Genomic DNA, 71774 nt, shown 5'->3' with positions numbered 1-71774 from the left:
AGCTGCGAAATTAATTAATACTGGATTGCATTGGAAAGCTTTTTTTCTTTGTAACAATATTTTGTGGATTGAAGTGCTTGTAAAGGTTTTTTGTTTCTTCTCTTAAAGTGAACAGATCAACCTTTTTTTTTTCTTCTGCTCTTTGTTACTTTTTTTTTTCTGGACTAAATCTTTCCTTTTTGTTTTTAACAATTCTTCCTATTACTTGTTATTACATTTTATTAAAGAACTTTATTAAATTAAAGAGCCCCAAAAACTAAAGGGGAGAATGAAGATATAGAAGATAAAGACAAGACAACAGATGAATTTATTAATGGAGCAAATGTGCGTGAAAGTGGAATGAAGGGAACATGGAAGAGGGATTTCGACAAATTGGAGCTCTACCCCAGTTTTCAAGATACAGAAGAAGAAAAAAGGGTAATGATGATGGATCTAAGAAGAGAAACTCTTTCAGAAACACGATTGATAACCAAAAATAAGCTAACATTAAAAATAATTGGAGGGCAACAAGATTACCTGAGAGATCCTTCAAGCAACAAAGTGCAGAGAGAAATCTATAAAAACCTTATAAAGGAGATAAAAAGGAGACTGACACCACAATTGGCAAGAGAGATAAGACTGTTTTGTTATTGGAAAGATACAGGTTGACAATGAAAGTTGAGAACAAAAAATTAGTTAATCTTGGTTGAGCAATAAGTAGGAATTTAGTAATTTTTAGATTGTTTTAGATTGTTATTAAATGTTTATTTGTCAACAATTAAATAACTATAATTAACAATAATGGAATGATAATGGATACAACTTAATGATATATACTATGTACTGTTAACCTAGTACAGTGGTGGGCAACCTTTTTTTTCAACTGAGACAAATCTCGCCAAAACCACGATTGAAATTTATTTTGAGAGCCACATTTTTAAAACCGAAAATACATAGGATGGTACACTGTTTTTAGTTTCAATAAACTCTGGCATTTGAAGCACGCAAGTCTTAAAGCTGTCAAGTTACAAGATCCTTGCATCCCTAACCCTTTAGGAAAAAAAACCCAAGGGGTCTTCAAACCTGACAGCTTGAAGACTTGTGGACTTCAACTCCCAGAATTCCTCCTCCAGTCATGTTGGCTCAGAAACTCTGGCATTGAAGCATGCAAGTCTTAAAGCTGTCAAGTTGCAAGACCCTTGCACCCCTAACCCTTTAGGAAAAAAAAAAAAACCCAGGGTCTTCAAACCTGACAGCTTGAAGACTTGTGGACTTCAACTCCCAGAATTCTGAGAATTTAAGTCCACCAAGGGCATCAATCATATTAGCCCAGGGATCTGCAAAATTGGCTCTTAAGACTGGTGGACTTCAACTCCCAGAATTCTGAGAGTTGAACTCCACCAAGGGCATCAATCATATTAGCCCAGGCAGGGATCTGCAAAATTGGCTCTTAAGACTGGTGGACTTCAACTCCCAGAATTCTGAGAATTGAAGTCCACCAGTCTTAAAACAGCCAACTTTGCAGACCTCTGTGTTAGCCCAAAGCCTGGCGCTGGGCGGGCCTTGCTCCCCCATTGGTGGAGCCCCAGGAAGCGAGGAGGGAGAAAAAGAGACGGAGGCCAAGGAGCTTCTCCCCCCCCCCCCGCAAAAATCTTATCAGGGAGCCGGCGGGCAGTAGCAAATTAGCTGATCACGCGGCGTGATCGGCTAATTTGCTACTGCCCGCCCGGCTCCCCGGTTAGATTTTTGCTGGGAGGAGACGGGGGGGGGGGGGAAGCTCCTTAGCCTCCGTTTCTTTTTCTGCCTCCTCGCTTCTCGTCCCCGCCCGACTTCAGGATCCTCCCTAATCATTGTGGGTCGAAAAGAAAAAAGGGAAAGAGGCGCTTGTTTTGAAGTGCCCGAGAGGAGGGAGGGGAGCGGGCGCCCGGCACACAGAAGAGCCACATTAAAGTGTGTAAAGAGCCACATGTGGCTCGCGAGCCGCGGCTTGCCGACCACTGACCTAGTAAAAGAAATCTGGATATAGATTGCAAATTGTGACCTGGGAAAAAGACCTATAAATTTTACCAACAAACTTCTATTTAGGTTTTGTCATAAAGGTGTAATGTTTTTTGGGGGTTTGACGAGAGGAGTTGGGATATAAATAGTAAATGACTTTTAGCTAATTATAATAACAACAAGGAAATGTTAATGGATATTGTTTAATAATATATACATGCTCTGGTATTGGTAAAAGCAACCTGGATATGATATTCTAAACAGCAAAAAGAAAAAAAAAGCTTAGAAACTTTATTAATTGATTTTTACTCAGGATATGTCATAAAAGTGTAATGTTATTGGAGGATTTTTGAAATAGCTAACAAGTGCCATTATGTGGTTGTGTTTTTAAGTATGAATAAGTTCAGGCAGAAGTACGTTCAAATAATTGTAGTCAAATGAGAATTGTGATATATTGATGGTAAGATATATAAAGATCTTTGATTTAAAGTGTATAATCTATTATGAACTACAACAAATGACTATGGAAGAAATGCACGAAAGTTATTTGTAACCAATCGACATGCTTTCTACAAGATGTATTGAAGGATGATTCTTTTTTTGTGTTTTTGTTCAATTAAAATAAAAAAAAATCTTTAAAAAAAAGAGAATGGGGAATAGTTGTAGCTGTGTTAAACCTAGGGTTAAGTAGTTTGGAACTACTGTTTGAAACTAGAGAAAAAAAATAGGGCTGTGTTAGCCCACTGGGACATGTTGAAAAGTTGTCTTTAAAAAGAAAAGTAGAGTTCAAATTTGTGTGGGAGCCCTGGCCAGGTGCAAACGATGTGTGAAGGTCTCTATACATCTTGATCTTTAAAGATAAGCCAGCGTCTGCTGGGAGATTCAAGATAGATAGATAGAGGGTTTCACCCTCAGGGCAGACATATGTAACAACAATCAAGTGCTTGAGGAAATAGAACAATGGGTGTAACTTCAAGTAAAATTGAGAAGTTACTAAAACAATTAAGAATAATCTTGAATTGTAAATAGACCCGACTAGTCCTTTAGGGAAAGTGTTTAGAGGTTGAGCAGCCCCTCCATATGTTGGGTCTGACCAAAGAAGATATGGTTAGCTTATGCTGTTATGTCTGGTAGGAAGACCTAGGAGTAGAAGGAAAGAAATACTGCAGTGTTATAAAGATCTTGAGAATTTACCATTCTCAAAAGAGCCAGAAAACTCTGAAAGAACTAAGAATAAAGAAGCAAAGGTTTATTGTTGTTCCTCATTTGGGGTTTTGCAGGTAATAAAAAAGGTAAAGCCTTTCCAAATTGGAAGGCTCTGATAATTTGAATTTAACAATTTGATGTGATTTCTGTTAAAAATTCTTAAATGTGCATCTATAATAATAGTGTGAAGAATTGAATGGGATTGAATTGAGTGTGATATGTTTGGCTGGCTGGCAAATTAAGTAAAAAAAAATTCTCATCTTTGGCTTAAAGCTGTGTGAAACAGGCAGTGATTAGGGCCCAAAATCACATTTTTGATTAAAACCACTTCCTGAATTTTCCCACTACTTGAAGAATGAGCTGCAGATTGAACAAGGAATTTTGTCTCCACAGGCTGGAAATGTGGGGTTTTTTTGTATATGTGTGTGTATATGTTTGTATGTAATAATTTCTAGACCTGAAATAATTGCAATGATTGGTTTGCATGAAATGGGATTTTTACATGGGAAATTGGTTTACACAAGCAGTTTGATTGCAGTGCAAATGTTGAGAGTAAAAAGTTGGTGTGAATGTACTGTGATTCCCTTTCGCTTAAAGAAACGGAGAAAATTATTTTGTTGAGAGAATGCAGAGTGGGGGAAAAAGGAGTGAGATTCCTGTGTGGGCTATTAATTTTTTTTCCTTGTCCTCGCTGGTTGTTAACTCAAGGACTTTTTTTTCTTTGAAGAGTGAGTAGCAGGAAAGGGGGGGAGTGCGGCTTTTCTGCTCCCTTTAACAATTTTTTCCCCTTTCCACTTCTGTCTGAGAAAGGAGGGGCAAATGGGTGAACTGCTCATGTAGCTTTGCCTTTCATTGTTTTGGTTTTCTTATATTGTCTTTTCTGCTCTGAATATAATTTTGATTTTGTTTTTTCTGGGAAATTTTTGAGGTTTAAGATGTTAAACAAAACCTGTATAAAAAGAAATGATTTTGAAATATTTTGTTTGCATTTGTACATGTTTTAACCTACTTAATGAGAATTTGCTTCCATCTGAATGGAATCTGAACCTAACTCACATTTTACTAAAAGCAGAGAACTGACACTAAATTTGATCCAAATATATTTCAGAGCATGGACCCAAAGTACTTCATTTAGATTGTTTTATTTTTGAAGCTGTTTTTCTTACCCCTATTTTTCCCCTTCTTTAAATGTCTTTATGTCTGCTTGCATTTTGAATGCTTTGTTTGGGCATCACAAGTTCTTGCCCTTTTAGAGTCTAAAAGATGGAAATGTGGAATGTAAATTGTGGCAGACGCTCAGAAAGTATATGCGAATAGAGATGTGCAAGAGAGAAGAGAGGATAAGAAAGTCTTGTTGTCAGTTGTAGGAGTAATGATGGATAAGAGGTTAGGAGACCAGAAAAGACAGAGAAGGGACTTTGGAAATTGAGGACGATGAAGAGGAAAGTGGGCAGGACAAAGTGGAAGAACTCAGTGTTTTAGATGTGAAAAGGACAAACATTTTTCTAGAAACTGTCCACAAAAGGAAGTAGAAAGAGAGAGGGAACAGCAAGTATATTGACTGATGGATGAGGATGAAGAATAGGATGGATGAGGATGAAATATTTGTTGGTCATTGTGGATCATTTGACTCGATGGATGGAAGCATTCCCTTGTGTAACTGCAAATGCAAATACTACTGTTAGAATTTTGTTGGAACATATCGTACACAGAGAAAAGAAGTGGGAATATCACCGTTTAAGATGTTATTTGGAATACCATATATGGGGAGGGAAGGTTTACCAAAAATCTCTGAGGTTGTTGGCCCAGATGACTCTTTTCTGGTGGTATCTGGGGCCTTCTCTTTACCGCCATGGTGCTTGGTGCACACGTATGTAGTATTGGGGCTGTAGCCAAACACTCTGATGCTCTGTGGCCAAGTTGACAGCAACAGTGGCATTTTATGGGCCCCCATGAGGGAAGGAACCCAGTTACATCTCTAAACTTAGGAACCGCCTCACCACATTGTTCCGCTATCCATCCTACAACTTTCCCCTCATTCATCCCTTCTTCCATTGTTGAGAACTCTTCTCTGTAGGAAGGCCAAGCAGGTGCCCACTGGCATCTCTTCCATTCATGACCTGGGAAGAAAGCCCAACCTGGTGGTGCTTGATTCACAGGATGCAGCCCAAACATCGTTTGCTGGCTAGGGGGAGATATGGCCCAAGTCCCTTTCTGCTGGCTGGGTTGATTTTCTAAAATTGGTGGCCAAGCAGGTGCCCACTGGCATCTCTTCCATCCATGACCTAGGAAGAAAGCCCAATCTGATGGTGCTTGATTCACAGGCTGCAGCCCCAACATCGATGGCTGATTAGGAAGAGATGTTGGCCAAACCCCTTCCTGCTGGCTGGTTTGAATTCCCCATTTTGATAGGGAATCTTCAACTGAGTGGCAGGGTAATGGGTCATTTCATTTATTGCTGTATGGAAGGAGTCAAAATCTCGACTCCATGGGTTTTTTTCCGAGCCTTGGCTGGGGAAGGAGGGGGAGCATGCACTCACGTTTGGCTGCTCAAGTTGATCTGGGAGGCTCCAATCATCTTGTCGGCTAGTGGTTGAATGTTCTTTCATTCTCCAGCCGTGCAGATAATTAGTTTCCCCAGCCCCCTCCGGCTGCATCTTTCCAGACGCTATAAATCTCCAAAATTCCTCTCCCACAAATTCCTTTGCTGCTTGGGAGATATGTAGAGAAGTGTCTCATCTCAGCTTCTTCTTCACTGATATTTTATGCTGTGTTGGGATATGTCAGTGTTGGGAGTCAGCACCCCTCGCCAGCACCCCAGGCTGGGGTTGCTGGTGATTTATTTTAAAAGCAGATTCGGGTTAATGTCAGCGTTCCAAATATCATCCAGAATTAAATCAGAATCCAAGGCATAGCTTTCATCAAAGTTCCAATTTAATAAGAGAGACATGTTGGTACATCTGGGAAAACCCGAATCTGAAAGCTTCCCGGTTTTCCCCACCCAGTTGAAAGTTCATGATTTTGTCCCCACACCCACAAGTCCATCACATGGTCCAATCTTCCTCTGCCACGCTGGCATTTCCACCCATCTAGTTCCGGTCAGGTGCAGAGGTGCGGAGACAAAGAATGACCTTGGGCTTCTAGAAAGGAATGTTCTATTTTGACCACAACACATTCTGCTCCTTACTATTCCCCCTCCCAATTCCCCACTAATGAAACAGCATTGTAAAGAAAGAGAGAGAGAGCGTGTGGCAGGCCCAAGATCCTAAAAGGAATATGACTGACAGGCGGCCTCTCCTCAGAAGAAAAATGTTTCCTGAAAATTATCCTTATCAGTTTTTTATTTAACTATACCTATTGTTACTGAATTTCACTAGGTTTAGCTAGTTTTTTAAATTATACACTTCCATCTATCAACCTGTATCTTTCCAGTAACAAAACAATCTCATATGTTCTGCCATTTGTGGAATTAATCTTCTAAGCATCTTCTTAATCAAATCTGTATGGATTTATTTTAGCAACTCCTTGCTTGTAAGATCTCTCATATAGTCTTGGTGCCCTCTTTCTGTTTCCTTGTTTAACTTGTCTTTGGTTGTCAGCAGTGTTATCAAATATTTTGCAGATAGGGTTTCATAGTCCATAGATTCTTTAATTTTTTCTTCTTCTATATCTTGCCCTTTAAAATAAGCTTCCTCTCCATTTAATTCCTCTTTCAATATTCCATTCTTTCTTTTTTCAGAGATAAACCAATCACCATATATATCAACAAGTTTAATTTCTTCATATTCATTGTCTACTTCGGTTTTTTGAGTTTCAATCACCTCATTTTGCATTTGGAAAGCGTTCTCAATTTTTTCATCATATTTTACTACTAAATGTTCCAGGTAAATAAATTTTCTCTCATTTTTTTCCCCCTGTGTTTAATAATTTTTGCAGTTCTGAAAATATTCTTTGCAAATTCAAAGCTTCTGTGTTGTCCTGAAATGCCATATTCGTAAACAGCTGCTCTCGCTTAAAAGGTCAACAAGATTAAAACACACATTCACTAAGATCATTGCTTTTTTGCTAAGAATGCTGCTCTCAACTCTCTGTGAACGAAAAGAAACTTCAAAGGGACAGCTGTGAATTCTTATCTGAGTGTAGCCAAGCCGTAAAGCCTTGCAATGCTGAAGCCAAAACAATCTGTGAAAGAAGGAAAAAGGAACGTTCCGTCTTTGAATACGCAAAGACTCCGATCAGCCTCCGAAATGGGGATTTTTTTTTGTATCTCTTTTGTATGTCAAATTAGACAAAGAAATCCAATCTTTAAATGAGTTGAAAAAAATACCCACGGCAATAAAAGAGGAAAAAATTAATCTGTAGCTTACAGAGAGTCACAGAGAGAGGTTAGAAGAAGAAATTAATCCACCCATTTCAAAAGGTTTACATAGATTCAGTCCATGTAAATAACATTTAGAAAGTAAGATAACCATTGTCCAAACATTCCAGAGTTCAAATTCACCGCTAAGTTCTTCTATTCTTTAATTTGAATTGATTTTTAAGTTTTTATAGGCAGTCTCTTTTTTTAAGAACAATAAAAATTCCTCACCAGCTGGAAACACTTTCTCTTTCTATATCGTTCCTTTGGAGCCGCCCCAACTTTGTCAGCCTTGGCTGGATTTTCTGTCACTGGCTTGAAGGTCTTCTCTTGCTTCTTTTGGGGATTTTGCGATATCCTCGAGATCAGCAAGACGTAATCTTCCTGTTCACCATCTCTTCGGGATGGTTTAGGTCGGTTTGGACCCCCAAGTGACAAAAGTATTGCCTGTGGTCTCAGAGCATTGAGACCACACAACCATATCGTCACGACTTCGGCTCCTCCCCCCGCTCTACCCTCTTGTATGAGGTCGTAAATGAGGGGAGCCTTATGTACCATGGACCTGGTGTTAAGCGACACCAGCCAGAGACCAGGGTCCTGTAATCCCGAGCACCCGGGGGTGCGAGAAGGGCGATGAGGGTTGGAACGCGTGAACGCTCTTAAACAGTGAACCCACATCCCCCAAACATAATTTGGCCCTCGGCCCACACCATATCTGCCTCTCCCACAAACAGTAGAGATGGTGAACCCCCCAATAGAATGGCTTAATGTCTCCCCCGGAATCCCGACCCTTCCCAGCACTCCCGACCCGCGCCCATTAGTTAGCTCTGGCCTGTGCCCTGGCAGACTCCCCCCCCCAAGCCTGTCTGAGCCATCCAAATCAACCCCCCCGCCCCCCCCCTTAAAATTTGATTAAAATACCCCTGTAAGAAAACCCTAAGAAGTCTCTTCTTCGCATGCCACCTCTCAGAATCCCAAGGGGGAGTTCCCGAAGGGAGTAAAGTTCTGCCGCAGTATAACATAGAGGAGAGTGTGGCATCAACCAAACGGGATGACATCATGAGGAGATGGAACGAGGAGATGACATGTCCACGGGGGTGGGGGGCAGCCGACAGTGTTCAAGGGGGCACCAAGAAGCTTATGTCCATCATAGCAATGGTCGGTGTTAAGGACAATATGTAAGAGTAACAGCCAGATGTCAAAATCGCAGCAGATGATAAATTGCAAGGTGGTGAAGCGGCCAGTGATGGCGGCAGTGAGGACAGCGGCGGCAGCGGTGGCGGCTCCAACTTCAACAACTCCAACAGTTAAGCTCCGTCCATGCCAGCCGCACTCATATCCGTCACCAGGGCCACACTCCGTTAACTCAGTCCATAGTGTCACAAGAGGAGGGGCCAAATGGCCAAATGGCACAGTACGGTGGCCTAGGCAATGGCAGTGATACCAGAGGGGGCCACAATGAAGGACCCCCCCCCACTCCAACCGCGCCCATGCCAACTACTGAAGCCATCTTCCGCTGGCGTCAATATCCATGCCAGCTGCCACAGCCACTCCCCGCTGATCCAATTTATCCCGTCCATAAGCAAGGTGGAGGGGGGTGAGCAACCAGGATAACACCACGGTGTGGGGAGCGGCAGCTGCAAAGACCCCAGTCCCAGCGTCCCGCCCCCGCTGCCGCCGATGACACCCATGCCGGCTGCAGAGACCCCAGGCTGGGCGTCCCGCCCCCGCCGCCACCACTGACCACACCCACGCCGGCAGCTGCTGACGCTCTCCATTCTCCTTACACCGCCAACCGCCCCGTTTCACTCACGACGTTCCGGCTACAAGGCAGGACATCGCAGCTCAAGGGTATCCCCGAGGTCCCAGGAAGTTCTCATAGCTGGACTTGGAACAAGCGATGGGATAGGGTACCACCTGCAAGCCCCGAGAAGGACAATCATCTCCCCAAAGCTCTCCTCAAACGCGACAGGACACCATCTTGGGCATGATGCCTCCGACCGGGGATAACCTTTCCATAAAACAAAGTATTGTAACCGTCCCCTGTGCCACCTGGTATCTAGTATATCTTGCACTACATAGTTCTGTTCCCCATCTACAGTAACCAGGGCTGGCAGCCGTAGTGGGTCTCCTCTGATATCAGATGCCTGAATTGATCGGAACAGGCTGCAGTGGAAGACTGGATGTGTTTTCCCCAGTACAGGGTGGAGTCTTAGCTGCACTGTGACCGGGTTAATAACTCGCATGATTGGGAAAGGCCCAATGAATTTGGGGCCGAGTTTCTTACATGGCAATGGCAGCCTGAGATATTTAGTGGAGAGGTATACCCTCTGCCCTACGTGGAAAGGTCCTTGCGCCTTCTGCCTTTTATCGGCATTCTTTTTATATGTGGCAAAAGAGTGACATAACGCATCCCTCACCACTTTCCAAACTTCTTGCATCCGGGCTATCCACTCCTACGAGGTCGTGTCATCTGGGCGCACCTGAGGACACTCCGGAATTGGGACGAACTCCTGCCCTGTAGCCACATGAAATGGGGTAAACCCCGTACTTTTGTGCACTGCATTGTTATATGCAACCTCTGCAAAGGGAAGGAGTTCAGCCCAATCCATCTGTTGGTACTGGACGTAACATCTTTTTTTTTTTTTTTAAGAATTTTATTGGTTTTTTTTAACATTTATAAGGGAAAAGGTAAATGGAAAGGTATACAAATTTTGGCAGTTGCAAAGTGTGGCAGGCGCCCCCTCCCTCCAAACTCATAAAGTACATCTGAGTATAAAACATTAATACATAATCATATATAATCAGCATATTAATTCTATTGATATTTTCAATCAGTTTATACATTGTAGTATATGATCCACATATAATTCCATTACTACTTTCGGTCAGTTTATAACAATGAGATTTTCTTATTCATTTTTGTGATCTGAGCTTTCTTGGTATTGCCCCTTCTCCCCCCGCTGGCAGAGCTCCGGCCCCTCCCGTGTCCTGCATATCCGTTGTATATTCTGTTTTTTCTAGGTTTGTTTTGTTTTTTTCCATAAAGGCCTGTGCCTCTATGGGTGTGTTAATTCTAATTCTTGTCTCCTCCCAGAATATCAGCATACCTTCAGGCATCAACCATCTAAACCACACCCCCTTCTGGTATAATTTATTCGCCAATTGCGAATAATTTTTCCTTTTTTCCCTAATTTTCTTGGGGATCTGCTTCAAGATGGTTATTTCCCTGTCGTGGTATGTCAGTGCCTGCCCCCTTTGTACACCCAGAATTTCGTCTCTTGTGCTTTTTCTAAGAAATTTAATATGGACCTCCCTGGGTACATTGTGTGTTCTGGCATAAGCTGAGTTCACTCTGTAAACCAGATCTATCTCCCATTCCATCTGTTGTTTTTCTTTGTGTATGTATTCAGCCAAAATGTTAGTCATAATGTCCCTTATATTTTCCCCATCTGCTTCTATGACATTTTGAAATCTAAGATAAAAGGACATTCTCTCAAATTCTGTTTTCATTTGCTGGGTATCAAGTTCTTTGTTTCCCTTCTGCACCGCTTCTACCCCCCCCCCTCACCTCCGCCACCCCACCCTCCACAAGGTCCAGTCTCTGTGAGTTCTTATAGATTTGGACTTGGTTCTCTTTAATTTCTTCCTTCATTTCCTTTAATTGTTTCTTAATTTCTTCCTGGCCCTGTATAAGTTGCTGAAGCATTTGTTGCAAATCCATCTCTGTACTCTTAGGTTGCATCAGGTCTGTGATCTTTAATTGTGTGGCAGGACTGGATGTTGCAGATGTCGGGGCAGAAGTAGCAAAGCCAGGTTTTCCAGGGGGTGGTCTTTTAGGAGACATAGTTTATAAAGTAAAGAGATCAGTCAGTATGGAGAATGGACAGCTGGAGAAGCAGAGCAGCCAGATGAGTCCAGGAGGCAGAAGATCCAAGCAGGAGAGAATTTCTCTAGTCAGTCTGGCAATAGAGAAAAATTTTTCCCCCACAGAGTTCAAAGAGTAACAATCCACAAGAGATTCTTCTGGGTGGCACGGAGACAAAGACCGGAAGCCTGAATTTTAAAGGTGGAGTCAGGTTTCACAGTTCATGAAGACAACGGAAGTGTGCCATCTTGCCCTGCCAGCTTTGGGCTCAGAGGCATAACAAAGTTTTAAAAGTTCCCAAAGTCCTCAGATCATCAATAAGTTATGGAGCTAGATTCAATGAAATATCACTTTTGCAGGGGTGAGGCATCATTGGTTGGCTCTCCCCCCTCCTCCTTCCCCTGGGGCTGAGAGCAGAATTGTTCCAAGCCGCTTGTCCAAGGGGGGGGGGAAATCCCCCTCCCTCCAGCCGCGCCTCCAAAGAAATCCGAAAGTTAAAGTTTTAAAATGCTGAAAGGTCCTTCAAGTCAAGAAAGGGAATGAAGGGGGGAAGCGCCTCACCACACCGCCACTGCTTCCTTCTATTTTTTCATTGTCCGATCAGCCTGTTGCGAAGACACGAAGCGCCCTCCGAAACTGCTCCCCGATGCCTAGAGGGAAGCGGGGGGCCCCCCACCAGCCGCTGCCGATGCCGGGATCCCCCGCGAAGCCGCTCCTCCGGCAGGACTTCTCTCCGGGGCGTCCTGTGCCCCCCAAGAAGTGGGGAAGCCCACCGGAGAGCCGGAGCGGGCAAAGGACTTGCCCGTCGCCATCAGCCGCCGGAACCGGAAGTCTCGGTACTGGACGTAACATCTTAAGTAGTTCTCCACCATCATGTTTGCCCTCTCCACAGCCCCACTGGTCGCGGGGTGGAAGGCTGTACTAAGTCCCTGTGAAGACCCCACCATTGCCAAGAATCTGCACCAGAACTGGGCAGTGAATTGCACTCCTCTGTCTGAAATTATCCTTTTGGGGATGCCATGTCATCTATAGACATGGGTAATTGTTGTGACCCAGCAGGAGCCGTTGGAGCTGCAACCAGACTCCGACAACAAGGGGCCTGATGAGTCGGCTCTGGAAGATGTGGAGGACCCTGGACAGGGTTCGAACTCCGAGAAGGGATCAGAGACGCTGGTTGGCCACCAGGAGGCGCCTGAGGCATGGAGCAGCAGGGAAAGCCAAAGGGAGTGTGCTCCTGATGTCATGCCTTGGAGCAGTGGGGAGGAGACAAAGGAGTTGGTCCTGGATGCCCGGCAACGAAGGGCTGATAGACGTAGAGAACAACTATGCAGATACAGAAGATAATTGGACCCAGGTTGTTGTAATTAGGCTCCTCTCAAGATTGTATAAAAGGAGTGACTTCCTGGAGGCTGGTTGCAGGATTCAACTTAATTATCAACGCTGGAGAAGCTCTCGACTGTTTCTTATCTTGGAAGTCTGGATTGCTGCCAAGGTCTAGTCAGTGTGTTAATTTACTGTGAATAAATCCTCTAGCAGTAATTCTTGTCTTGGAGTGCTTTGGTGTACGAAGAGGGGGGTCAGAACGGATTGAATCCTGCCCCAAACAAAGCTCCATTAAGCTACAATGGAGCAACTACATGCTGAGAATGCCCACTTGGCACAACAGTTGGCTTTGCTGGCTGGGCAAGTAGCTCAGCTCCAGGGGCCTGCTAAACCACCACCACCCCTAGCCCCGGAGGAAATGTCCGGTGGCTGTGCCGGACAAGTTTGACGGCAAACAAGCAATGTTTACAGCATTCTTGGGACAATGCCAGCTGTTTATCAGCTTGAGAGTGGAGGACTTTCCCACCGACTGGTCTAAGGTGGGATTCATTATTAGTTTGCTTTCAGGCACAGCAGCTCGTTGGGCAACCTCGTTGCTATCTCAGCCTAGCCCTCTGCTGGATGATTTCCAGGGCTTTTGTGACCATCTCAGGCTGATGTATGATGATGATAAATTTATTCTATTTATTATCCCATTAAGGGGGAAACAGCCACCCAACTACTCAAGTCGCTGCAGCAGGGCCGTGGCTCCTTGCAGGAGTATGTCAGTGAATTCCGGCTGCTTAGTCAGGACTCAGCTTGGAATGATCCAGCCTCATGGACACTTTTCAGGACGGGCTGTCAGATGATCTGCAAGATGAGCTGGTGCGGGTGGACAGGCCACCAACGTTCAACACGTTGGTCCACTTGTGCCTCTGGATAGATGCCCGGTTGCAGAGACAGGGCCCCCACCGCGTACCCCCGGAGACCAGCAGGGTGCCGGTCCCTCAGGAGACTACAGTTGCACGGAAGGAGCCCATGGAGTTGGGTGCCGCCAAACCCCGCTTGTCGCGCACGGAGATGGACAGACGGCGTGCAGGGGGGTTGTGTTTCTAGTGTGGGGATCCTGGACACCTGGCTTTGGTTTGCCCCCAAAAGGGTAGGGGGGCTGTGCGGCCTGCGGCCTCCCCTCAGCGACGGAACGTGTCGGGAAATGGGCGGGGCCCAATCTGAGGGAGACCTTAGGATGGACGCACACCGAAACAGAGGTGGACGGGCCTCCACGGCACATGATCTTAGCAGCACACATCCTCTTGTCGGGTAGTCCGCAGGGAATTCAGGCCCATGCCTTGGTCGATTCCGGGGCTACCACGAACTTTATGGATGCGGCATTTGCTACAAAGTACGACATCCTTCTGTGTCCGGTGGACCCACCGATGCGGGTCAAGACCACTGAAGGTCAGGTACTTCTGTCTGGGCCTTTCAAGGCTGCCACGCAGCCCTTGCGCCTGGTCCTCGGGGAGCACAAGGAGGCCAACCAATTTTATGTGGCTTCGGGCCTGCATTTCCCAATGGTCTTGGGCTTGGCTTGGCTGCGAGCACACGACCCTCAGATTTATTGGTCGCAGAACCTGATCACCTTCCTTGCAATGTGTCAACCACAACCGTCACGTCTGTGCAGGCCAGGTGCTCAGCTCGCCCAAGGTGGCCGTGCCGCCGGGTTTAGTGGAGTTTGCGGACGTCTTCAGCGAGCAGGAGGCGGATCAACTGCCGCCGCACTGGCCTTATGACTGTCCCATCGACCTGGTACCTGATGCGAAGCTCCCTACGGGTAGCCTGTACTCCATGTCCAAGCTGGAGTTGGCCGCATTGCGGGACTTTCTAGACAAGAACCTTGCCCGGGGTTTTATCCGGGCCTCGTCTTCGCCACTGTCTGCCCCGGTTTTGTTCATGAAAAAGAAGACTGGGGATCTGAGACTTTGTTGCGATTACCGTCGCCTGAATGCCATCACAGTGCGTAACCAGTACCCGCTGCCCCTGATTCCTGAGTTGTTGGAGCGGCTCGGGGAGCCGACGGTGTTCACAAAACTGGACTTGCATGGGGCTTATAACCTGGTCTGAGTCAGGGCGTGGGACGAATGGAAGACGGCCTTTGGCACCCGGTACAGACATTTCGAATACACGGTCTTGCCGTTTGGGTTGACCAATGCCCCGGCAGTCTTCCAACACTTCATGAATGACATCTTCCAGGACCTCTTGGATCAGTTTGTTGTCATTTACCTGGGCAACATCTTGATCTACTCAATGTCCCAGAAGGATCATCAACATTTGCGCCTGGTCTTGCAACGACTCCGAGAGCATCGTTTGTTCGCAAAGCTGGAGAAGTGTCAGTTCTGGCAGACTACCATCGAGTTCCTGGGGCACCGTATCTCCCCTGAGGGAATTGCGATGGAGCCGGGCAAGGTGGAGGCATTGCGCAGTTGGCAACCTCCTCGACGTATGAAGGATGTTCAGAGACTCCTCGGGTTTGCCAACTATTACCAGACCTTCATCCCCTGTTTTGCGTACTTGACCGCGCCCCTCACTCAGCTCCTGCAAAAGAAAGTGCCGTTTCGTTGGGGGCCCACAGAGCAACAGTCCTTCATGGCCCTAAAGCACGCTTTTACGAAGGAGCCGATCCTGAAGCACCCTGATCCCCATCGTCCATTTGTGGTGGAGGCGGACGCGTCTGACATCGCGGTGGGTGCGGTGTTACTGCAGGCTCATGCCCCTGATGGTACCCTTTTCCCTTGCGCTTATTAATCATGGAAACTCAATCCTTCCGAGCGCAATTACACCATCTGGGAGAAGGAGTTGTTGGCTATCAAGGTGGCGTTTGAGGCCTGGAGGCATCACCTGGAGGGGGCCAGGCATCAAGTCGGGGTCCGGACGGATCATAGGAATTTAGAGTTTCTGACAACGGCACGCAAGTTGAACCAGCGCCAGATCTGGTGGTTTCTGTTCTTTGCCCGGTTCAACTTCAAAGTGACTTACATTCTTAGTGCGACAAACCAAAGGGTGGATGCCCTGTCTAGAAAACCGGAGTCCTCTGACCCTGCAGACTCGCTTCCACCCTGGACCGTTCTACCCGTCGAATCCTTCGCTGCAGTTCACAAGCCCGTGGACTTACGGTCTCTGACATGGGATACGCAGCGGGGCGATGAATGGGTAGAGCAACGGAGGGCAGAGGTAGGGCCGGCTTCCCCGTGGACCTTCGACGATGACCTTTTGAGATACCGGGACTGGCTCTATGTGCCCACAGGGCCCCTCCGTGGACTTGTTCTCTCCCAGTGTCATGACAATCCAGCGGCGTGACATTTTGGCCTTTTCAAGAACTTGAACCTGGTCTCCCGTACTTTCTGGTGGCCCCGCTTATGACACGACGTGCAGATGTACGTCACGTCATGTGTGCAGTGTCAACAGGCCAAGTCAGCGACAGGAGCTCCTCCAGGCTTGTTGCAGCCATTACCAACCCCAGATAGACCCTGGGGAGCCGTGTCCATGGAATTCCTGACAGAGCTGCCTCCGTCTTCAGGTTTTTCTACGGTCCTCGTGGTGGTGGACATGCTCACCAAGATGGCGCATTTCATCCCCTGTCAGAGATTGCCGACAGCCCGCGCCACTGCCCGCATGTTCCTCCAGCATGTTTTCCGGCTGCACGGCCTACCTGACCGGGTCGTATCAGACCGTGGGATGCAATTCACGGCCCAGTTCTGGAAAGGGCTGATGGCGGCTCTAGATGTCCAGGTTTGTTTGTCCTCAGTGCACCATCCCAAAACCGATGGGGGGACGGAGAAGGTGATTGGGATCTTGGAACAGTACCTGCGCTGCTTCGTGAATCAGCAGCAGAACAACTGGGCGGAGTACCTGACCGTCGCGGAGTTCGCATTTAACAACTCGCAGCATACCTCCACACGGATGACGCCCTTCATGGCTAACGTCAGGTATCACCCTCGCTTTTTCCCTCTCACCCCAGTGGACTCCCCGGTCCCCGCAGCGCAGGACTTCCTCTCTGAGCTCCAGGCGGTCCACCAAGTGGTGCGCCGCTATCTGAATCAGGCAAAGAAGGACTACAAAAGGGTGGCAGATAAGTCTCGACGTGTGGTGCCGGAGTTGGCTGTGGGAGATCGCGTGTGGCTGTCCACGCGACATCCTCCGTCCCACCGGCTGTTTAAGAAGTTGGACCACCGGTATCTTGGGCCATTACCCGTGGAGGCCATCATCAACCCGGTGGCCTATTGCCTGACCCTACCACGCTCGATGCAAGTGCACCCAGTGTTCCATCGCTCGCTCCTGATCCCTGAGCAGTCAGCTTGTCCTCTTCGCCAACCCTCTCCCCCCCAGCCATCATCGTGTGAGGTGGAGACGCAGCTACAGCACGAAGTGGCCCAGATCCGTGACTCGGGATGGCTAAAGGGATGTTTCCAGTACTTGGTCGACTGGAAGGACGAGGGGTTGGACAGGGGAACCTGGACCGATGTTACAGACGTGCATGCCCCTTCTTTGGTGTGAGCCTATCATGCGCAATATCCCTCGAAACCGCACTCCGAGAGTCAGAACCGGGGGAAGGGCCCTGCAGTGAGGGATTGTGTTGTGACCCAGCAGGAGCCGTTGGAGCTACAACCAGACTCTGACAGCGAGGGGCCTGATGAGTCGGCTCTGGAAGATGTGGAGGACCCTGGACAGGGTTCGAACTCCGAGCAGGGATCAGAGATGCTGGTTGGCCACCAGGAGGCACCTGAGGCATGGAGCAGCAGTGAAAGCCAAAGGGAGTGTGCTCCTGATGTCATGCCTTGGAGCAGTGGGGAGGAGACAAGGGAGTTGGTCCTGGACGCCCGGCAACGAAGGGCTGATAGACGTAGAGAACAACTATGCAGATACAGAAGATAATTGGACCCAGGTTGTTGTAATTAGGTTCCTCTCAAGATTGTATAAAAGGAGTGACTTCCTGGAGGCTGGTTGCAGGATTCAACTTAATTATCAACGCTGGAGAAGCTCTCGACTGTTTCTTATCTTGGAAGTCTGGATTGCTGCCAAGGTCTAGTCAGTGTGTTAATTTACTGTGAATAAATCCTCTAGCAGTAATTCTTGTCTTGGAGTGCTTTGGTGTACGAAGAGGGGGGTCAGAACAGGTAATAAACAGTTTGGCCAGCTTCCTAGCAAATGGAAGGTCAGTACATGCTACAAAATGAGACTGCTTGGAGAACAGGTCTATTATCTTCCAAATGACCTTGTTCCCTTGGCTCTCCAATAAATCCACAATGAAGTCCATGATAGCCATGTTCCCATGGCCGAATTGGATCTGCCACCTGCTGTAAAAGTTCAGGAGGCCGGCCAGGCCCGGCCTTCATGGTAGTGCAAACAACACAACTCCTTATATATTCCTCTATGTCCCTCTTCATGTGGGGCCACCAGAACTGGCGATTTACTAAATCGCCAACATTGAAGCATGCGATCACCTTTTCTGTTCAGGACTCAAGCCATGTGGTCCTGTCCACCATTAAAACCATCTTTCCAAGCAGCCTCCATGTCTCCAGTGTCTTTTTCCCCACTTGGAGCCGAACCCAGAAGGACATTTCTTTCAACAATTGGCGACCCACAGATGGGACTCCAAGCTAGCCTAACCAATGGATATGGCCCAGGTAAGCCTCCCATGCTGGCACAGACCCCATTGAGTCTGTAGGTGGATTTTATCTTGGCCTTAACCATTTGGATCTAGGTTTTAAAGGGGTTTTGAGTTTGAGCTCAAAGGCTGCCTGGAAAGAAGGTGAATACCTCTAAATTTTAATTCTCTAAAATTTAATTTTAAAGCATGGCAAAGCGGGGAAATGTGTGTATGCCTGCATGTGTGTGAGTGATGAAATCTTTCTCCCAATCACAGCTGGATCCTGGTTCCTCTGTGTGTTTTACCAAAAGAGCCTGGAAAGTGTTAGGGTCAGCCCAGAGCACAGGACCTTTTGTTAGGGAAAGGAGAGAGTGTGTGAAAATGGATGGAAAAGTGAATGAAATTGTTGTTGTTGTTGTTGCTTTTGTCCTGTGAAAGCAAAAAAGCAAAGTCTCATTGTTCATAAAGAGAGAACGAGGTGCTGGTAATAACTGCAGAGGGGCAGAGGTCCTCCCCGGGTCACCTTTTTGGATCCGGAAAACCTTAGCAGAATTCTCTATGAGGAAAGGGGCTGAATACTTCGTTGAGGGAATCAAAGTCCTTCCCGGAATTTTTTTTCTTCCAAAAACTTACGGCAGGTCACCCGGCTAGGCGAAAATGAGCCCTACATGTAAAGGGTCATGGGAAGCGTTAGCTCGTGGGTGACAGGAATTTCCCTTGGAGATATCCTTGAAGCCTGGGACATCAGGCACATGCTATCTTTGTTGGCATGGAGAGCAAGGAAACTGTGGCAAATGGGCTTTGCTGAAAGATGTTACAGGAAAACTAATTTGGATAGAGGTACTTAAAAGAAAAGGGAAAATGTTGGGGTTTCTTTTTTTTTCTCTTGTCTGTTTGTCTCCTTTGTCTTCTATGCAACCACGTGGTTGGTTTGTTAAGATTTGTGCCTTCCCTAATTTAACATTTTTTGATATCCCCATAATGTTTATCTGTTTATCTGTTTAGTAACTAATGGTTTTATTTTTCAAACTCTGCCTGCAAGCTATCTACCCCCCCCCCTCCCTTACCTCTAATCCTCCAACAATGCCTTTTCTGTGGGGGAGGGAACCTTGTTCTCATGTCTTTCAGCCCTGGCAGTTTGTACTCTTCGAGGTGAGTATAGATTTTTTTCCCCTTTTGGGGGGAGGAGGAGAGTGTTGCCTTGTGTGTGCATGTATGAGATGAAGGAAATTCCTACTAAAGGTTTGCCTTCAACCTGAGTAAAATACCCTCTGCACATATATCTGGCCAACCTACTCTATTGGTCCTAAAGTAGAAACCTGGCCTCCAGAAGGCAGTTTTGATTTAGATTTTGTCAACAAAATTGCTGATTTCTGGCCACCATCAGATGAATCAAGAGCCCCACCCAGATGCAAATGATGTGTTAATGAAAGTCTCCATACAGCTGGACCTTTAAAAATATGCCATACTCGTGCTGGGAGGTTCAACCTAGAACCCTGGCTGAATGCAAACAATGTGTGGACAAACATCTCTATACATTGTCTCTATACATCTTGATCTTTAAAAATATGCCCACGCTCGCTGGGAGATCAAGATAGAAGAGTTTGGATCTTTAAAAATTAGCCAGCGTCCTGGCAGATCCAAATTAGAAACTGAACACCCCGGGGCAGAGACAGGTATTACCAACCTAGTGCTTAAGGAGATAGAACAATGGGCGAAATTTCGAGCAAAAGTAAGAAATTTAGCAGGTAATAAAAAGGTAAAGCCTGTCTGAATGGGAAGACCTAGGTAATTGGACTTAATTTGATGTAATGTCTGTTAACAAAATTCTTAGGTGTGCATCTATACTAATAACATGTAGAATTGAATGGCATTGAATTGATTGTGATATGTTTGACCAGCTGGCAAAATAAGTAAGCTTGGGCTTGAAGCTGTGGGAAAGGGGAGGGTAGTTAGGATTTAAACTGCTCTCTGAGTTTTCCCATGCTTGGAGAATGAGCCACATGTTTCCCAAGGAAAGAAAATTGAAGATTTAAAGGGACAGTACCTCCCCCAGGCCTGAAAGTGTTGTTCCGTGGTATTTGTGTGTGTGTGTGTGTGTGTGTGTGTGTGATCATTTCTAGACCTGGAGGGAAGTTGAGATCCTTTAATAATAGAAAATGGAGCTCATTGGCTTATGTACAGCTCCCTGAAATAATTGTAATAACTGCTTTGCATGAAGAAAGAATGAAATGGGATTTTTGTATGTGAAATTAATTTACACAAGCAGTCTGAATGCAGTGCAAATGTGAGTATATTGATGGTAAAAGTTGGTATGAATGTACTTTGATTCCCTTTCATACAAAGAAACAGTAAGTTGCAAGGTTTTTTAATGGTATGTGTGTGTATGCATGTGTGTTATCATTTCCAAACCTGAAGGGAGGGTGAGATCCTCTAATAAAAGAAAATGAAGCTTGGTGGCTTGTGAAAAAAGCCTCCTGAAATACTTCTTATGATTGGTTGGCATGAGCAAGCATGAAGGTCTGATTGCAGTATGAATGTGAGTATGTGTCCCCGATGCCCCAGGGAGTGATAAGTGAAGGGATCCAGAGACCTGTGATTGCCTGCGTGAATCCCCCCCACCTCTTCCTTCTGGGTCATTCTTTGGAGGGAAGCAGGAAAGGCGGGGAGAATGAGTGTCTGCTCATTTTTACCATGAGTGTGTGTATGAAATGCCCCCAGTGATACCTGTGAATGCCTCTGTGTATTCCCCTCCCATCTTTCCCTCCTTCCTTTTGGGTCATTAAAGGGGGCTGAAGTTTTCTGCTCACTTTAACCACTTTTTTTTCTCTCTCTCTTCTGAGAAATTTGGAGCAAATGGGTGATCTGCTCCGGCACCTTTACCTTTCACGGTTGTAATCTTTTTCATCTGCATATAAAAGTTATGCAGTTACATTTCCTTTTCTGCTCTGAATACAATTTTGATTTTTTTCTTCCAGAAATTTTTGAGATTTAAAATGCCTAATTAAACCTATAAAAAGAAATGATTTTGAGATCTTTTGCTTACATTTGTAAATGTTTTAACATACCTAATGAGAATTTGCTTCCATCTGAATGGAATCTGATATTTTGGAGTGTTGACTCAAAGTACCTCTTTTTTTTAATTTCAATTTTTTTTAAAGCTGTTCTTCTTCCCTCCCTCTTTTACGCCTGAGTGTGTTTTTAAATGCTTATGAGTCAAGGTGCTCTACCCTATGATATTTTATTTGTTTGCTTGTTTGCAACACAAGTTGTTTTCCTGCTTGGAAATTTACTCATCATTGCAAAAGTGTTTCAATCATAGAGGCAGTGGGAATATCATGTTCCATGAAATTTACATCGTCTGCCTTCTGAAATAATGTTTGGATTTTCACACTTGGACAGAATGGGGGAAATTCCACAACATGAGACTAAAGATATGTCTGTAAAGAATTGTATACTTGGCCTCTCCTCTTCTTCACCTCAGAAACAAAGGACTCCTAGCTCAAACCATAACTCTCGAATTTGCTGCTGGTGATTGCCTCCTGATAAAACCTGACATGAGGGAAAAACTTAGCCAAGCCTGGGACAGACTACCAAGACTGACTGACCACTCTTACCAGCAAGCCAAACCTAATGCCATCCAGCAGACATGAAAAAGGACCCTGAGATGGAGTGAAGACCAAAAGACTCTTCAATTCCCAGAAGACAGCTGTAAAACTACAGGGGAGGGTGAAAATTGATTGCAAAGTTTTCTTTCTCTGCCTCCTTCACAGAAATTCATTGTAAGGTTTTCTTTCTTGTCTCATTTATATTGTAATCAGATTAATGTATTCATGTAAGAATTGTATTTGAGAATGGCTAGCACAGCAAGTTCTGAACACCTTAGATTTCTATCTAGTGGGAGGGAAAGTTTGTCCAAAATGTCTGTATTTTCTGTATTGTAGAAGCAGCTACATTTTATTTATTTATTTATTATTTATTTATTTATTAATTCAATTTATAGGCCGCAACCTCTCCACAAGGGACTCGGGGCGGCGTACAACTCAATATACAAATAAATGACAAGGAGGAGGTAATCAAAACATTGTACAATTCATAAATAAATAATCATAAGTTAAAAACAACACAATAAAATTTAAAACAATTAAAATACCCAAAAAATCAGTTAGTTTAGACTTAAAATTGTCCAGGGGGGATTAGAAAATGTAGTTGTAATTCAAGCCAGGCCAGCTAGTTGAACAGGTGGGTCTTGAGTTTCGTGCGGAAGGAGCGGAGATCGGAAGTTAGGAAGTGGTAGAGAGGAGGAGGAGGAAGAGGAGGAGGAGGAGCTTCCGGGGGCAATGGCGGACCTTCCCAAAGCTCCGTGAACGATGGGGCTCTTTGGCAGGGACAGCAGGCGTTTTCGGCCCCCGTTGGTCATACTGGGGGCCTAGAATCATTAAGTGGCAACCCTGGCTCTCGTTGTTAATAGCTGGGTCCCTGGGGGGGGGGTCCAGATAGCCAGGAGGACGGAGGCAGAGGAGGAGGAGGACGGCGAAGAGGCGAGAATGCAGAGAACGCAGAGGCCGAGCCGCGGCAGCGAAAAAACACCAAGAGCAGAAAGGAGGAGGTCTGTGTGGCTGCCAGGGCGGCGGGACAACGGGACAGCGGAGGAGCGACTCCGGGAGGATAGCGAGTCGGTGAGGAGAGTGTGTGGGAGGCGAGCTACATCCTGCTGTGCGGGGGCGGCGTTTGGATCCGACCGGCGGTGGCGACGGGGCGGCAGAAATGGCGCTGGAATATCGGGCGCCCTATTCCTCATCTATCTCTCTGACCGCAGCCTGGCTAAGAGGCCAGTGGGGCCGGTGGGGCTGGAGAGAAGCTGTGGAGACTGTAGAAGAAAGTCAGGGGGTCGCCGGAGGTTCTGGGCGACCTCCAGAAGATCAATAGGCCGAGCAGCTGGCCTTGGCACCCTGCCTACCCCCCCCCCGCCCACCCCACCCCCCGCACCCCCGCTGAGGTGCGATCCCTGTATACTCTAAGAACTACCTAAGAACTACCTCTGGGTCTCTGGGCCTTAAGAACTACCTCTGGGCCTCGCTGGTGGACTGTAGATTACTGTGGATAGCGAGGTCTGCTTCCTCTCCCATCTTATCTGCCTGTCAAATACTCATTGCTCTATTTTACATCAAGTTACATCTTGGACCTGCTGCAATGAAAAACCCTGCCACAGCCATAGTCATGGATTGATTAACATTTTATCTATTCAAGGTCTGACATTCTTCGACTGCGAGGGTCCCCCCTCTCGCAGGCATGCCCCCTTGCCCTGATGAGGGCCCACCTCGATGAGGGGTTTATTAACCCAGAGAGGTGGAGGAAGCGGGGGATTAGGGGTTTTTTAGTAAAATGTTTTTTAAAGGTTTTAAGGGGTTCCAGGGAGGGGGGGAGGGTTACTTGGCCTTGGGGTATGGACATAGCCAGGTACCAGGTGGGGTCAGGACGGAGGGGAGTGGAGTGGGGGGGGTGGGAGGAAACACCATTCCTACAAGGGGAATTCCAAATGCGACGGTCGTAGGGAGGGGCGGGCGCGAGGACACTAGAAGAACATACAGTCGGTTGGGAGACCGGGGCCGCTGGATACGCCCGGTCGCTTGTACCAACCCCCGCAGGCTAGGTGGACAGGATCGGCAGAGCCTGGGCCTTAGGCTGATGTTATGTAATGCAAGGTCCGTGATTAATAAGGCCCCCCTCATCAGTGACTTGATCACAGAGGGGGAGCCGGACCTCGCAGGAATAACGGAAACCTGGCTGGGCCCAGAGGGGGGGTTGCCCCTCAGGGAAATGTGCCCTCCAGGTTACCGTGTATTCCACCAGCCACGGGCCCAAGGTAGGGGTGGTGGGGTAGCGATAATCATCCGGGAAGATTTGGCACCGAGAGAATTCACTGTGTCGCAGATATCTGGTTGTGAGTCTCTGGGCGTGAAATGGGGCCCAGGGAGTCAGCTGGGCCTGTTGATAGTATACCTGGCTCCCCGCCATACATCAACGGCCCTGCCCGGGCTCCTCGAGCGGATCGCGGAGATGGCGGTTGAAACCCCCAAGCTATTAGTGATGGGGGATTTCAACCTGCCATTGACGGGAGAGGCATCCGGGGCAGCCCGGGAATTCATGGCTTCCATGACAGCCATGGATCTGACTCAAGTAGTTCAGGACCCCACGCACGAGGGAGGCCACATACTGGATCTTGTGTTTGTCTCCGACCAGTGGACGAGTGATCTGGGAAGAGGGAATTTAGTCATCACGCCCCTGTCATGGTCAGATCACTCACTTCTCCAGCTGGACTTCCCTGGCGCTGCTCCCCACCGCGGGGAGGCGGAACCAGACTATCCCAGATGGTTCCGCCCCAGGCGTCTGATGGAACCAGATAGGTTCCAGGCAGAGCTTGGGCCACCTCCTGCAGACCTGCCCCGCCCCCGGGCAGAGGACCTGGTAGCCGCGTGGAATAATGCGGCCGCCGGTGCCTTAGACCGGGTGGCGCCTTTGCTGCCTCTCCGACGGCCACGATCGACCCGGGCCCCCTGGTTTAACGGGGAGCTAAGGGCGATGAAACGCTTTAGGAGACGCCTAGAGAGCAAGTGGAGGTCCTCCCGCTCCGAATCCGACCGAGCACAGGTAAGAGCCTACGTAAGGACTTACCTTGTGGCAATAAGAGTGGCCAAACGTCAGTATTGTGCCACCCTTATAGCATCCGCAGAGAACCGCCCTGCCGCCCTGTTTCGGGTGACCCGCTCCCTTTTGTCACAGGGGCAGCGGGACCCCCCATTGCTGGGCCGGGCAGAGGAATTTGGAGAGTTCCTGCAGGATAAAATCGATCGGATCCGAAGGGGATGGACCCACCTCAGTGCTCCAGTGGGGACGTCCGAGGCTAGTCTTGAGAGACCATGCTGGGAGGAGTTTGACCCTGTTGTCACCGAAGATTTGGACAGGTTGCGCGGGCGACTGCGAGCCACCACATGTTTATTGGACCCGTGTCCCTCCTGGTTGGTACTGGCCTCCTGGGAGGGCTCACGAGGCTGTCTACTGGGGCTGGTGAACGCTTCGCTGGGTGAGGGCCTTTTACCAACCGCCTTGAAAGAGGCGGTGGTGAGGCCCCTGCTCAAGAAGCCTTCTCTGGACCCAACGGAGCTAGCAAATTACCGTCCTGTCTCCAACCTTCCTTTCTTAGCGAAGGTTGTTGAGAGTGTGGTGGCTCAGCAGTTTCCACGCCACCTGGAGGAAGCTGATTGTCTAGACCCACGCCAGTCCGGCTTCCGACCCGGTCACAGCACGGAGACAGCCTTGGTCGCGTTGGTGGATGACCTCTGGAGGGCCAGAGATAGGGGTTGCTCCTCTATCCTGGTCCTATTAGATCTTTCAGCGGCCTTCGATACCATCGACCATGGTATCCTATTGCGCCGTCTGGAGGGGTTGGGGGTCGGGGGCACCGTATTACGATGGTTCCGCTCCTACCTCTCTGGCCGGACGCAATGTGTGTTGGCAGGAGAGGAGAGGTCGACCTCGAGGCCCCTTATCTGTGGGGTCCCACAGGGGTCGATCCTCTCGCCTCTCCTGTTCAACATATATATGAAGCCGCTGGGCGAGATCATCCGTGGTTTTGGGGTGGGATACCATCTGTACGCTGATGACACTCAGCTGTACATTTCCACCCCAAACCACCCCAACGAGGCTGTTGAAGTGATGTCCCGGTGTCTGGAAGCCGTACGGGTCTGGATGGATGACAACAGGCTCAGGCTCAACCCCTCCAAGACAGAGTGGCTGTGGCTTCCGGCTTCCCGGTTCAACCAGCATATGCCATCGCTGGCCATCGGGGACGATCAATTAGCCCCGGTGGAAGGGGCACGCAATTTGGGCGTCCTCCTTGATGCCCGGCTTTCTATGGAAGATCACGTGGCAGCTGTGGCGAGGGGGGCGTTCCACCAGGTTCGCCTGGTGCGCCAATTGCGGCCCCTTTTGGACCGGGAGGCCTTGCGCACAGTCACTCACGCGCTGGTGACGTCTCGCCTGGACTACTGTAACGCTCTCTACATGGGGCTCCCCTTGAGGTGCACCCGGAGACTGCAGTTGGTCCAGAATGCAGCCGCGCGGGTAATTATGGGGAGATCGAGGTTCTCCCATATAACACCTATCCTGCGTGAGCTGCACTGGCTTCCTGTGGCCTACCGGGTGCGCTTCAAGGTGCTGGTTACCACCTTCAAAGCGCTCCATGGCACAGGGCCTAGTTACCCGCGGGATCGCGTCCTGCCCCATACATCCCTGCGACCCGTCCGCTCACACAGAGAGGGACTACTCCGGGTGCCGTCCTCCAGAGAGTGCCAGAGGGCGACGCCCAGGAGTAGGGCCTTCTCTGTAGTGGGCCCCACCCTTTGGAATGACCTCCCCCCAGACATCAGGACAACAACCGACCTTCGCTCCTTCCGTATGAAGCTGAAAACCTACCTGTTTTGACTAGCTGACCTGGCATAATACTACAACCTCTCCAGCCCAGGGCATTTTTAATTGGTAATTTTAGTTTTTAAGGGTTAATTTCACTGGGGTTTTAACTTTTTTAGGTATTGTAACTTACTTATTTATTTATTCTTACCTCCTCTGTACGCTATATAATACTTTTGTACGTCGCCCCGAGTCCCTGTGGGGAGAGGGGGTGACTAATAAAAAAAAAAAAAAAAAACACAAGATCGGTAGTTGTCCTAATGTCGGGGGGGAGGTCATTCCAGAGGGCTGGGCCCATCACAGAGAAGGCCCTTCCCCTCGGCGCTGCCCTCTGGCATTGCTTAGTGGACAGCACCTGGAGGAGTCCCTCTCTGTGAGAGCGAATTGGTCGCAGGGATGTATGGGGCAGGATACGATCCCGCAAATAACTAGGTCCCGTGCCATGGAGCGCTTTAAAGATGGTGATCAACACATTGAAACGCACCCGGAAGGCTACAGGAAGCCAGTGCAGCTCGCGCAGGAGAGGTGTCACATGGGAGTACCTCGTACTCCCCATAACTGCCCGCGCGGCTGCATTCTGGACCAACTGCAGTCTCCGGGAGCATCTCAAGGGAAGCCCCATGTAGAGAGCATTACAGTAATCCAGAAGGGACGTCACCAGTGCATGAGTGACTGTGCGAAGGGCATCCCGGTCCAATAGGGGGCGCAATTGGCGCACCAGGCGAACCTGGTGGAACGCCCCCCTTGCCACGGCTGCCACATGGTCATCCATAGACAGCCGGGCATCTAGGAGGACGCCCAAATTGCGCGCTCGCTCCACGGGGGCCAGTTGATCGCCCCCGATGGCCAGCGATGGAATCAGCTGGTTGAACCGGGGGGCCGGTAGCCACAGCCACTCCGTCTTGGAGGGGTTGAGTTTAAGTCTGTTGTCTCCCATCCAGACCCGTACGGTTTCCAAACACCAGGACATCACGTCAACGGCCTCGTTGGGGTGGTTCGGGGTGGAGATGTACAGCTGCGTGTCGTCAGCGTACAGATGGTATCCCACCCCAAAACCACGGATGATCTCACCCAGCGGTTTCATGTATGTGTTGAACAGGAGGGGCGAGAGGACCGACCCCTGTGGCACCCCACAAGTGAGCGACCTTAGGGTCGACCTCTGCTCCCCTGCCAACACACATTGCGTCTGGTCAGAGAGGTAGGAGCAGAACCACCGTAAAACGGTGCCTCTTACCCCCAGCCCCTCCAGCCGGCGCAATAGGATACCATGGTCGATGGTATCGAAAGCCGCTGAGAGGTCTAATAGAACCAGGATAGAGGAGCAACCCCTATCCCTGGCTCTCCAGAGATCATCTACCAACGCGACCAAGGCCGTCTCTGTGCTGTGCCCGGGTCGGAAGCCGGACTGGCGCGGGTCTAGATAATCAGTTTCCTCCAGGTGACGTGGGAACTGTATAGCAACCACACTCTCTACAACCTTTGCTAGAAAGGGAAGGTTGGAGACAGGATGATAATTTGCTAGCTCAGTTGGGTCCAGAGAAGGCTTCTTGAGTAAGGGCCTCACAACCGCCTCTTTCAAGGCGGCTGGTAGGAACCCCTCGCTCAATGAAGCGTTCACTAGTCCCAAGAGCCAGCCTCGTGTAACCTCCCAGGATGCCAGTACAAGCCAGGAGGGACATGGGTCCAATAAACATGTGGTGGCTCGCAGTCGCCCACGCAACCTGTCCAAATCATCGGTGGCAACAGAGTCAAACTCCTCCCAGAATGGTCTCTCAAGACTGGCCTCGGACGTCTCCCCAGGATCACTGAAGGAGACCCATTCCCTCCGTATCTGAGCGATTTTATCCTGCAGATATTCCCCAAATTCCTCTGCCCTGCCCTGCAAGGGGGCTTCCCGCGGCCTCTGTGACAGGAGGGAGCGGGTCACCCGAAACAGGGCGGCAGGGAGGTTGTCTGCGGATGCAATGAGAGCGGCACAATATCGACGTTTGGCCACTCTCAATGCCACAAGGTATGTCCTTAAATAGGTTCTTACCTGTGTTCGGTCAGATTCGGTGCGAGATGATCTCCATCTGTTCTCTAGGCATCTCTTGTGGCGTTTCATCACCCTCAGCTCCTCGGTAAACCAAGGGGCCAGGGTGGATCTTTGCCACAGGAGAGGCCGCAAAGGCGCAACCCGGTCTAAGGCCCCGGCGGCCGCACTATTCCATGCGGTTACCAGGTCCTCCATCCGGGAGCGGGTCAGGTCTACAGGAAGTGGCCCAAGCTCCGTCTGGAACCTATCCGGATCCATCAGATGCCTGGGGCGGAACCATCTAGGACATTCTGGTTCTGCCTCCCCGCGGTGGGGGGTAGTGCCAGGGAAGTCAAGCCGGAGAAGTGAGTGATCTGACCATGACAGGGGTGTGATGACTAAGTCCCCTATTCCCAGATCACTCGTCCACTGGCCAGAGACAAAAACAAGATCCAGTGTGTGGCCTCCCTCGTGCGTGGGGCCCTGAATTAATTGAGTCAGGTCCATGGCTGTCATGGAAGCCATGAACTCCCGGAACACCTCGGATGCTTCTCCCTTCCTCCTTGTTTAGCCCTTCCCTCCCCTTTAGAGCCCCTTAAAACTGTTAAAAAACGTTTTATTAAAAAACCCCTGAGCTTCCGTTTCCTCCACCTCTCTGGGTTAACAAACCCGTCATCAAGGTGGGCCCTTGAAAGGGCAGAGGGCCATATCTGCGAGAGGGGGGACTCTCGCAGCAGCAGCAGATCTAACCTCGAATAAATCTTGTTACACACAGGGCCGCATACATTTTTGGGTGCTGTGGTTGTTGTTCTGGTTTTATAAGCCGGGATTCCCTAAAAAGGGGGGTAGTTGTTCATCCTAAGGTGGAAAGGATGGGTGGTGAGTTCGCCAGCTGATCTACGAATGGAGCTGAGGTGCAGTTCATGATGGGCGGTAATGGTAAAGCCCAAAGTCAGAGTGGTAAAGTTGGTAGCTGAGAATAACATACACACACACACACACACAGAGAGAGAGAGAGAGAGAGAGAGAGAGAGAGAGAGAGAGAGAGAGAGAGAGAGAGACCCCATTCAGAATTAGATTGAAACTATCTCCCTGATTTAACTTCACACAAAGCTTTTCCTAGGTTGATTGTTGCCCTGGCACAAAAGCCTAAACAGTGATATCTCCCTGTTAATCCCATGGGGGAGGGTCAATTCCCCTCAGGCAATTCCCCCACTTGAAGAGTAGCAGAAAGGATCTTCAAAACTCAAACCCTGACTGTGACTCAAAAAAATGATGCTGCCCAGTTGCCCAGTAAAGCAGGATATGTTGCCCTGGTGGTCTCATAAGTAGGAGTCCCTGGGCTCATTGTGTGTAATTTTTTTTAAAAAAATACTAAATAGCCTGGATTGCACATTAGCTAAACTCAATTTGGCCTCACTAAGAGCTAGTGCAGGTTCAAGAACCATCCCTTGGAAATGGGCAGCCTGTAGGTATTTAAAAGGCAAAACCATAGCTGCAAAGAATTTTGGGATTTCTGCTTGCTTGAAACCTGTCTGGAAGCTCACAGAAAGTGATATCTGATACTAATTGGCATGGAAAATTTGATATTGTAAATTTCTTTCCAGAAATTGTGCCCTGGTTGCTAGAGCTTCATGGTTGAAAGCTCTCTGGGAGCCACTGAAGGGATCCTTCTGCTGTTTCTCTCAATGCCTTTCCATCAGAAAAATTAACCCTCCCTGATCTGACCAATTTTTATCTTTTGTCAAGAACATGTGCGTTCCACTTACATGATTTGATAAAAAAAAGGAGGGATTGTGGAAAGTTATCACCCAGCCCTCTCCCAGAAAAATAAAATATCCTAGGAAATATTGAAAAGGCAGAATATTATATTTCCCTGGATGTGAAAAAGGGAGAAACACATTTTTAAACACAAAGTAAATTCCTGCAGCTTCCTGCCCATCCCCACTTTGTCAATGGGCCATTAAGGTGGCCAAGCCAGTCCCTTTACATAATAAAATAGTTCTCCCCTTCAGGTCCAGGGGGATGGGAATGAAGGCATGATAATATAAGCCTTTACTCAACTGACCACATGGCATCTGAGAACTCTGAGAATTCAACCAAACCTGGACTCAGCCTAGAGAGTTGCCCCTGCATGGGCCCATGTGAGTCTGACAACCAATCAGAATACATTTCTTACACAGGAACAGGAAACAGAGAGGTGGGACTGAACAGCTTATAAAAAGCCGAGCAAGCACACCAACCTGGCGTGCATTACGGAGACCTGGTTGGGCCATGAGGGGGGTGTGCCCCTTAGCGAACTATGCCCACCAGGCTTCCAGGCGTTTCACCAGCCGAGAGCCCAGGGCAGGGGCGGGGGGGTAGCGGTGGTTATTAGGGAAAGTCTCAGACCTCAGGAGGTCACTGTGCCTCAGATAGGCGGGTGTGAGTCCCTCTTTGTGAAATGGGCCCTTGGAGCTCAGGTGGGCCTTTTTGTTACGTATCTGTCTCCCTGCTACGTTTCATAGGCCCTGCCGGAGCTGCTGGATGTGTTAGCTGGATTGGCGGTTGATTTCCCCAGGCTTATAGTCCTGCGGGATTTCAATCTGCCTTCCATTGGCGAGACATCCGAGTCAGCTCGGGAGTTCATGGCTTCCAAGGAACTGGGGAAGACCCCTTGCAGGGTAGGGCTGAAGAATTTGTTCAGTATCTGCAGGATAAAATCGCTCAGATCCTGACAGGCTTGGACTCTGACTGGGTAGATTTGGGCGAGCTGATGGGGATGAATCTTGAGGAGACAATCTGGGATGAGTTTGACCCTGTGACCCCCGAGGGCATGGACAGGATTATGGGGAGACTCAGTGCTGCCACTTGTGTGCTGGACCCGTGTCCCTCGTGGCTAGTTTCGGCTTCCCGGGAGGTGACACAAGGCTGGCTCCAGGCGATTACCAACGCTTCATTGAGAGAGGGGTTCTTTCCCACTGCCTTGAAGGAGGCAGTGGTGAGGCCCCTCCTTAAGAAGCCTTCCCTGGACCCAGCTTCTTTAGCCAACTACCGTCCGGTCTCCAACCTTCGCTTTGTAGCGAAGGCTGTCGAGAGTGTGGTAGCACGTCAGCTTCCCCAGTACCTGGATGAAGCTGTCTACCGGGTTTCAGGCCCGGGTACAGCACGGAGACGGCATTGGTCGCGTTGGTCGATGATCTCTGGCGGGCCCGGGACAGGGGCTGCTCCTCTGTCCTGGTCCTATTAGACCTCTCGGCGGCTTTCGATACCATCGACCATGGTATCCTACTGCGACGACTCGGGGGGTTGGGAGTGGGGGCACCGTTTTACGGTGGTTCTCCTCCTACCTGTCGGATCGGTCGCAGTTCATGTTGACTGGAGGGCAGGGATCGACCCCCAGGCGCGTCACTTGTGGGGTGCCCCAGGGGGCGGTTCTCTCACCCCTCCTGTTCAACATATACATGAAACCGCTGGGTGAGATCATCCGTGGTTTTGGGGTACGGTATCACCAACTTTTCATCTCTACCCCAAACCACCCAAACGATGCCCTCGACGTGATGTCCCGGTGCCTGGAGGCTGTGCGGATCTGGATGGGGAGGGACAGGCTCAGGCTCAATCCCTCCAAGACTGAGTGGCTGTGGTTTCCGTCATCCCGATTTGTACATCTTGTTCCATCTTTGATGATAGGGGGAGAAATTTTAGCCCCCTCAGAGAAGGCTCGCAATCTGGGAGTCCTCCTGGATACGCGGCTTAGTTTAGAAGAACACCTGACGGCCGTGACCAGGGGGGCCTTTTACCAGGTTCGCCTGGTACGTCAGTTGCGCCCCTTCCTGGATCGGGATGCTCTGTGCACAGTCACTCATGCCCTCGTCCTTTCTCGCCTGGACTACTGCAACGATCTCTACATGGGGCTGCCCTTGAAGAGCACCCGGAGGCTTCAGCTGGTCCAGAATGCGGCCGCGCGGGTTATCATGGGGGTACCTAGGTGCTCCCATGTTACACCCCTTTTAGGCGGCCTGCACTGTTTACTGGTTGTCTTCCGGGTGCGATTCAAGGTACTAATTATGACCTTTAAAGTGCTCCATGGCTTAGGCCCAGGGTACCTGCGAGACCACCTACTGCCTCCAATAGCCTCCCACCGTCCAGTACGATCCCAGTTGGCCTCCTCAGGGTGCCGTCGGCCAGACAGTGTCGGCTGGTGACCCCCCAGGGGGAGAGCCTTCTCTGTGGGAGCGCCTTCCCTCTGGAATGAGCTGCCCCCGGAGCTTCGCATAATCCCTGACCTCCGGTCCTTCCGACGCACCCTAAAAAGTTGGCTTTTCCAGCAAGCCGGCCTGGCCTGTTAATTTTATTTAATTTTTAAAATGCGAGTGTTATATAAATTGGGTTTGTTTTTTGGACTGTTTCTAATTTCCTTTTAACTTTTGTACTATGTGTTTTTTAATGCTGTACGCCACCCTGAGTCCTTGGGAGAAGGGCGGCATATAAATCGAATAAATCCAAAAATCCAATCCCTTCCCTTTCCTTCTCTTCTCTTCTTCTCCACCAACATTGAAGCATGTGATCACCTTTTCTGTTCAGGACTCAAACCATGTAGTCTTGTCCACCATTAAAACTAAGGTGACCAACTGTCCTCCTCGAAAAGTGTCCTCCTACATGTCCTCCTTTTCGATATTTGAAGACCAATCTATTGCGCGTTATGTGACGTATTTGTATTTGACATGACAATTCGTCAAGACTCGGTATAGTGCGGTATAAGACGCGATTATGAGATGCATATGTTCCGCACGGGAGACCTTGAGAGAGAGCGCCGCGTGCAAGTGGCTTTGTTTACTTCTTACCGAAACACAACACGGCACATACGCACGCAGTAGACTCACGGCACGTCGGCAATTGAATGACTCATGGTAATTATTTCTTTCTCAGTGAATATTCAATTATACAGAGGTAAGTACAATTCACGTTTTATTAAACAGTTTTTAATGGTGTTTTTTTTACTTCATCACAAGTATATTGAACAGATATTGAATCTTGTGTTGAATTTTTATCTAAAGAAATGCTAGACATTAAAATAGACGACAATTGTCTCTTTGAAGAAATTAGAAGACTGAATGTATATTTAAATTCTGAAAAATTAATACAATGGGAAAATCAACATGTTGAAATTGATAAAAGATGGGTGGATATTTTCAGCCATTTCAAAAATGAACATATTCCATGTGAACATTTATTTATACTTATTCAATTTACGTTGTGCTGCCCTGGAACTAATGCAGCAGTTGAAAGAGTTTTTTTCAATTGCCAATGATTTTTGGACAAGTGAGAAATCGAGATTGAATGTTGATACTCTAGCTGCAGCACTTGCCGTAAAATTCAATATGAAGGATATTTCTTGTTCAGATATTTCCAATATATTGTTAGAAGATGATACATTGACAAAAAATATTAATTCAATGGAAAAGTACTCATTTAAATAATAATTAAGCATAATTACAATATAAAATGTTGCAAATGTTTTTATTATGCATATATCATATTTTAGTGTATTATTGTTGCAATGAATAAAATATTTCTTTTATTTACGATATATTTTTTTCAATTTATTTGTCCTCCTTTTCATTGTAAAAAAGTTGGTCACCTTATTAAAACTGATGAAAGAAATTTCCTTCTGGGTTCGGCTCCAAGTGGGGAAAAAGACACTGGAGACATGGAGGCTGCTTGGAAAGATGGTTTTAATGGTGGACAGGACCACATGGAGTGAAATGGGGCGGTTGGCGGTGTAAGGAGAATGGAGAGCGTCAGCGGCTGCCGGCGTGGGTGTGGTCAGTGGCGGCGGCGGGGGCGGGACGCCCAGCCTGGGGTCTCTGCAGTTGGCGTGGGTGTAGTTGGCGGCAGCGGCGGTGGGACGCCGGGACTGGGGTCTTTGCAGCTGCCGCTCCCCACAACGTGGTGTTATCCCGGTTGCTCACCCCCCTCCACCTTGCTTATGGACGGGATAAATTGGATCAATGGGGAGTGGCTAAGGCAGCAGGCATGGATATTGTTCTCAGATGCCATGTGGTCAGTTGAGTAAAGGCTTATATTATCATGCCTTCCCAACCCCCTGGAGCTGAAGGGGAGAACTCTTTATTATGTAAAGGGTGGTTTGGCCTTCTTAATGGCCCATTGACAAAGTGGGTGGAGGCAGGAAGCTACAGGGAGCTATTCTCAATTTAAAACATGTTTCTTCCTTTTCACATCCAGGGAAATACAATATTCTGCCTTTTCAACATTTCCTAGGATATTTCATTTTTCTGGGAGAGGGTTGGGTGATAACTTCCTACAAAACCATCTTTCCAAGCAGCCTCCATGTCTCCAGTGTCTTTTTCCCCACTTGGAGCCGAACCCAGAAGGACATTTCTTTCAACGCTAGAATATTTCATTCTTCTAGGAGAGGGGTGGGTGCTAACTTCTTACACTGCCCTTCAGATATTTTGAAATTCAACCCGTCCCATTTCCAAACGCCGTGAGGATTCTGGGAGTTGTAGTCCCAGTGCACAGGAAGGCTGAAGAAATCGTATTCAGAAGGGGAGACGTGTGTAAATTGGTTATGCCTGAGCTGTGTTTTGTTTTGTTTTTTCTGTCAAAATCTCATAGCATCCCCCGCCCTGTGCATTATTATCAGTACTGTATCAACATATTTATTTTTCTTTCTGTTTTAATTAGATGCGTCTTCTGCCTGGTGGGCGGGATTATTTTTTTTCTTTGACCAATTAGGACCCTGCCCGCTTTGTTTGAATAAGAGGATTAAAAAGGCTTTCCTCGTTGGCCACTTTGTCGTCGTCCATCGGCTGCACAGCCACCTCAATTGCGATTTTTTACGCGAGCGCCTTTCGGCCACACTTGCATTCTATTGGTAAAGCTTCCCATCAATCGAACAATTTGAAACCCGCCCGTCGTTTAGTTCCTTCTTACAGTAGATAAACCATCTTCCTTTTAAACGCCACTTTGCCCAAGCGTTCATATTCAAATTCCTCCAATGAAGCTCTATGGCTCCGCCTCCCCACTACGCCTATCCCCATTGGCTGCCGACTGTCGCGGACATTGGTTGTCAACGGTTCTCAGCGAGGAGAGGACCCAAGAAGGGAGGGGGTGGACCGGACTCTCTCCGTTCTACCGGGCCTGATTGGGTAGCCGGGGTTCTAAAGGGGTGTGACTGATCTTGACCGAAGGTTATAAAATCGTTTGTTGGTCAGATGCCACTCTCATTAAAGTGAGGGTAGAAGAGTGGAATTGGGTGGTTGGGGTGTCTCAGAGGAAGCAGGAGGAAGAAGAAAGGGAGGGGGTGACGAGGAAAATATATACATTTGCAAACTTCCGAAACAAGAAGATCCAATATCCACTCGGTGGGGGCTGTCTGAAACCCCAAGTCAATTAAGGATAGGTTCCTTGATCAGAAGGGATCTAAGTATCGATTAAGACGCGTATGTGAGCCCTCCAGAGATCAGGGTAAATTGCGCTACTTTGCAACCTCCGTGCAGACCCAACACAATGGTGAGTAGCTTTTAGTGCTGCGTGTCGTTTCCTTGCCCACTTGTTCGAAGTTTGAAGCTTGGTCTCTGGGACTCCCCAGAATTTGGATGGGTTTACATGGGTAACTTTCGGGATGTGGGTAAACCTTAACGGATGGTGAACTTGAACTCTTTCCCCAAAGTAGAATCTGGAGAGCTTACATGGTTGTGCTGTTGCAGGCACACGTGCAAAGCACAAGTGCAAAAATCCAGTAGCATGGCAGTGAGTGTGAGTGTCTGAGTCTACTGCTATAGTACTAATTAGGGACCAAAATCCTGAGCTGCTTTGTGCAAGATTTTGTGATCTTTGGCCTTCTGATGAGCATTAGATTTCTACACTGAAAATGTGAACAGTTATCAAAGTTTTATTTTGGGACAGGATGGTATCTTTCAGTATGCCGAGCACTTCTCAGCTCTACTTGTATGTTGGATGTTAAATTGAGTAAATGATTGTGGGGTGGGACATAATAGTATGCAGAAAAATGGACCCAAATATTGCCTTTTGAGATGTGGCATGGCCTTCAGTCTTTCTGAACATTCAGTTAACATTTTAGATCTCTGCAGCTTAAATAGTTTGAAGAAGGTTAAAGTTTTGTTTAGACACTATGAAGTATGTCACATTTCAAACTAATGTTTGAAATTACTTTGCTTCTTTATTTCTTTGTTCTAACTTTATTGCCCCCTCCAACCTCTTTGCCCTGAAACAAGTGTGGCATATCTTATGGTTAGTTCTTATGAAAACATATTTTCTGGAGACCAGAGGATATTCAATTTAGCGGGCCTGGCCTAATACCAATTTTAGTCCCTCAAGTCTGTATTGTTAAATTTTTAGGGGTATGCGTTTTAGTTGATTTTAACTTTTATTATTCTGTACAGTTGAATTTAGGTTTAATTCGCTTTTAAGGGAACATATTTAAGGGTATTTATCTTTTGTACCTGTTTTTAATGAGATGCCTGTACACCGCCCCGAGTCCCTTCGGGGAGAGGGGGCGGTCTATAAATTTTGGAAAATAAATAAATAAATATATTTTTTTTAAAAAACACAAATACTTATACAGGAAAATAGATTTCTAACCATTAAAAGGAAAATAAATTTCTAACCACTAACTACATAAATAAGCTTGATTTTTCTGGAATGCAGTGCTTTAGGACAGCTTCTAGCACATCTTTATTGATACAGAATATCATCTGGATAAGTTAAAGTGGTGTGCATTTTTCTTGGCCGGCATCTAGGTAACTGCATGTTTTCTTCCTGCCAGATATGAGAAGTTGCCCCTTTTCTCAAAGAGGAATATTCCATATTTGAGGAGTCCTTAGTGCTCTCTGAGCTTGCTAGTGATAGTGATGCTAGCACTAGCACTGATGGTGTTACCTAGTTTGGGTAAAGAATTGTATGCAAGAAAACAAGCAAACTCAAAGAGCACCAAGGACCCCTCATGTTAACCCTGAGCTACAAATATTCTTTATTCCATATTTGTCAACTTTTTCACTCATTAGCACTGTAAATGTGGGTTACAGTAATCAAAGCTGTGAATCTTAATGGTTTTATTAACAATACTGTTTTAAGATCAATGTTAGTCTTTTAAAAGTCTTGTTCTGATATCATCCATTTAGGCCTTTAGCTCTCTTCAGTGCACAGTTGTGTTTGTGTGCACTATTCCACATATCCTTTCAATATTTTCTCTCGGTATTGGAATCTGCACAGTCTCTGGGCTTTTGCATGCCTTCAAGTGTATTTAAATTTGGCCTTTTCTCCAAGGGTCAGACTTGGTAAGTAATATATGGCAGTGGAGGGAGACTTCACTGAAGATTGAAGATGCCTGTGGGGGAGTTCACTTCTGGTTCCTGAAGGCGACGGACGTGTTGTCTGCCGCTCGTCTCCCCGGCTGGCTCCGTAAGGAGCACAGGGGGCCCTGAAGGGGTTTCCCTGCCGAAGGGCGGCTTGCTGAAGCCCCCCAAAAGGCGGCAGCCGGCGGGGGTGCTTTTCAGCTTCGCCTAGGGGCCGGGGAACGGAGGGGGGGGTGCAGGGACAGCATTGCGCTGCCTGCCTCTTTGCCGAATGGATCCAGAGGAAAGAATACATTTGGAGAAGTGCGGCAGGATCCTAATGTTAGGGGAACCATCCTGAACCCTCTGATTGATCAAAGGAAAAGCAGCAGACCTTTGTAAATTTTGTGTTCATCCTATTTGAATGGAGATTAGAGGGGGGTGTTTCTTTCTTCTAACCTCCCCTCGGAATAAGCGGCATTTGAATGATCTCCCTTACAAGAGAGACAACAAAGGCTGAGTCGTCACTTGAGCTAGCCAATGGTGAAAGATCTTTATCACGATCGCTAGGAATGACTGTGGAGCCTTTTTTCTTTAAAAACCTGGATGGAGATTTCTGTTTTCTTTCTCCCTGTGGAAAGAGGAGCTAAGATGGTGCACGCCCTTCTTTGTTTGATCTAATCATAAATGAAGTCTGCCCTTTGAAATCACCTTCTGCCTTATTACTCTCTCCGAGGGAAACCGAGACTCCTTCCCGAAAAGTGGTTCTACTGAACTTTGTTGATTAGATACTTTACATTAGTTTGCCTCGGTGCCTTGGAACTGTGAAGTGTAAACGGCCACTTTCGGCTTTGTTTTGTATTTTGGAGACCGGCACAGCTGCGCAATCCTCAGACGCCATTTTCTTGGGAAAAGACTGATATCTCTGAACTCTAAACAAATGGGGCCGAAGAAAATACCGACGGGCAAGTCATTCTCAGCCCCCACATCTGCCTCCTCCAGCCCCAGTATGCAACAGACAAAGATTACATCATTATTACAGCAGGAGGGGGCGGGGGAGGGATCAAAAGAACTATCTGTTACTCAAATGTTCCAAGAACTGATGAGGGGACAGAATGATTTGAAAAAAGAAATGACAGAACTCAAAGAAGAACTCAGAGACGTTAAAAATCATATTGCAGAAAATAAACAAAAGATTTCGGTGTTAGAGGAGGTAGCGACTGGACTGAGGGAAGAAATTAAAACAATCCGGAAGGGAAATGCAGACTTGGAAAACTTTCTGGCAAAAATAGAATTTGAAAGAATGTCCTTTTTTCTTAGATTCCAGAACCTACCAGAGACAGAAAATGAAGACCTTAAGGATATTATGAGTACAATATTAGCAGATTATATTAAGAGAGACAAAAATCAGCTGTGGTGGGATATGGATCTAGTCTATAGGATAAATTCAGCATATGCTAGAAGTCATAATGTTCCAAGGGAGGTACATGTTAAATTTCTCAGGAGGACCACAAGGGATGAGGTACTTGAGACCCAAAGGGAGAGACCATTGAAATATGAAGATAAAGAAATCACCATTCTTAAGCAGATTCCAAAAAAGATAAGAGACAGAAGGAGGAAATATTCCTCCTTAGCAAAGAAATTATGTAATAAAGGAGTCTGGTTTAAATGGTTATTGCCAGAAGGAATGTTGATATTTTGGGAGGGAAATAGGATTAGAATCAATACAGTACAGGAGGCGGAAGCCTTCATTAAAAAAAAATTCTCTCCTCCTAGAGGACGAACATAGTGAAGGTGGTGGGAGGGGCAGCATGGTGCAGGATAAGAAGGAGGGGGGGGGGCTGAAGGCTCCTCTGGGGGCAGGGAGGAAGAAGCAATATCGAAAAGGCTCAGATCACAAAAATAATTTTTTTTGAAATAAATAGCAATTGGTGATATTTTAGAAAGTGACAAAGGAAAATGAATGAACACATGGTTAACATTACAGAATAAGATCTTGTTTTCTGCTTATCTTTTGTATTTTGTTTTTAAGATTGTTAAAACTGTGAGTGCTGGATGGGTTACTAACACCAGTGTGGGAGCTGCCAAAATTTTTTTGTATACCCATTTACCTTTCCCCATATATGTGTAAAAACCAATAAAAATTTTTGAAAAAAAAAAAGAAGATGCCTGTGGGTACAGGACAGAACTAAGAGTCTCTGATAACTTCATCTCCTGAACATTTGGATTTCATTGAGTGCTTTTTTAAGTGTGTACAAAAAAGCGGGGACAAAGCACTTTTCTTGTACAGGTAGTCCTATTTAGCATCTACAATTTAGGCCAGCAGCTTGGTTGTTAAGCAAAGGACCTACCATATTTTTCGGAGTATAAGACGCACCTTTTTCCCTCAAAAGAGAGGCTGAAAATCTGGGTGCGTCTTATACACTGAATACAGCATTTTTTGCCTGAAGCCCCGCCCCCTTCACCAAAATGGCTGTGTATAGCTTTTAGGAGGCTTTCAGAGTGCTCCTGGGGGCTGGAGAGGGCAGAAATGAGCGAAATCGGGCTGTTTTTTGCTCAATTTTGCCCCAGCCCCCAGGAGCTTTCTATAAACTGCCTAAAGGCTATGCATGCCCTTTTTTGACAAAAAAACAGACCCATTTCCATGAAAAACAGGCTGTTTTTTGCTCGTTTTTGCCCCAGGCCCCAGGAGCACTCTACACGCCTCCTAAAGGCTATTCATGCCCCCCTTTAAAAAAAAAGGGGGGGGGCGTTTTTGGGTGGTTTGCGGAGTGCAAAAACTTTTTTTTTAATTTAAAATGCCTCTTCAAAACCTTGGTGCGTCTTATACTCTGAAAAATACAGGAAGTGAAACAAGGACCATGATTTTACTTCAGCTTTTCTTTGCTTTACAGATTTGAGAAGCAAATGCAAGGATTGGCCATTAAATTACTTTTTCATCTTTGTCCGAATTATGAACTGTCGCTAAACAAGGATGAACTCTTAACTTAAAAGTTTTCTTGCCCTATGTAGGCAAACTGGGACTGTTAGGATAGGAAACCACAACAATCTTGCCTGAATGCTTTGTATTCTCCTTGCTGGATTTGAGGGTACATTATTTGTGTCTTGCTTTTGCTCCCAAGAGATAGCATTCTCATAACATCCAAAGTTATTCAGCTTCTGTTTATGCAGTCACTTCATAAGTCACTGACATAAGACAGGTGCAGTCATTTCTACCATCGTTGGGGATAGGTTGTACTGTAACTTTTTTTAAATAGTCAGTCTCTGAAGAAAATCAGATTTTGTGGGCAAAAGGCTACTAAGGAAAATAAGTAATAAATACTGTTGCTCCGGCATCAACAGTAGCTCTGTGGAGTATCCTTTTCAAGTGTCAAACTCTGTATTAAGGTACTGCTTTTCATTAGTGTAGTTCAAGTCCCCAAGAATGTGTGCAGCTGTATTTACACTTTGGCAAAGGGGTATTTTAATGTACAACCCACGGTTATATTGTAGTCAATGTTTCTCACCATGCCATCGTCAGACATAATAGATCTAAACTACTTCTCAAAGTGGCTAACCATCAAACATTATTTTGAAAGAGAGCTGCAATAGCAATAGCACTTAGATTTATATACCGCTTCATAGTGCTTTCACAGCCCTCTCTAAGCAGTTTACAGAGTCAGCCTATTGCCCCCAACAATCTGGGTTCTCATTTTACCCACCTCGGAAGGATGGAAGGCTGAGTCACCCTTGAGCAGGTGAGATTTGAACTGCAGTTAGCAGTCAGTTGAAGTAGCCTGCAGTACTGCACTCTAACCACTGTGCCACCTCGTCTCTTTGTACTATTTCAACTGTCAAAAACATATAGTTCAGGGGTGTCAAACTCAATTTCATTGAGGGCCGCATCAAGGTTGTGTTTGACCTCGGGGAGCTGGGGGGGGGGCCTGGCCAGGGTAGGCATGGCCAGCTCAACATCACTTGTGTCAGGGGCGCCTGTGGTGGCCCGAGCGCTCTGCCAGCAAAAACGGTCTCCTGGGCTCCAGTTTTGTCTGCAACCCTTTGCCAGCAAAAACGGAGCTTGCAAGGGCTTCATGTGGCCCTTCCAAGCTCTGTTTTTGCTGGCAGAGGCTCTGCGGGCTGGCCCTTCACTGTTTCCAGGGTGGCCCCGTGGGCCAGATCTAAGCACTCTGTGGGCCTCACATTCTATTACTTTTTTGTCTTGTTTGTTTTATATAGACGACACTACTACTATTATATTGCGTTGGTCCATGGTGACATTGTCACTACCAGTTGAGGCACTTGACCCAGCAATCCCATCGCCATAGGGGGCACGCCCAATAGCCATGCAATACCAGCCACAGCTGGGTTTCTTGTTTCAGGATCCCAAGTCCGTACTGTTCGTACTGCCAAATTCCAACAATTGCTTATTTATTATTGAATTTATGCACCACGTTCTTTAGTGTCGCTTCTGGGAATTGATACTGTTGACCTGACGACATAACTGAAGGCAATGGAAGCATGCAAATAAGATGTGGTTCAGGAAACCAACAAACATCTTGTCTTTCGGGCCAATAAAATGAATGAGCAGGGCCTTGGAGATGCATAAATATTACCAATGCATCATTTTGTTCGATCAAAATTTCCACAATGTTGCCTACCCACCATTTTTTGTCACAAATGCAGGCAACATAGCAACTAGGAAATATGTCGGCCAATTTTAAATTTGGATCAACAGTACTGAACATTTTGGCCACAAAGTTAATTGTGTCATTTGAAACTTCGCTGACAGAAATCGAATTTGAATCAACCTGCACAAACTGGTGATGATCTCTTGTGCCAGCTATTGTCCTGCTAACTTTCCATCTTTCTTCTTCCAGCATCCTGATTTCTTCGATTTCTTTCTTTAGAACATATATATATTTAATCCTGTGAAAGTTTCACCATGTGATTTTGTTTCACCAAATCACCATGCGACAGAGTTGGCACAAGACATTTGGCTGCTCGAGCCAGCCTCCAGCGACCATCAACCAACCAAATACTGACACTGACAGATCTGTTCAACTTTTGCAACAGAAACATTCACAGAATTATATATATATATGTTCCAAAAGAAGAAATCAGACAATTTTATGACTTTTTGTGGCAGTCATTAAAGGAAACCCATAGTTCGCTATGAGCTGATTTTGCCAAAAACTGGAACTAAATCCCGGGTTTGGGCAAAACTGTCACAAAATGGAGTCATGTGACTGTAGAATGTTGCAAACATCTATAAATGCAGCTTGGTTGCCACATGAAGTGTGGACATTTGGGGAGGGGGAGGGAAAAGAACTGTCAGAACTTTGAATCCCGTAACCCCCAGATTGGTCTGTTAGAATTTCGAATGGTCGCTAAGCAACTGGTCATAAATTAAGGACCATCTGTTTCTGACTAAATACAGTGGGGCTGCTGAACTTTGCCATGATCCTCCACAGCCCTGGCAGCTGACGGTATCAGAGCCTTTCATGAGGTCAACAAAAGTTGTATAGAATCCATGATTCTGCTCCTGATGTTGCTGTGTGGCAACACCACCTCTGCAGAGCTATTAGTTAGCATTATGCTGCTAACTTTCCATATTTCTTTTTGCAGCCTCCTGCTTTCTTCATTGTGAGTTATGACCGTGATGGGCAGGTTCCATTACAGTTGTAACTCGAAGACTGTCTGTAGTACAGCAGTTCCACAATGGCAGGATGGTCAGAGGGTTGGATGGCAGAGAATCCTCCAAGGTATAAAGGATGCACCCGCCTGCATACACAGAGCCAGTGGTGAAATCCAAAAATGTTCCCTACCGGTTCTGTGGGCATGGCTTGGTCATGTGACCAGGTGGGCGTGGCCAACTTTTAAAATGTGAAGGTCACTTAACAACGCTCTTGCTTAGCAACCAAAATTTTGGGCTCAATTGTGATCATAAGTTTTCTTTCTTTCTTTCTTTCTTTTTTTCTTGTCTCTCTCTCCCTTCCTCTTTCTTTCTATTTCTTTCTCTTTTTCTTTCTTTCTTTCTTGTCTCTCTCTCTCCCCCTTCTTCTTTCTTTCTTTCTTTCTTTCTTTTTTCTTTCTTGTCTCTCTCTCCCTTCCTCTTTCTCTATCTTTCTTGTCTTTCTTTCTTTGTCTGTCTCTCTCTCAGGGTGTGCTCTGCTGTTGTTGCTGCTGCCAGGCGCGTCTGTGCAGGAGAATTCCCAGCAGGCCGCAGTTCCGGGATGGCGGAGAGCCCAGGCAAGCTCTGCCCCTATTGCCGCCGCTGGCCAGCTTGCGAAGGCAGGCAAGTGGAAGGCAGGCAAGCATGTTGGGGCCGGCTGGCCGCAAGGAAGGGAGCTAGCAGCCTACTCCCTTCCCTGCAGTCCTGCCATGCTTGCCTGCCTTCCACGTGGCCTTTCCGGTGGTCCCCCACGACCGCTTGCCTTCTGAGGTTGGCTCCCGGCCTGTGGTGGAGACGCAGCTGCTGCTCTGGGGCTGAGAGGGGCGGTGGCGTCCAGGAGGATGTCCCAGGGATGTTGTACATGTGTACCGCCTGCCCTCCTGGAGCACCTCAGAAGGCAAGGGGGTGTGGGGGACCTCTGGGAAGGCCGCGTGGAAGGCAGGCAAGCATGGCAGGGCTGTGGGGAAGGGAGTAGGCTGCTAGCTCTGTTCCCCATGGCCAGCCGGCCCCAACATGCTTGCCTGCCATTCACGCAGGCTTCCACTTGCCTGCCTTCACAAGCTGGCCACAGGGACACCGGGAAGGCCGCGTGGAAGGCAGGCAAGCATGGCAGGGCTGCAGGGAAGGGAGTAGGGGAGGCAGGCTGGGACAGTGGAACGCAGAGACTGGGCGGGGCGAGCGAGCAGCACCAGTGTGCAGCATGCCAGAAACTGGGACACTCACAAGTGAAGCTCTGTTCACGGGATGCAGGCAGCACACGAACCCATACCCCCTCTGGTCTGCGGAAAAACCTCTCTCCATGGAACCAGTCCCTGGTGCCCAAAGGTTTGGGGAACACTGCTCTAGAGCAGGGATGTCCAACCTTGGCAATTTTTAAGACTTGTGGACTTTAGCTCCCAGTATTTCTCAGCCAGCCCAGGCTGGCTGGGCAACACTGGGAGTTGAAGTACACAAGTCTTTTAAAGTCTACTGATTCCTAGCAAAAAAATCGTAAAATGTGATGTTTTGCATCCCTGCAAATCACTGGTTGCTGAGCACCCAAATTGTGATCATGTGACTGCGGGAGGGGCAGCCATCAGAACATTGAATCTGGGTCATAAATAGCCCTGGAGAGGCCCATCATAACTTCAAACTGCCACTAAGTGAACAATTGTAAATCAAGGATGACCTGTATCAGGCATATTTGTGCTGAGTGTTGATAGGGAAAAGTGCATATTGGAAATGCATGTCCCATATTTCATGAGTTATTTGAAACTACCAGATGAAAAATCCAAATACACTTGAGAAATGGCCATGCAGGTTGCTGCTTGGGTACCTGCATCTGGGTTTCAAGAGTGAAGCATTCTGACTCTTAATTCAAATGACAAACATGTGGGAAGAGTCATTTTTCCTAACATACTTAAAGAGATGCAACTCTGGGATAAGATGAGAAAGGGGTCTTCTGACTAGGAGGGGATGATGCTGAAATGGAGTTACTATACCCTTCCTCTCCCCCCCACTCATTTTTCTGCACCTCTTTCTCTCTGCTTCCATTTTCTTGCATTTGCAGTAGACAGCTGGAGTTGAGAGTTTAAAATCTTGATATAGATTTGAACAGTCAATTTCTGAATTTAGTCTGTAAGGTTGCAGGCTGCCTATTCCTATCTTAGATAGACAAGGAACCCGGAAGCAAATAGTCCCAGGTATCCCTTCTAAGTGAGTAGAATAGAAACGTTATTTCTATTGAAACAGGTTCTGCCTTTTCCCATGTAGACATGGAGGCTCTTGAATCTGTTGGTCTCACTTAATGTTTTTTCCTTTTTATTCCTGAGTCAGCTTTAACTCCTTCAAAAGCGATAATGTACAAATCCACATCCTAAAGAATTATCCTTAGAGGGTGCATATGACTAAAGATAAAATGAAACATTTACTTGAAAGGATATTTTAAAAGTATGCTTTGATCATTTAGATTAAGCAGCCTTATGCACTTGAATGATTAAAATGTAGATTCTTTTAAAAATCTGTACAAGCTTTGCTTTTGTAAGTATTCTTTGAAGAAGACATTGCTGATCAAAACCTATTAAGTCCAGAGTAAAGATGTTACAGTGTCATGGAAAGTCTTTTGGGTGTGTGTTGGTCAGTGCTGTTTGGAGCATTTTGTCCCTTGCTGCACCCAGTAAGATATTCTTTTAGATGAGAGCCATGTTCTTTCTTTTATTCTCCCATCTCTCTTAATTCTTCAGAATTCCAATGTTGAAAACCTGCCTCCACATGTGATCCGGCTGGTCTACAAGGAAGTCTCCACTCTAACATCAGATCCACCCGAGGGCATCAAGGTGTTCCCCAATGAGGAGGACATTACAGACGTGCAGGTCACCATTGAAGGACCTGGTAAGAGAAGGTTACTTGAAGAGGGTTCATCTTTGGGGATTTCATATAAGGGTTGCATCTCAAGATTGAACTGCAGTGATTATACTGCTCTAGTCAAAGAATCATACTGGAGAAAGCAGCCTATCTTGAGTTATTGGTCAATAGGAAGGAAAAAGTTGGATGTTGGAAAAGTGAGCTTTACTCAAGCAGATATTCCTCATACAGATTCTACTCCTTCATTTTATGACTGTAATGGAGCCTGGCCATCATGGTTGTAACTCATGTTGGTTGTAAAGAGCATAGCAACATATCAAACATGATTTTACTTCCTTTTTTTTGTGGCAGCCATTAAGCAAATCGGTGGTTGCTACGTGAACGCCACAGTCATTAATTGAACCATTGGTTCACCATTGGTTTTGCTGAAAATCAGAAATACCGCATTTTTCGGAGTGTAAGACACACCCTTTTCCCTCAAACGAGAGGCTGAAAATCTGGGTGCGTCTTATACACTGAATACAGCATTTTTTGCCTCCCAAAGCCCCGCCCCCTTCACCAAAATGGCTGTGTATAGCTTTTAGGAGGCTTTCAGAGTGCTCCTGGGGGCTGGAGAGGGCAGAAATGAGCAAAAACGGGCCGTTTTTTGCTCAATTTTGCCCCAGCCCCCAGGAGCACTCAATAAGTTGCCTAAAGGCTATGCGTGCCCTTTTTCTTTTTTTTCTTTTTTTTTAATTAAAAATTTTAATAAATTTTACAATTATCACCCCCCTTACCCTTCCCTGTTCCCACCCTCCCTCCCCCCGACTTCCCAGAGCAAAATACAGGGTATAGACATTTAACAACCATACGCTAACATAAGCTAACTAATTTTAACATGTTACTATTCTTGTGCTTTAACTCCCCCTTTATTAAACTAACTTTGAATAAATTGTAACATTCTTTATGCCTTCATTCAAAAGCTAACTGAAATTTTTTAGCCCGGTATTTGTTTTGAATATAGTCAATCCATCTTCTCCAATCCAGCTTGTACGTCTCATCTGAGTGATCCTTCAGATACGCTGAAATTTTGGACATCTCTGCTAAGTTTACTACTTTTAACATCCATTCTTGAATAGTGGGCAACTCTTCCTTCTTCCAGTATTGTGCCACCAACAATCTTGCTGCCGTCGTTAGGTTCAAGATCAGATTGGTCTCTATGACAGTACAATCTGAAACTATGCCTAACAAAAACAACTGGGGTGTGAACTTTATCCTCTTTTTCAAAATATTTTGAATAACCCACCATATTTTTATCCAAAATGCTTTAACTTTTTTACAAGTCCACCAAATATGGTAGTATGTGGCACCAACACAGTCACATCTCCAACATTTAGATTGTAGATTCGGATACATACAGGCTAGCCTTTTTGGATCTAAATGCCATCTGTACAGCATCTTGTAGAAATTCTCAAGTTCTGAGCTTGTGTAAATTTTACATTTCTTACCCAGATTTCTTCCCATGTTTCCATCATTATTGGTTCTTCAAAGTTTTGTGCCCATTTTATCATACAATCTTTAACTAATTCTGTTTCTGAGTCTATTTCTATCAATACATTATACAACCTTTTTATGTGCATTTGACCCTGGTCCCTAATTTGTTTTATCAAATTATCCTCATTTTGGATGATACCAGTTTTCTGGTCTTTTTTCCATCTAGCCTGTAACTGACCATACTGAAACCAGGTTTGAATTACCCTTTCGTCTCTTAATGCATTCAAAAATTTTAACTGTAGTATACCTCTATCCATACTAAGAAGTTCCGCATATGTAGTTACATCTTGTTTTTGTTCTATACTTATGTTCTCTATAGCGTGTCTGGTCACCCCCCACATAGGTATCTTGTCGTTTAGCCTATATTGATATTTTTTCCAGACATGCAGTAAGGCATTCCTTAAAATATGACTTTTAAAGATCTTGTCGGCCTTCTTGTCATATATTAAATAACCATGCCAGCCATATACCAAATCATAACCCTCAATATTCAATATTCTATCCTCTGTTAGGTTAATCCAATCGCTAATTGTTGTTAAAACTGCTGCTTCATAGTATAATTTTAAGTTGGGCATTTTTAAGCCTCCTCTTTCGCACATGTCTTGCATTATTTTAAGTTTTATTCTCGGTTTCTTTCCTGCCCAAAGTTGTTAATGCCTTTCTGCCATTCTTCCAAATTTGACTTTTTTAAGTATTGGTATCATTTGAAAAAGAAATAGAAACTTGGGCAAAACATTCATTTTAACTGCAGCTATCCTTCCCAACAAAGACAATTTTAATTTTTTCCAATTATTCATTTCTATCTCTATTTTATGCCATAATGGTTCATAATTGTACTTATATAATTTCCCATTTGAAGTTGAAATATGAATTCCTAAATATTTAACCTTTTTTACTATCTCACATCCTGTTACTCTTTCTAATTCTTTTTTTTGGTTCGTGGTCATATTTTTAGCTATCATCTTTGTCTTCCCTAGGTTTACTTTGAACCCAGAAACTTGACCATATTGGTTAATTATATTCATTAGACCTATAACTGATTCCTCTGGTTGGGTTAAAGTTACAACCAAGTCATCCACAAATGCTCTTACTCTATATTCGTAGTGCCTAATCTTAATTCCTTGTAGTTCGTCAGACCCACGTATTTTCCATTGTGGGAGGGGGAGTGGTCACGTGTGGGTATTCTCACAGCCTGATTGTTCCAAAGACTGAGAGCAAACGCTTAAATACTCCTGTCCTTCCTTTCCTTCCCAGTTCCTCTCAGTCTTTTTTGGTCCAATCACTTGAGAATTTGTAAGTAGATAATAGATTTAGTAGTTCATGGATTTCCGTTATCTAATTTGGTCCGGATTTGGCTAATTGGGCATTTTAAAACTTTTTGTATTTAAAATTAAAGTTTGAAAGTTTGCTGCTGCTGTCCAGGGGGCAGGTTTCTGCCTCGGGACGGTCTGGGGGAGCCCCTTGGGGATCCAGATCTCCCATCTGTAAGCACAGAGCCTAGCCCGACCCCCGGGGCCGCGGGGGTGCCGGCTCTCGAGCAGCTGCAGCCTCGCCGACCGTCCTCGTTAAAGAGGAAAATTTCGGCTCCACGAGGCTTTTGGGCGGCGAGAGAAGCCGCCGATCGCTGGAAGCGGCGGTGTTTTCGCCCGGGTGCGATCCTTGGTGTATGAGAAGGGCGAGCAAAGGGTGAGTGCGCGCGGGCCTGCCGTGGGTCCCCGGAGAGCCGCCAAGCCGTCGCCGCTGCTACTGGAGGCCGAGAGAGCCGGGACGCGCGGTTTTTTTGGCGATTTTTGCCGCGCTGGAGTCCTGGCGGCCATGTTGGATCGCGCCATGTGCGCGAGGATCCCGCCACATTTGGAGGCCTACTGGGGGCCTGGTTGGAGGCCGGCGGCTTAGCAGCATGGGTCCAGGCTCTGGTAGGGCCTACAGCGGCCTTCTCTCTACAATCGCCAAAGCTCCAGGACACGTGAGTGTGGGCGTTGAACTGAACGCGACTACTCCCCAGGGCCGAGCTGCAGGCCCGGCGCGAAGGGGAGCAAGTGAGGGGGGGGCGGGGATCCCTCGGTTAATCCAGGGGCGGGCCCAGCGATCTTCCAGGGCCTCCACCGGGTGGAGGCTAGGAGCCACAGAGCTTGGGAGAGGGCCTTTACCGGGACTGGGTGGCAGGCCAGATCTGCGGGGAGGGGCTCTGCCAGCAGGCCTCGTCTACCCGATCGAAACTTTCCCCTCCTTGAGGCTCCAGCCCTTCTTCCCCTCCTGTCTGCTGCCCAGGTTCCACAGGTATTTGGCCTGTTTGAGGTGGCTCAGTGGCTAAGACACTGAGCTGGTTGATCAGGAAGTTCGACTGTTGGGCGGTTCAAATCCCCAGTACAGGACTCCTGGGTGAGCAGGGGGTTGGACTAGATGACCTCCAAGGTCCCTTCTACCCCTACAGGCGGGGGAGATCTCTTTCTCCTTCCCCCTCTGTCTCTCTCCAGGGTTGGAGTGGTTCTTCACGCAGGTTGGCTTCCCTAGGCCTGACCTGGGCCTGTAGGGGGGGGGGGGGAGGTTTAGATCACCCCCCTAGAGGCTTTTGGAGCCTCGGTTGTCTGCCATTGTTAGGGCGTCGCCCAGGGGAATAGGGGCTCACTCCACGCTATATCTCGGTGTAGAGCATTGGCCCCGTTTATGGTAAGCGAGACCTCTGCCATAGGGGAGGGGAATCTCCAGGAGGTGGGGTTCTCTGAGCATGTGGTGAGTTCCAGGGCCGAGAGTCCTCCACCCAAGGGGTTTTCCTTCCTCCGGCCATGCTCTAGGTCATCCTGAGCGAGGCTAGAAAGACCTCCTTGTGCGCACGGGTGACCTTACAGTCCCATCACCCAGGGACCCTGATTTGGCCATGGCGAACACAGCCACAACAGGGAAGAGTTCAGCCCCTCCTTACTCATGGAGGTACTGCCCCATCAGTTGTTTTCGCCACTGCGATTATTTCTATCCCTGGGGGTAATGATAACCAACTCTATAAGGGTGAACAGCCCTTACAAAGACCATTCGTCTGCACTCCATTGACGGTCCGGTGGTCTCCCTGGTCTTCCTCCCCAGTGGGGTCTGAGGACACAGCGGATGAGTGGAAGCCTGGAGTTGTGAGGGCGGGACTTATCTGCGGGAGGTTTTAATGCCACGGCTTGGACCACTAATTCAGCGGCCGAGGCTTCATGTTCAACCAAGCTAAGGTCGTTTGAATTCACCAGCTCCTGGATCGCGTTCCGATCCTGAACGAACGGTAACATCGGGGCCTTTAGAATTATTGCTGCCGCCGCATCTCAGCGGACGCAACTTTGGACTCAGTGAAGTTCACATCCAGCGCCTCGGCCACCTCGGCTTCGTCCCGCTGCCATTTGGGGCTCCGTAATATAATCTGGCGGCTGTTCCTTTCAGGGGCTCCAACCTTTGGGGCGATTCTGATCCGATTCTTGTCGAAACGTGATTCTAAGTTGGTCATCAGCAACGCTCCCTTCTTCTTGGTCTGCCAGGCAGTTTCGCGGCAGCCCTATCAGGACCGGGGTAGATTCCTAAATCAGGCCGGGCGGCCTCTTCGTGGGGCGGCAGGCGCCCGTACCGCAGAGGCGGTGACTCGATCCCGGGTCGTCCCGCCGGAGGCCGCCTAGATTTCTATGCGGATCGTTGGGGCGGTTTTACGTCCGACTCTTGGGTGGAGTCCACGGTGCGCCAGGGCCTCAGGTTAGAGTCTCTCCACATCCCCGATCCTTTCAGGTCGTTCCCTCCGTCGCGGAGCCTGGAGCGCCGCCGCCTGGGGGATCAGACAGTCAAACCTCTCCTGGACTTTTGGACGGTGGTGTTGGTTTCCCGGTCGGACAAGGGACTGGGGTGCTGCTCCACCCGGGTTTGTGGTTCCGAGAAGTTCGGAGAGTAGGCGAGCTCTTCCGTATCTCAAACGTCTGAACCGTTTCTTGGTGCACTAACGTTTTCAAGATGTCTTTACTCTGGTCTATCCTTCAGGGCATCAGGAGAGGGGCTTCCTGGCGTCAGTAGACCTCACGGAGGCCTATCTTCGCCTACCGACCTCCCGTCTCCGCAGGCTCTTACGGTTCTCGCACGGGAACCTACATCATCTGTACAGGACTTTTCCCTTTGGGCCTGTCCTCGGGCCCCCGCACCTTCACGAAGGTGCTGGCGACGCGGGCGACCCTCTTTGGGCCATCCCAGTGAGGCTTCCTGTTAACTGGACGATGCGTGAGCCCAGGCGGGGTCTCTTCCGCAGGCGATTTCAGGCCTTCAGCTCACAGTACGGATTCTTCATCCTAGGGTTCTCAGCAAACTTTCCCAAGAGCCCTCTGCCCTCCTCCGCTCGCATCCTTCCTCTGGGGTCGCCGTTAGATTCGGAGGAGGGGGTGGTGCGCCTACCTCAGGTCAGTCAGGTCGGGTGGCGCCAGTTAGCGGACAGGGTCCGCGTATGTCGGGCCTTATCTGTGCTCACGTTTGTTTACAGTTACCGGGCCGGACGGTGTCATTCTTAGGAAGGGTACCGGGGGTCCGGGCTCCACCTCCACCCTTTGCGGTGGGAGTTCATTCCGTTCCGGGGGACCAGATGGGCGACTCTTCCGTACGCTCCGCCCCCCGGCGGGGGTACAGACGCCCCTGCGGTGGTGGTCGTCACGGGCCATCCGGTTGGGCTGTTCTCAGAGAACAGGAAGGAGTGTCGGTCGCCACGGCCGCGTGCCTGTTCCCTCCTGGTTCAGGACAGGTGGACCCAGGCAGTCCTCCAGCTCAATATATATTGGCTAGAGCTGAAGGCGGCCATTCTCGGCCTCCAACACTCCCGGTCCTCTGTGAAGGGCCGGCACGTGTTCCTCTGACGGACTATGTGACATCAATCGTCGGGGGGACGCGGTCTCAGGCGCTCTGGCGGGAGGCTCTGCGGCCGGGCGCCTGGGGGTGAGAGGCTCCTATTGACCTTGGTCGCGGAGCACATTTCTGGCCTCTCCAACCGTCAGGCCGAGTGGCTGAGTCGAGCCGCTCTGGTCAACGGCGAGTGGCAGATCCTTCCGGACCTCTTCCGGAGGATTTGCCAGCGGTTTGACGTGCCTCTGGTGGATCTCTTCGCGTCTCCGACGTACACGCATCTGTCCCGGTGCTTCACTCGTTTTCAGTACCGGGGAGCGGAGGGGTCGGGCGCTCCCATGGGGGGGGGGCGGCGGACCTCATTTACCCCTTTTCCCTTAATTCCGTTACTCCCGGGGGCTATCAGGAAGGTGATGACGGAGAGGGCTCTGGTCGTAGGGGTGACCCTCTTTGGCCAGGCGACCTTGGTTGCGGATCTCACCCAGTTATCGGTGGCCCCTCCGTGGAGGATTCCACGGGAGGTGGTGATCTGGCGCCGAGGGGTCCTGGTCCCCGGGGTCCAGTGGCGCCACCTGATCGCATGGTTGTTGGACGGGGTTGCTGAGGTCGACTTAGCAGTCCTCGGGGGTCATCCGCACTATCGAGGCTTCCGGGCGTCCGTCCACACGTCGTATCTACGAATCGACTTGGGACGCGTTCGTGAGGTGGTGCTCCCAACATCAGATCTCTCCGACTAGAGCCTCCATTCTTAATGTCTTCGATTTCTTGCAAGAGGCTTAGAGAACGGTCTGTCTCACGACACCTTGCGGCGTCAGGTGGCCGCTCTATGGTCAGTTCTGGGGGGAGTGGGCTCCTCTTTGCTAGCTCATTTTCCCCTGGTCAAGAGGTTTCTCAAGGGGGCGGCTAATCTCCGGCCTCCCCCTGTCCACAGGTTCCCCGCGTGGGACCTGCCCCTGGTCCTCAGAGCCTTAACGGGGGCCCCGTTCAAGCCGCTTAGGTCGGTTCATCTCAGGTTCTTGTCCCTTCAGGTAGTTTTTCTTACATCCGCCAGGCGTATCTCAGAGTTGGGCGCCTTATCATCCAAAGATGATCTCTGCCATTTTCATCCGGATAGGGTGGTGCTTCGGCTTGACCCTACCTTTCTTCCGAAGGTAAACACTCCGTTTCACAGGGCCCAGGAGGTGGTTCTCCCGGGCTTTTGCCCGGGTCCGTCTTCAGATAGGGAACGGCTCTGGCACCGTGTTGATGTTCGTCGAGCCTTGCGCATTTGCCTCCGGCGGACGGCTGAGTTCCGCAGGTCGGAGGCCTTGTTTGTGTCCTTTCAACCTAGGACCTTGGGCGCTAGGGGTCTTCGGCCACTATTGGCCGTTGGCTGCGTCAAGCCATCCAAGAGGCGTATGCGGCAGCAGGGCGTCCCTTTCCTTCAGGGATAACGGCCCACTCCACTAGAAGTGCGGCGACTACGGCGGCGTGGGCCACTAGGGCCCCCCTTGAGGACATCTGTCGGGCCGCCACTTGGGCGTCCCCGACGCCATTTATCAGACATTATCGTCTGGATTTGTTCGCTTCAGCGGATGCGGCCTTTGGGAGAAGAGTGTTTCAAAGGGTGGTAGCAGATACTCCCCTTGGGCCATAGTTTTTGGATTGAGTATCCCTCCCTTGGGACTGGGCTTTGGTATGTCCCACACGTGACCACTCCCCCTCCCACAATGGAAAAAGAACGTTGGTCTTACCTGAACGTTTTTCATTGTGGTAGGGGGAGTCGTCACGACCCGCCCTTATTTGATGTTGGGGCCAAGGGGAGCCCGGGGTCCTCCTGGGGGGGGAGGTTGTGTTGTTTGTGTTTTGTCGTTGCAGTTCTGCTGTTCGCCTTCGAGGAACTGGGAAGGAAAGGAAGGACAGGAGTATTTAAGCGTTTGCTCTCAGTCTTTGGACCAATCAGGCTGTGAGAATACCCACACGTGACGACTCCCCCTACCACAATGAAAAGACACGTTCAGGTAAGACCAACGTTCTTTCTGTTCAATAACAATTCCAAGGTTAAGATAAACAATAATGTAGACAAGGGACACCCCTGTCTTGTTCCTTTTCAATTTTAAAAGATTCTGTTAAGCCTCCATTAACTATAATTTGTACTGTCTGTTTCTGGTATATTGCTTTGATAGATTGCATAAAATGCTCTCCGAACTGCATCTTTTGTAGTATTTTTATTAAAAATTTCCAATTGACTTGGTCGAATGCTTTCTCCGCATCTAAGAATAGAAGCACTGCCGGGACTTGGTTATACTTTCCCAAATATTCCATTATATTAATAATTTGTCTTACATTACTTTTCATTTGCCTTCCCTGTATAAAACCAGACTGATCATTATGAATCGTTTGTTGCGCAATTGGCATTAACCTGTTTACCAATATTTTAGCAAAGATTTTGTAGTCTGTATTAAGTAATGAAATAGGCCTATAGTTTTTTGGCTGGGTAGGATCCTGTTCTTCTTTTCGAATCAATGAAATAAAAGCTGTTTTCAAGATGGTGGGACCCTGCCTTCCATTTGAATTTTATTAAATAGTTCCCTAAGAGGTTCTATCATTTCTAGTTGTAACTTATAATAAACTGCTGTCAAACCATCTGTGCCAGGCGCTTTACCGATTTTTAACTGCTTAATTGCCAGGAAGATTTCCTCTGTAGTTACAAGTTGATTCAATCTTCCCCTTTGCTCATCTGTAAGTATAGGAATTTTCTCTTTCTCCAGATATCGATCTATGTCTGACTCTTGTATTTTGTCACCAGCATACAATCTGGTATAAAATTCTAAAAAAGTCTTTTTAATCATATCCTGTTGAAAAACTTCTTTCCCTTTATATTCTACTTTCTCTATATTACGGAATCTTTGTTTTTTCCTTAACATATATGCTAACCATCGACCTGGTTTATTGGCATTACAAAAAGTGTTATGTTTAGCATATAGAAAATTAGTGGCTATCTGGTCCGACATTAACATATTGAACTGCCCTCGCAGTAAAATAATTATCTCTTTTGTCTTCTTATCATCTGGTTTAGACATTAACTCCTGCTCTTTTTTTTATCTCTTCCTCTAGTTCCCTTTGTTTCTCCCTTTGTCTGCGCCTATGAACATTATTTAGATTTATTAAAACACCTCTCATGTATGCTTTACTTGCGTCCCAAACCATTTCCATAGATATCCCCTTATGCATATTAAAAGCAAAATATTCTTTCAATAGTTTTTTACATTCCGTAACATTTTTCTCATATCTAAATAGATTTTCATTTAATCTCCAAGACCTCCTGGGTCAGTCTCCATATTCAAGTTCCATCCAGACCGGGTTGTGATCTGTTAAAGTTCTCGGGCATATCTTAGTCTTCTTTACCCTGGAAAAAAAATCATTTGTAATTAGTATGAAATCAATTCTGGAAAGGGATTGGTGCCTGTCAGAAAAAAAAGTGAAATCCCGTTCTTTAACATTCCGTTCTCTCCAGATGTCCCTCAATTCAAAGTCATCCATCATATCAAAAAAGGATTTAGGTAATCTTGTTCGTGTTTGGGTATTTTGCAAAAGCCTCTTCCTGTCTTGAACAGGATCCAATACTCCATTCCAATCGCCCAGTAGAATGCAGGCTCTGTAACCCCATTGTGTTAGTTTGGTGTGAAGCAACTTATAAATTTTTTCTTGTTGATTGGGAGCATATATTCCTGTTAAGAGTATTTTCTTTCCTTCTATTAATAGTTCAATTGCAATATATCTACCTTGAGGATCTGCTTCAATTAATTCAGCCTTTAAGTCTTTTCTTAGATATATGACTATGCCGTTTTTCTTCTCTGGAGCAGATGCTACAAAATGCGATCCCAATCTTGCGTTCATCAAGTATTTCTGATCCTGTGTTCTAATGTGTGTTTCTTGTAAGCAAATTACATCATTTTAAAATTGTTTCAAGTAGTGAAATATTTTTTTCCTTTTTTGTGGTGAGTTTAAGCCATTGACATTCCATGTTAGAAATTTAATTGTCATCTTTAGCACACTGAAGCTTTTCGAGAGCTGCCTGGAAATCTTGCTGGGATTTCACCTTCGGTCTAGCTCCTCCCACTGCTTCTGAGCTTGTGTTTATATTATCTTGAATTGTCATCTGGGCTTGTTGAGACTTTAATTCTTGTTCTTTACGTTTAGTAGCCACACGGGTTTGTCTCTGTTCCATAATTTCTTCTGTTTCCTGCAGCAAACTCACAACCCCAATTTGTGCCTGATTATCTTGCTGCCTGGGATCCTCTGTCTCTTTTCTATCTTTGGGACCTGGAGATGGGGGCGTCCTGCCTTTAGTACTATGCTATAGAAATCTTTTGCCTTCCAGACAGAGTTAAGACGATGTCTTTCTCCCAGGTAGTTCACCACCAGTCCGGCTGGGGTCTCCCATCTGTATTGAATCTGGTGTTTTCTAAGTTCATCCACTAGAAATACATAATCCTTACTAGATCTCAACATTTTGGGGGGGATTTCCTTCAGTACTATCACGTCTTGACCTGCCACTTGCAGTTTGTTTTTATAGGTTGCTTGCAATATTTCATTCCTAATTTTCCTGGTGACAAAATAGATTACGATATCTCTTGGCAGTTGTCTTTGTCTGGCAATCCATGAATTAATGCAATAAATTTTGTCAATTTGCCAGGCGCATTCGGCCTTTGATTCCCCAGTTAATTGAACGAGAGCGTCTGCAAAAATCTCTCTTAAATTTTCTTGGCCATGTTCCTTCAACCCCCTTATCCTCAGCAAATTCCATTGTTCTATATTGCATCATCGTAAACTCCGCCTCCACAAGTTTGTTGTCCAACTTTGCATTAGCCTCATTAATTTCTTCCACCTTCTCATCGAGAGATGCTACGTAGCCAAATAATCCTTTAAGTGCCTCAACTATATCCTCCCTTATCTCTTGGTTACGTGTTTGGATTAAATCCTTAATTCCAGATATTTCATCAGAGACATCTTTAAAGGCACTTGTAATTTTCCCCTCCAAGACAACTGCCTGCTCTTTTAATGCATTTTGTAAGTTGTTTTGTAAGGCCTCCAGTGTCAGAGTTTGTGATTGTGTTTCTACCGGAGGTAATAAAGATTGCAACTTTGAGGGTTGCGCTGGCGAACTGCCTGCACTCTTTGAAGCATTGACTTTTGCAAGCTTAGAGGCCATTTCAAAATATTCAAATCAAGCTTTTAAACAAGCAATTTGTTCAGTCCAAAAAAAGTCGGGCTATTCTTTGAAATCTTCCAGCAGCACTAACAGGCACTTAACAATGCTAATCAGCTTTCCGCTTCACTTTCGTTTTCAACACAGCCTTTGTTATTCCGGCGCCATTTTTTTTAAAAAAAATGTTCCCTTTAAGTTTACAGAAAGAGATATAATCTACGGAGTTAAGGCTTGTACTTGCGATTTGTTGTCCTAGTTTGCTCTGCCTGCTTCTTATTCAGATGTAAAATAAACTTTGAAATTGCAGGTGTGGACGCTGCCTTTTGTTCCTGCAAAGGCAGGAGGGTCCCGTGATGAGGAGATTGTTGGGCTTCCTGGGGAGTTCACACCCTTCACGCCACAGAATTGCTTCTGGGGCCGCTGGACGCCTCTACCCTCTGCCAGACGGCTCACCTCCCTCCCTTTTCCTGAGGGGGAGGTTTTCAAACTGCTGGATAGCTGATTTATGCTCTCCTAGCCGCTTGTTACTCAAACACGGGCTGGCGTTCCCGAGGGAGCGTCCTCCAAGGCCAGCGGCGCCACCGGAAGTGATGCATGCCCTTTTTCTGACAAAAAAGGGGCCATTTTCATGAAAAACAGGCCGCTTTTTGCTCGTTTTTGCCCCACCCCCCAGGAGGACTCTACAAGCCTCCTAAAGGCTATTCATGCCCTTTAAAAAAAAAACGGGCCCATTGTTTGCAGAGTGCAAAAACCTTTTTTTAAATTTGCCTCTTCAAAATCTTGGTGCATCTTATACTCTGAAAAATACGGTAAGTGCTGGTTTTTGGCAAAACTGCTGTAAAAGGTGATCATGTGATCCCAGGAGATGATTTGGTTGCCGAGTGCCCAAAGTGTAGTCATGTGACCAGGGGGAACAGCAATTGTAACTTCAAATCCGGGTCGTAAGTACCCCCTGGGTAGGTTCATCGGAACTGCTTGTAAGTCGAAGACTATCTGTGGTGATAAGACTCCTCTTTTCTTCCCTTTGTAGAAGGTACCCCTTACTCTGGTGGCCTCTTCCGCATGAAGCTGATTCTCGGCAAAGACTTCCCTGCCAGTCCACCAAAAGGCTACTTCCTGACCAAAATCTTCCACCCCAATGTGGGTACCAATGGGGAGATTTGTGTCAATGTCCTCAAGAAAGACTGGAAAGCAGAATTGGGCATCCGACATGTCCTGCTGGTAGGTAGTCTTTTTAACTGGGTATATCCCAGGATGGCAGATAGTGGACCCCAAAGTGGTTATTTTATTCTTCTTAGGCATGTGCAGAAACACATAGGACTACATATACATGTAGTCTTCAACTTAGTGTCATAATATCCTGAGACTGGCTTTCAGTGTACCAGCAAATTTTTACAGAAAAATGTCAGAGTATCTGTCCTTGTATCTGTCTACTCAAAACAAAGTGGATCATGCAGCAAACCAGTGACCCAAAAGCATGTAGACTCATATAGATGTGTAAAGATGTATAAAGTTAATAGTTTGGAAAGTCTTGGCCTTATTTGTTTATTTAATAAATTTATTTTTCGGAGTATAAGATGCTCCGAAGTATAAGACACACCTAGCTTTTGGGGAGATAGATTCAGATTTTAAAAAAATCTGCCTCCCAGCAGTTTGCCTCCTTGCAGCAAACAGCAAACAGCCAGTTTCAGTTTAGCTGATTAGCACAAGGGAAAAAAATCTGCCTCTGCCTCCCAGCAATTTGCCTCCTTGCAACAAACAGTGTTTCAGTTTCAATTTCAACACAGCCTGATTAGCACAAGCAGCTGATTGTCTCTTGGATCGGCCTCCCAATGATCAGCTGTTTCAGGCTGCAGGGATTGCCATAGCCCAGTGATGGCAAACCTTTTTGTTGTTGGGTGCCAAAAATGCGAGGGTGTGTGCACGATAGCGCATGTGCGTGCCGGCACCCATAATGCAAATGCGCACTACCCCATGCACGGTGCACTGTTCGCCTCTAAGCTGAGCCTGGTATTTCCTCCGGGAGGCCGGGGGAGGCTGTTTTCACCCTCCCCAGGCTCCAGGAAAGCCTCTGGAACCTGGGGTGGGAGAAAAATGGGCCCAACGGGCCAACCGGAAGTTCAGAAACAATCTGTTTCCGGCTTATGGGGGGGGGGCAGGAGAGGCCGTTTTCACCCTCCCCAGATTCCAGGAAAGCCTCCGGAGCCTGGGGAGGTTGAAAATGGCCCTCCCTGGCCCTCCGGAAGGCCGAAAATCAGCTGGCGCACGCTGGAGCTGACGGCTCACATGCTGGCAGATATGGCTCCGTGTGCCATAGGTTCGCCATCACGGCCATAGCCTATTGCCACCTCCATGTGCCCCATTTTTGGCTTCTGCATCCTGTTTTCAGCCCCCACGTGCCCCATTTTAATGGGCGGAAAATGGGGCGCGCATAGGTGGCAGTAGGCAATGGCAATCCCAGCAGCCTGAAACAGCTGATGGTCGGGAGGCCGATCCAACTGACAATCAGCTGCTTGTGCTAATCAAGCTGTGCTGAAACTGAAATAGGCTGTTTGCTGTAAGGAGGCAAATTGCTGGGAGGCAGAGGTGAAAGGGTGGGGCGGGCGGGACTACATTCTGTGTATAAGATGCATCCAAATTTTCACCCCCCTTTTGGGGGGGGTCTTATATTCTGAAAAATACAGTATATGGCCAGCCATCTCATACATGATTCTGGATGACTAACGATTAAAATCAATGGAAACAAAGCAAATTTATTTATTTGAAAATTTATATTGCCACTTTTTTGCACATGGCAACTCAAGGTGGCTTACAGGGATATTAAAACATACATAAGAAATAAAACTAATAAAAGAAAATAAATAATAAAATAATAGCCCCCCATTCCTCATCCTGGTGACAACACATCACACAAGCCATTTAATGGGCTCCATCCCGCTCTGGGTTCCCCAGGCCCACTGGCAGAACCAGGTCTTCAGTGCCTTCCGGAAAAGTGTTAGAGTGTGGGGCCATTCTAATCTCTGGGGGAATGATGTTCCAGAGAGAGTGAGCCACCATGGAGAAGGCCCTTCTGGGTCCCAAAAGGGGTATCTCCCTGGGGGATGGGAACCACAGCATTCCTTGCCTCCCCATTCTAGTGGGTTGGGTAGATGTGACCGGCAAGAGATAGTGATCAATGATTAAAAAACCTAAAGAACATAATCCTATAGAAATGCGGAAGGATCTGAAGCATGGAGTTCATCTGAAGAGGCCCACAGACATCCCTAACTTGAAGTGTTGTGGAAGGAGGAATGGGGTAAAATTCCTCCAAACCCATGTGCAGAGGACCAATTGAAAATGATTGAAAAGATTTAACTGCCATTGCTGCTCAAGGGGACCACACTATTACTGAAAGAAAGGTTCACAAACTTTTGCCACATGCCTATATGTTGATCATTTTCATGAATAAATAAATGAACAAGTACTAGCTTAGATATTTGTTTCGTTGGCTTTTCTTTATCTAGTTTTGGGTCTTGTGTAAAGTAGAGAGCATATTTTAGGATATACAGGTGAAACTCAAAAAATTAGAATATTGTTCAAAAGTTCATTTATTTCAGTAATGCAACTTAAAAGGTGAAACTAATATATGAGATAGACTCATTACATGCAAAGCAAGATAGTTCAAGCAGTGATTTGTCATAATTGTGATGATTAGGTCTTACAGTTCATGAAAACCCCAAATTAACAATCTCAGAAAATTAGAATATTGTGAAAAGGTGCCATATTCTAGGCTCAAAGTGTCCCACTCTAATCAGCTAATTAAGCCATAACACCTGCAAAGGGTTTCTGAGCCTTTAAATGGTCTCTCAGTCTGGTTCAGTAGGAATCTCAATCATGGGAAAGACTGCTGACCTGACAGTTGTGCAGAAAACCATCATTGACACCCTCCATAAGGAGGGAAAGCCTCCAAAGGTAATTGCAAAAGAAGTTGGATGTTCCCAAAGTGCTGTATCAAAGCACATTAATAGAAAGTTATGTGGAAGGGAAAAGTGTGGAAGAAAAAGGTGCACAAGCAGCAGGGATGACTGCAGCCTGGAGAGGATTCTCAGGAAAAGGCCATTCAAAAGTGTTGGGGACTTTCACAAGGAGTGGACTGAGGCTGGAGTCAGCGCATCAAGAGCCACTACACACAGACGGATCCTGGACATGGGCTTCAAATGTCGTATTCCTCTTGTCAAGCCGCTCCTGAACAACAAATGTCAGAAGCGTCTTACCTGGGCTAAAGAAAAACAGACCTGGTCTGTTGCTCAGTGGTCCAAAGTCCTCTTTTCTGATGAGAGCAACTTTTGCATCTCGTTTGGAAACCAAGGACCAAGAGTATGGAGGAAGAATGGAGAGGCACACACTGCAAGATGCTTGAAGTCCAGTGTGAAGTTCCCACAGTCTGTGTTGATTTGGGGAGCCATGTCATCTGCTGGTGTTGGTTCACTGTGCTTCATTAAGTCCAGGGTCAACGCAGCCGTCTACCAGGAGATTTTGGAGCACTTCATGCTTCCTTCTGCAGACGAGCTTCATGGGGATGCTGACTTTATTTTCCAGCTGCCCACACTGCCAAAAGCACCAAAACCTGGTTCAATGACCGTGGGATTACTGTGCTTGATTGGCCAGCAAACTTGCCTGACCTGAACCCCATAGAGAATCTATGGGGCATTGCCAAGAGAAAGATGAGAGACGTGAGACCGAACAATGCAGAAGAGCTGAAGGCCGCTATTGAAGCATCCTGGTCTTCCATAACACCTCAGCAGTGCCACAGGCTGATAGCTTCCATGCCACGCCGCATTGAGGCAGTAATTGCTGCAAAAGGGGCCCAAACCAAGTACTGAGTACATATGCATGCTTATACTTTTCAGAGGTCCAATATTGTTCTATGTGCAATCCTTGTTTTATTGATTGCATGTAATATTCTAATTTTCTGAGATTGTGGATTTGGGGTTTTCATGAGCTATAAGCCATAATCATCACAATTATGACAAATCACTGCTTGAACTATCTTGCTTTGCATGTAATGAGTCTTATCTCATATATTAGTTTCACCTTTTAAGTTGCATTACTGAAATAAATGAACTTTTGCACGATATTCTAATTTTTTGAGTTTCACCTGTATTTATGTAGAAATAATGACAATTCAAAGGATTTTGCAAACATTTTGGTGTGCATATGTGTGACTTTCTTCAAAATAGCTCATGGAAAGTTTTGGAATGAGCTGCTGAGGGAAAAAAATCCAAAACTACAGCTAGTCCTTGAGTTGCAATAGTTCATTTAGTCTTCAAAGTTACAACAGCATTGAAAAAAAAATGACTTATGACCGTTTTTCACACTTACAACTGTTGCAGCATCCCCATGGGCACATGATCAAAATTCAGATGCTTGGCAACTGACTCATGTTTATGACAGTTGCCGTGTCCGGGATCATGTAATCCCTTTTGCCAACCTTCTGACAAGCAAAGTCCATGAGGAAGCCAGATTCACTTAACAACCATGTTACTAACTTAACACACTGCAGTGATTCACTTAACAACTGTGGCAAGAAAGGACATAAAATGGTGCAGAATTCACTTAACAACTATCTTGCCTAGTAACAGAAATTTTGGGTTCAATTGTGGTCGTAAGTCAAGAGCTACCTATATTTTTATTTTTTCAAAAAATGTATAACAAAACACCCTCTTTATTTAGGAAGTTTTGGGAGGCAGAAATGATATTCTGTTTAGTCCACTTAGTTTCCAGATGAAAAAAGCAGAGAATGGCTGTTCAGTATTTACACACAGCTATGTGGAAGAAATAAAAAAGGAGGTCAGGGTTGCATGTGGAAAGAAGCGTTTGAAATAATTTAGGAAGCATTTTAGTTTCTATTTATTGATGTGTTTTTATTTGACTGTACACCGCCCCGAGTCCCTTTGGGGAGAGGGGGCGGTATAAAAATCTAAATAAAAGTAAAGTAAAGTAAAGTTAAGAGGCTTTGTATTATTGGATTAATTTATAAGATGTGTTCTGGTTAATTTCTATCCTGGTCTGGTACAGCTTTGCCTTTAGGAATGAAGAAGAGTGTAAATGTTCTTAAACATTTCAAAATGGCACTTCTGAACTTTGGTAATTTGTAGATATGTTTGCATTTAATTAAACACTTAAAAGCCACATGAATAATCAACTAAATTTGTAAGTCATTTGTACACTGCCAGGCATCCCTGGAGAGTCAATGGTATACAAATGTAATAAATAAAGAAAAATCAATAGTCATTGATGAACTCCATTAAGAACAGCGACATAGCTCGCAAAGCTTAATTCCTCATTTTTCCTGCTGCCAGTGTACAGCAAGAGGGGGGATTTAAACAGTCGTGTTTTGTCCTTGTCCAACTTTTATCCGGCTTCTTCCAGCACACTTTTCCAAATCCTGAGTTTTCGATTCTAAAATCCCAGAGCTGAAACCGAAATATGGCTTGGGGCCGTGGGATGCTGCCACTGTCTGCAAAAAGGGAATGTATGACCACCGAACGCTTGGATTCAAATTTCAGGGTTGGAAACAGTAGTGTTGTAGAAGTCATGATGCTCCTCATACTTGATAAGGCAAGAGACAGAGGGCTTGTTTGAAACCAGTGAGAACTGAAGAAGCTTCTTGAATGAAAAGGAAAAAAAAACAAAGTCCAGTTACCTTTTGAATAAGCACCTTTGGGACAACTGTGACGTGGATGATGGAAAATCCACATAGACATTTAGCTAGTTTTTCCAGACTGGAGGGGGCATGGTTTCGTGTGCTGCCTGCAACCCATGGATGGGGCTTCGCTTGTTTGTGCAGCCCAGTACCAGTCCACGGACCAGGGGTTGGGGATCTACAATGTTAGCTATGTGGTTTCAGAAATGAAGTTTGCTTTACTCAAACAGATTGATTCTGGAAGGGTAATGCACTTGTGAACGTGTGCCTGTCTTGTTCCTAGCTCTGTTTTTATTCTGCAGAACCAAAAAGACAGTGGGAGCTAAAATGTTAAATGTTTTATCTTTTTTAACTTGATGTTTGCTATTTGTACGGGGGAAATTGTTTTCTAGGGTGAATGGAAAATTTTAAAAGTAAAATTGTGTACCTTTAAAAAAAAATAGTTGAGCAATAGAATTACCTTACTGTATATGGCTGTGTGTCCAATTGTGCCACTGAGGTAAACCTTGTTGTTCCAAGAGAGCAAAATGGAGTAACAAATAGTGTGCCATAGAAATTTAAAGATATGAGATGGAGAAAAAACATACAGCTAAATGTATTTTACACCAGCATCTCCATGCCATTTTATCTTTGAAAACCATCCTTGCTCCCACTACATCCATACAGTGCTTCATACAGTGCCTTTTGTGCTTTAAACCAGCCAGCTTTATCTTTTTAGAGCTCTTATCAACTCCTTTCAGCTATGACTTCCTTAATCTTTCCTTTCCTCTCTACTCAAAATTACCCTTGTGTACCTTGATACTACTCAGCTGCTTTGAAACTCATCAAATTTAGTACTCAACACATTTTGACGTAAAAATGTTGTCCCGGTACTCATCGTTTGTTTAGTACTCAAGGCACAAGCCAGAACTTGTCACTGTCGGCTGCCTTGTGACTCACTACTACATTATTCCTTATGGGAAAAAACGTGTTCGGTACTCACCATTTTTCCACCATCAAGGGTGGAAGTCAGGGTGGTCCTTGGAGGGAATGGGAGACTTGCCAGTATCTATCTTGTGCTGGCCCTGAATGTCTGTCTGAGGATTCCTCCCTCTTCCCAAAGGTGCTTTTTCAAAAGGCAACTGGACTTTGTTCTCCCTTGAAAACATTTTGCTTCTCATCCAAGAAGCTTCTTCAGTTGTGACTGACTTCTTTTTTGTGGCAGCCATTAAGCGAATCTGGTCATTGCATGAACACCACAGTCAGTCAGAACTGAAGAACTTCTTGGATGAGAAGCAAAACATTTTCAAAGAAAAACAAGAAAGTCCAGTTGCCTTTTGAAAAAAGACATTTTGGGGCAACCATGACCTGGATGACTGAGAATCTCCATAGACATTCCTCCCTCTTGTAACTCTGATTTCCTTATTTTGCTCCTGCTCCAGACCATCAAGTGTTTGCTGATCCATCCCAACCCGGAATCTGCCTTGAATGAGGAGGCAGGGCGCCTCCTGCTGGAGAACTATGAGGAGTATGCTTCCCGGGCTCGGCTCCTAACTGAGATTCATGCCCAACCCACCTCTGGCTTGCATACCAAGAACCCTGCTGAGCCTTGCTCGTCTTCAGCAGGTGCCTCCGGGGAGGGTCCCATGGCCAAGAAACACGCAGGTGACAGAGACAAGAAACTGGCTTCCAAGAAGAAGACGGACAAGAAGCGAGCTCTTCGGCGGCTTTAGGGGATTTGGGAGGGGGGGTGTTGAGGGTCTGAAACAGACGGGCTATGGGCATTGGGGGTTCCATAGTACATTTTCTATCTCCTCTCTTTTCCTCTGCCACCTTCACTTTGAGACTGCAGTCCAACTTTGTCTTGCCCTGGTCGGATTTTTCTTCTTTTCAGTTTTTAAGTTATTTAAATTATAAAAGCAGAAAAATCTATTAAATGTCTTTGGTTTCTAAGGAAGGCTCTTAATGTACGGTTGTGCCATCAGATGAAGTGGGGTCGGGGGACCATGTTGAGGGTACCTGGTTCCTCTCCTTAAAATGAAGGCCTTCTTGAAGCCCAAAAGGGCAGAACTCAGTTGAGGTGGGAAGAGGTACCTTTTGCTCTTTGGAAGAAGATTGAAAAAGCTTCTGTTTTCATTTTAAGGGGAGAAAACATCAAGGAGGGAAATTGGTATGGTTTATAAAACTGTACAAGTGAAGGATATGACGACTTCTTAGATTTCACTTTATAAAATCGCTTCATACAAGATAAGGAAAATGTTTCTTCACCTAATACCTGAATCAGAAATTTGTTGCTATGATTTTCATACATGAACATGAGGGCAGGTATATTTATAGAGGGGAGAATTATGTGTCTTAGCGACACAGATCAAAATGAAACTTATGTTTAGGAGCTGTGTAGATCAGATGGTAAGGGGAAGCTGGAATGGCTGTTCCGGGAACATCTGCTTGGCTATATGACAGCTTGCTAGAACTGAGCAATCTCCATTTGTTGAAGTGTAAGTTCATGCATTTAAAACATGGGTGTCTTAAGCAAAGAAAATGGTCCTCTGGGTCATTTTAGTGCGGGTGATTTTATGATAGCTCTCAGAGGGGCTTCCTGAGAAATGACTGGCCAGAATTTCACACTTAAACATTAACTTGCAATGATTAAGCTAATTTGAGAACTTGCTGGCCACAGAGGTGCAGTTTCTGTGCCAGAGGTTCAGGACAAGATGAGCAGATAGGCCTATAAAACAATTGATGTTCCTATTTGTCCCATCCAATCAGCGCTGAACAAAATCAGGTAATGTATTCTGCTTAGAAATCTAATATTTATTGCACTTAGTTTATTTGTACAGTATTTCTGTGTCCATTCTGTACTCAACAATTCAGACCCTTCATCATTGCCTACAAGTGCCATCACAGAGCGACTCAAAATCTGCTTGCCCTTGTCTTTATCATTTTATTACCTAGTTTTTATTGATGCTTAAAAACTTTTATATAACTATTTCATGGAATTTTCCCAAAGCAGTAAGTCCATCAAAAGATTTTTAACATTACTTTTCTGAAATAAATATCCCATATAAATGGAAACAAATCAATAAAATTAGAAGTTCAGTCCCATTTATTCAAAATAAAGCAGTGTGCAGATTTAGGGTGTTGATTCTTTTGAAATGGAATAGTTTTTGAAAGAAGACCACAAGATGATAACGGTGGGGGTTCATTAGATCTAAGTGAAGGCTTACCAGATTGGTGCCATTCCTGAAAATTCCTCTTCATTTCCACATCTTATCTACAGTGAAGAGTCACTTCAACAGTGAGATGGGTGGCATAAAAATTTAATATCTTCATTATCAACAGTAGAAGGACTAGGGGTTTTGAGTCTTATCTTCAGTCTCAGATTGATAGTTGGTGTTTCTCACAGAATTCATACAGTCCATGTAAGGATTTGACTTCAATTGTGTCAAGCACGTTGAGGTGATTCCCGATTTCTCCATTGGGACCTCTTCAAGTGAACAATCATCGTGTAACTACAGAGAAGTTTGGTCATCATGCTTAAGTGTTGTATCAAGAAATGAGTACCTTGCCAATTCAAGCTGGGTTCCTTTCCAGCTTGAGGAACACGATGTTCCCTTGATCAGGCTCATCTGCATGTCAACTGGAGAAGCATATCAAGAAATCAAAATTTTCTCACCACAGTTTACGCTGATGTATAATGGCGAAAGTTGTTTTTGCCACCTAGTTTTAATGCTTCTCCAAAGGGACAGTGCAGTGCAGGGCCAGAAATAGGCCACTAAAATGATCCCAAAGTAAGAACCATTGATCAATAACATGTTGGGGTTTGGAAAAAAAGATGTTTTTCTCAGTCAAATGCAGATAACTCAATGAAAACTGAACCACCTAAGATGCAATAGAAAATGATTTTCATGCAAAGAGTGATGGACACTGGGTTAAATAATTTTAAACTGAGCATATGAGATTTGGCCCTCCAAATTTAGATTTGGGGGATGGAAACCAGAAGTGATGTAGAAAGGGTGATGATGCATAAGTTGGGGGAGTTGTATGGTGAGACTTGGCTTTTTTTAAAAAAATGGTCTGTGTTCTGTTCTGCATAGTTCCCATTTCAAAACAGCTGGAAAACTAAACTGGTTCAGCAACCACAGAAGCTTGGAGTTCCCAAAAGTTCAAGCTGTGTGTTGCCTCCTCCAACCTAGATAGGCCTAAAAGGTAGGGAGAAATGCTAGTGGTTCTGCAATTGCCAGATCCAAAAATGTGGAGATCTCTACCTTTTTCTCGAGAAACACCTGCATTGAGACCATGATTGTTGAACTTCTCAGATGCCAGCAGAGGGCACTGCTGCATTTTGTGTGTTTAGTCTAATATTGCGCATTTTGAAGCAACTAGAGGTCTACACTTTCTACCCTGCAGCAAATCAATGGGAAAAATTATATTTCTTAAGAACCTGCTTGGTGCTGTTTTAGAATATTCAGTATTGTTTCTTCTGCAAATCCTGAGTTGTACAGAAAGCAGTTAGAAACACCAAGAGAGCCTTGAGTCCATTTCTGTTGCATTGCCTGGGGGGCCTACATTTTAAGCAGCCCAGCCTCCCTTGATGGTGGGTGTGCAAGGGGAGCACAGGTGAGGCTTAGACCTGGGTCAGCAGTATGGCTAGCCTGCATCCGTTTCCTAGAAAACCTTAGAAAGTAATACAGACTTTGCTTACCTATCTCTCCATGGGTCTCACCTATACATGAATGTGCATGCGCATATATGGTCTGTCCTACTATGCATTTTCAGAGCAATAGTTGTCCCACTTGATAGCCAGGGAGGGAGGGAATGTTGAGAGACCATAAAAATACTATGAGTATAAATTAGGGGATGAAATTCTTTGCCTTGGAGGGTCGCATTTCTGTCAACCCCCAATTAGATGGATCAGACCAGGAAATCAACTCTACAGGAAGGCTAAAACTGCTTTGATTGGCTATAATAACAATCTTCCCAGTTTGGTTGTACTAACTATACCTTCTGCTTCTCGTAGACTTCATTCAGTGAATGAGGTAATGGTTCGCGCATATTTCCAATAAGTTCATCTTCCTTGTTCTCTGCCATTCCCTCGGAAGTCATTTTTTTGGGGGGGCTAAGCCATGGGGAAGAAACCTTTGTTTCTTTCCCCTAGCATCTGCCAGATACTTTTGTTTGCTGAGCTTTTCTCCAAGGGACATGGGCAAATATGTGAAAGTAAATAAGGTAGGGGGTCTGAAACTACTTGCTGACAGCTTTTTAGATGAACTTTAGGCCAAAGACCATGATTTGCTTGCTCCCATTCAAATATTCTCTCCTTCAGTCAGCTCCTTGCTTTTAGGCCCTTTCTCTGGACTACCAAAACTAAGTCTCTAAATCTTGAGTTCAGGATCTGAAATTTTCTTTTTGCACCTCTCCCACTAACAAAATATCTCTTTTAATTCCCTGCCCCTCCCCACCCTTTAATGAACCTAGAACTTGAGGCTTGCTGAAATTGTTAGTACTTCTCTCCACATTCCTTTTAAAAAAAAAAAAAAATATTTAAATTTATCTCCTGCTTTCTGAGGCCCTCAAGGCCATGTACTAGTGATGCTCAAAATCAAACTTTCTGCATGGCCCTACAAATGTATATATACTTACTATTATCTAATGGATGGGCAACTACAGCCCCTTTACAACCTATGTACATTAGCTCCCAGAATTCCTGTGCATGGCTGGCTCAGGAATTCTGGGAATTGAAGTCCACGGGTCATAAACAAGGCATAGTTGCCCACCCCTGATCTACTATCCCTGCAAAGTAGGTTAGGCTTACCCAAGATCCCCTAATGAGTTTCACGACTGGGTGGCCATTGAAGATATTCCTCTCTGGTCCTACTTCAAGATTTTTAACTGCTGTTTTCCATAAGTTTAACTCAATTTCAATGGAAGGTGTTTTGAGCCTGGAACGTGCCCCTAGAATTCATTCATGTATCTGAGACCACAAAGGATGGAATAAATTGAAATGAGTTCTGGGTAGATTTGAATCTTGTTTGCCATATTTTGGAAATGAAACACCCATTGTTTACTCTCTCTTCTAGGGCAGTTCCATTTTTAGTCTTTCCACCAGGTGGTGCTTATGGTCAAAGTAAGGAATGAAGAGGAAGTTTTATTGTATTAATTCTTTGTCATTTTAAAGAGATGTCAATGGTAATCTTTGGTCATATGCAAGATGAAGAGGCTGGTAGGAGTGCTGGTCAGGTGGAATTTCAGAGTTGAAAGGATTGGCTGTGCCTTTTCTCTCAACCTTGACTTACCTGACCACAACAAGCTCCTTACAACCATATTTACTACACACAGGCAGATTAGTGCAATTCAGCTTTTAACTTGCTTACGTTTAAAACTCATTGGAGGAAGGCAGGACAAGCCTGTTTACATAATCCCTGCCTTACCTATGAAATCTTCCTTGTGTGAGGACAACATAAAGCTTTGGAAAGGCCCAAATTAGGTTAGCAAACGGCATAAGCTTGGTGCCTTTAATAGCTTCAAGGGGAAAGGGAGAAGGAAAATAAAAGGTGCTGGCTCCCCATGTTGAAAGTTTTACTTCATTCTAGATCCCTTAGCTGGAAGAAACAAAAAAAAAACCCTGCCCAGATCTGGAATTTGCAACTGCAAGGAGACAGCCATGAGTTAAGCTGTTTTGTTCGTGTCTGAAGCCTCATAAAATAGGGCATACTAAGTGACGTAAAATTTAAAATATAAAATTAAGCTGATGAAAATAAGGCAAAACTATCATTAACTTCTTTAGATCTGGAAAAGCTTTGCTTGCTAAAGTTTGGTGACTTCTGATGTTGCTGTGGCAGATCAAACTCAGATTGTGTGAGTGATCCAGTGGTAATAGTAATATTCTTGAGGGATCAAGGATATTTGAGGGT

General features: G+C 46.3%; 1 protein-coding gene across 1 annotated transcript; it reads left to right on the top strand.

Annotated features, from left to right (window-relative positions):
• Positions 1–35898: 35898 nt before the first annotated feature.
• LOC309400477 (ubiquitin-conjugating enzyme E2 S) lies at positions 35899–70492 on the top strand. Its single transcript, XM_081968997.1, has 4 exons — positions 35899–36352; positions 46510–46657; positions 59227–59417; positions 66303–70492. The coding sequence occupies exons 1-4, from the start codon at positions 36350–36352 to the stop codon at positions 66591–66593; spliced, it is 633 nt and encodes a 210-aa protein (XP_081825123.1). The 5' UTR covers positions 35899–36349; the 3' UTR covers positions 66594–70492.
• Positions 70493–71774: the final 1282 nt, after the last annotated feature.

The sequence above is a fragment of the Natrix helvetica genome (genome assembly GCF_964273705.1).
Source record: "Natrix helvetica genome assembly, chromosome: W".
Lineage (NCBI taxonomy): Eukaryota > Metazoa > Chordata > Lepidosauria > Squamata > Natricidae > Natrix > Natrix helvetica.
This window is presented reverse-complemented; position numbering and strand designations above follow the sequence as displayed.

Coding starts and splice junctions, on each gene's coding strand:
- LOC309400477 (XM_081968997.1), top strand. Junction 46,658..59,226: donor GGTCACCATTGAAGGACCTG/GTAAGAGAAGGT, acceptor TTCCCTTTGTAG/AAGGTACCCCTTACTCTGGT. Junction 59,418..66,302: donor GCATCCGACATGTCCTGCTG/GTAGGTAGTCTT, acceptor CTCCTGCTCCAG/ACCATCAAGTGTTTGCTGAT.